The sequence below is a fragment of the Bacillus rossius genome, chromosome 12 (genome assembly GCF_032445375.1).
Source record: "Bacillus rossius redtenbacheri isolate Brsri chromosome 12, Brsri_v3, whole genome shotgun sequence".
NCBI classification, from domain to species: domain Eukaryota; kingdom Metazoa; phylum Arthropoda; class Insecta; order Phasmatodea; family Bacillidae; genus Bacillus; species Bacillus rossius.
In genome coordinates this window covers 45,909,354-45,981,442 of record NC_086339.1, presented here as the reverse complement: position 1 = coordinate 45,981,442, position 72,089 = coordinate 45,909,354, and the positions used below count along the sequence as shown (strand labels likewise).

Below are 72,089 nucleotides of genomic sequence, written 5' to 3'. Positions count from 1 at the left end.
CAAAAATACACTGATCAAGCAAGATTAACATAGTCTTACCCGGGAGTTTGTACCATCGGCTATAATTCCTTTCAAAATACGACGAATAATTACCAATTTTACTTATTTAAATTCCCAGTACATAGTCTCACCTACAATTTCATAGTATTCAGATTGCCAAAGTTCGCGCAGATATTACACAAATTTCGGCATCGCCCAAGAACTATTACCAAATGCCTCACATTTTATAACCTTCTCTGGTTTGAAGTTTTGTTGGCTCACGCAACATCCCTATTAAAGGAAGTAAAACAATGTGTGTACCGGTGACGGACACAAAACCAAAAATAAAAATTTAAATAATATAGTGTCAATATTTGAAACTAAAAATAAATAAAATAACGTAATTAAGTGTGAAGAGTGATTTGTACGTAATTAAATATGAAAAGCAAAAATATGTAAACATAATAAATAATTAAATAGGCGTTAATCTGAATTGTCACAAGATCGACCTATTTTGATCTCGTTTATGCTGATATCGGAGAAGGAATAACTGGTTCAGACAATAATGTATGATGAAGAGTAAAAAGTTCTAATACTAAGTAACTATCAACTGGAATTTATGACAGCTTAATGTTGTTTCTGTATAAAGTGACTCAATTCTTTTATGATTAAATGTTAATATCATATCAATTTGAAAGCAAAGATTTTCATAAATCTCAGTGATACCAAACATTGTAACAAATATATCCGAAATACACATATGCGCCTCCCAAATACATACACCGATGTAACAAATGTAGTTAGCACTTTGCGCAAAATAAACAAACAAATGTCTCAACTTTAATGCCATTATGCCTGTCCTATTATAAATAAGTGTAACAGCTATTTATTTGTTTCGTTTTAGTTAAAATGGTCATATTTCTTAAAATAACGATATTATAATACTTTTCTACATTTTCTGTGTGTTTACCAATGATATCGAATACAATATTTATTGTCCACAAATAATTTAATCTAAATTATTCTTTTTTTGAAAAATACATTTTCTGAACATAGTTGCTCAACTAATTAATTGGGGATATATTCGTTTGAATTTTTGTAACAAAAATATTAGTCTTTCATTTTTTCGTAATCCTAACATAAACAATTCTGCAATTTTTTTGTAAATATTATTTGTTAATTCACAAAACCTATAATATACATCGGACTTTTTAAAATCCCTTTCGCAACTTTTCTTCAAAAATCCAAATTACTTAATGGTATATTATTTATTTTAATATTATTTCTTTGAAAATGGTCAAATATTGTTTTTTTTTGTCTTATTAAAATCAAAATTTAATTTATTTTGCATGTCTAAATCACTTTTTTTTGCTCTTCTAATATAGCATCCTTTTTTCTTGTTTATCCATTAGATTTTTTTTTTTGTAATTGCAGCAGATCCAACTTCTCATTAACCGACAACTGCTATCACTGCAAATAATATTGGCATAAATCCACCTGCCGTCTCTTTAAACATGATATTTCATCATGTTTAATTTTATATCAAAACAATTTTGATTGGAAGATATAGTTGTTTATATAAATAAACACTCTTTTTAAATGTAATTTTTATCGTATCTTTATTGTGTTGAAGTTTAAAAAAAATTAAAATTATTTATTAATAACTTTAGTGTTATTATAATTAAAAGTTTTGTTTTTTTCCCCCTAATTTTTTTTACAATAAGTACTCAAATTCTGGAGTTATACAAAAAAAACCATATACCAGTTTTTTAAAATTATGTTATGGAAACGAGTAGTGGGAAATGAAGTCTGGCTCAGACTTCAGGCTATGGATTGTGAGATGACCTCGAACTTTGACCTTTGACCTTGACCGCCATTTTGGTGTCGAATTTAACTGAAATTCCTGGAAATTTCCGAAACATTCAGAAAAAATCGGAAAAATTACAGATATCAAAAAAAAAAAATCCCTTTTCATGAGAAAATTTTCCCATTTCAATCCCCAAAAATTCTTATGGCTGAAAAATTCCCCAAAATGGCTTAAGTGATCCAACAAAAACCTTTTCAGCAAAAATTAATAAATAATCATGTTAATAAAATACAGTAGTTAAAAAAAATCTAAATAGTCAAATTAATTTTTAATAATATTAATTTGTAAAATTTTTTTTGTAATAAAATTTTTAATCTTTACTTTTTAATTTATAATTTTACAAACTAATTAATGCACATATTTTATGGCACAAAACTCTGACAATCCATTCCAAAGTAGATGTATCTCCACATATGTTTATGTAAGAGTAAATAATGTTGATATATATAATTTCATGTTTCAGGAAAGATGCCACGCATAGCAGCTGTACGTGACTCTGAGCTTCTGCAAGCTCTAGAAGCTCGAAGTAGTTCCATTGTCGTGAATGATGAAGTCTCAGCGCCATCCGCGAGAGTATGGCAGGAAGTTAGTGAGAGTCTTGACCAACGGATGACACCGAAAGCAGTGTACACAGCTGTGCTAGCAAACAGGTGTGGTATATTATCAAAACTGCGAGGAAATGAGAACTACAATTATCACAGCTGTGATGATGTTTGTGATATAGTGCAACCAGAGCCACCAACTACAGATCGAAACGAAAACTGCCAAAAGGAATATTTCATAGTATCTCTTCCAGAGGAGACATGGAATATTTTGAAGCCAAGAAACGTTTTTTACAAGAACAGGAATTCAAGAGGTGTTAAGCAGTACAATGTCCTACCAAAAGGTGTTTGGTCATACGAAATTTCTAAAATAGTTTGGGACAAAACTAGGAAACCTTGCTTGTGGGTGTTCAAGAGGGCGGCTGTTAGCCTTACAAAAGAAGATGTTATAAGCTGTATTGGTTACTGCAAGCAGTGTAATGCTGAGCTGCATGTAAATGCCACTTATCAAGATATTTCGGAAGGGACATGTAAATTACATGTGACAATTTCAGGGTTTGACTCGTCATTTAAACACACTAGAGGAATGAAGAGGAAAGTGTGCGGTAAACTTAGAGAACATGTTGCGGAAGAACTTAAGTACAAATCAGCATTTCTTTACAGAAATGAGAAGGCCGGGGAGTTGATGAAATATGGTGACAAAGAACCGGCTCATTTACCTAAGTTAAATGTTCTCAGGCAGATTAAACACGAGTGCAGTGTCAAGGGACAGATACACAGCAATCCAATAATCTCCCTCAGCAAAGCCAAATATATGCTGCCATATCAAGGCAGTATACACAACATTGGACTAGACCCTTTTTTTGTGTACTATGTCACTCCTCTGCAGTTATGCCTCTATAAACAGTACTGCTCAGCCGAGCATTCTAGTGCTGTTATTGATTCAACTGGAGGGTTATGTAATCCTCCAACATGCACTATGGTAAAGAAAAGTGCGCGCAAAAAGAAACCAGTATTCTTATATCAGATAGTGGCAGGAAGAATTTCCAGCAGTTCTAGTCAGTCAGAGCATGAAAGCCAATCGTTTCCTGTGTGCCAAATGCTTTCGCAGCAGCACACAGGAATGGCAGTGGAAGTTTGGTTGCGAGAGTGGGTACGACTAGGTGCACCTGTTCCTAAAGAAACTGTCACAGATTCGTCACTTGCTCTACTAAATGGAATTTCAAGAGCATGGAATGATTGCGAAAATGTCAAAATTTACTTGTTTAAATGCTACAAGGTTATTGATGGATTCGTAGACTCTCTTCCAAGAGTTTTCCAAAGACTTGATATAGCTCATTTTATGAAAATGATTTCTAAGAAAAAGTTTTGGGGAAAATGTGACAAAAGAGCAAAATGTTTATATATGTGTTGTTTTGGACAGCTGGCAAAATGTGAGAATATCAGTGAAGCGACCAACATTGTTTGTTTAATGGTTACTTTAGCAAGCAGCATGAATGATGGCTGGACAGAAAATGGGGAAATGTGTGCTGCGGAAAAAGCCAGGGAGAAACTTGCCGAGAAAGTCATTCAAAACAGCATGTTTGATGGCCATCAAGAAGTTGATGAACCTGAATCTAGTAACACTGAGAATGACACTTATTTCCAAAACATTCTAAATATGGCATCTGAAGTCTCTTGCAACTGGATCTCTGAAGCTCTAGAAATTTCCCAAAGGGAAAATTGTGTGGAAGGCAATAGACCTAACATATTTTATCTCCCTGATTTAGTGAAGTTTATGGCTGAAATATGTCCTTCTATACCTTTGTGGTCTGGAATAATGCGGTCATATTTTGGGTTCGGAAATCTGACAGCTTCGAGTGCTTGTGTGGAAAGTTATTTCAAGACATTAAAGAGAGGTATTTTGGGAAAGGAAAGTACCCCGATGCGAGTAGATTCGTTTGTTATGAAACATGTAAGCTCACTTGATGGAACCATTAAAATAGCTGCTGGAAATTTCGAAAGTACAAAAAACATGCCTCCAGAGACAGTATCATCAGAAAACAGGCATGAATCTAGCCAAATTTCAGGAGGCCTATGGCAACCATGGAATGAGGATATGCCCCAAAATAACCATCGCAGAAATGAGGAGTTTCCAAAACCATGTAACAAGCAGTGTTCTTTCAATGAAACTATCAGTCATGAAAAGAGAAATGATGGGGAAACCTTAAGTAATGGTACAGAAAACATATCATTTACTGCCAAGTGCCCAGCATGTGAGAATGGAGATAATCCAAGTGGAGCACACAAATGCTCGAAATGCCAAAAAGCTGTTCATGCATTGGTGGAATGTTCCCTGCCAGTTGGAGAAGAGGGTTATGGCCAACGAAGAATCTGTGTTCTATGCTATAGGAAACCCGAAGTAATGACTGTTGAAGCAGATGAGCCAGAAGACTTACAGGTACCTTCTTCTCCAGAGGAAAACTGGAAAGGAAAGAATCCTCAGAAGAAGAAGATCCGGCAATATTCATATTTGTATCCAAGCCCAGATTGGATCAAAGACAGAGCTGCAGTGGGTACAAGTCCAGCCAATGTTTTATTACGAAACGGAAATCTCCTTTCTGCAGTTAGAATTAAAGAGAGAACTTACAGTGTAACAAACACCTGTGCTTTCGACAGTATTGTTCAAGCACTCTATTGTTGTTATTATGCGAGTGATGCAATAAGATGCATAGTAAATAGGAAAAAAATATCCAAAATTTGTGAGTTGCTGAGATCAATTGCAAATAAAGGCGTGACAACAGAGACATATCGACTGAGAACCATAATACTGAAGGATGTGTTTGAACCTTTGGCAGGCAAGCACAATATCAGTATTTTGAAATGTGACACAACATGTAGTCATATTGTGCGAAAGGTTTTCATGCATGATTTTCCAAGCTGCACAGAAGAAAGGGTTTGTTCTTCTGTGTACTGTCCCAATGCACGCAGGATCAAACATTCACCATTCGTACCCATGCAAAACGACATTCTTTTGAGTAAAGGGATATCCTTTTTACAAATTTCAGCAGAAGCTGCTGTAACAACCACACACGGCAAATGCTACTCCATATTACCCAACCACGTTGATGTGCCAGAAACACACAAGCAGTACAACCCCTTAATGTCGAAACATTTCCTTTGTAATGGAGACACAACAATACAGTGCAATGTGAATGACAAGATAATATTTTTGGAATACTACCATGAAAATGACAGATCACCTTCAATGTGCAATCTTCAGGACATTCCTTCAACTTTAAAATTACAAAATAAAACCTTCAAATTGAAAGCAGTTGTGGAATTCATTCCCCCTCCAACAGAACTATTCATAGGCCACTACAGAGTCCATTGCAAAGGGTTAAATGATGTATGGGAATGCTATGACGATTTGAAAAATGCGAAGTTCATGTCAGCCAACAATGTTTTTCCACAAATTTTTGTTTATATTGGATTTTAAGTTAGTTTTTTAGGAATAGAAGCTTTACTAATTATGTATATATATTTTTAAGAATTTTTCTTCATGTCATGAGAATATCAAGCAGGATGAGACATGCCACTTTGGAAACATTCTGTGTACGCCATTTAAATATGTCGAAACATTTCATGAATTGTTATTTCCTACATACTAACCCCTAATTTGTAAATTATAATCAGGTTATATCGAGGTATTTAATCACAGGCATGTTATGTTCCATGTTCATGTACTATGTTTCTGTAATAAAATTAATGTTTTTCTCAGAACAGTAGCCCTAATAAACTTTACTTTATGTCATATTTTGTATTTAAAGTATATACATGTATATATGAATTATTTTGAATTTATAATGGTTATGTTAAATGTATTTGTGTATGTTATTTTTATTTTATATGTCGCATGAATTTTTATCACGAAATGAGTAACTGCTTGTTTCCAATATATGTGACATGTATAACAGCAGGTGATAGAGAAGACGGGAAAAATTATATTTTGTAGAATGAGCTGTGGTGAGACATTGTTGACTTTCCAAATGTGTGCAGTGTTGCAAAGATTTTATTTAAATTTTATTTAAGCAAATAGGAAAAGTATGTCCCGGAGCAACATGAATAGTGAAGATTATTGAAATCAGCTGGTGGTCGTGTTGGAATTGCAAAAATGGCCACTAAATTGCATATATCAGCATCATATATTAACCTAATCGTGGGCAAATATTAATTAATTTCACGCATATATTAATGCTGTATATACATATATAGCGTAAATTTTGCATAATTTCACGAACTATTGTACGATTATCAGATATATTTTAAAAAAACCTAATTGCCCATTTTTAAAGAAAACAAACAAAAAGAAACATCAAATTATCACTTAATCACCCTGAAAAGCCACAAAAGATACAACAAATCCAAAAATAAGCCACAAATTCATTCAAACAATATTAACAGTATGTTTTTGAAACCTCAAAGCCACCTGTCCATCAGTAATTTTGTTATTATTTCACTTTACAGAATTTCTAAACAAATAAAGTTTTTGTAATTAACATCTGCGTATTAAATTTGAAGGGTTTAAGTGTTTTGGTTAATTAATTATACATGTGTATGATTATAGAGAATGTTATGTTAAAATGGTTTATTTATAATGAGTGTATTTTGACTGGGCCTTGCGATTAATTTTAAAGGGAAAAAAATGTTTTGGTTACGAAATTAGGCTAAGGTATGCTTTTAGAGAAACTTGCGTTAAAATGCACGATTATTTAAGTTGCATTTATAATGAACATCTGCATTTGAAATTTGAATAGCGTAAGTCGTTTAGTTACGAAATGAAGCATGTTGTTTTAAAACGGATGATTTGTGCACATATGTATGTTGTTCAGCCAATAAATATGAATTTATAAGGACGTAAGATCTTTGCTTTCGAAATCAGTCATAGGCATGATTATAAAGCGATATAATAACAGAAGGGTAACTGTGTAAGCATACTGGTAACAAATGAAAAAGGGTTTTTTGGCGTCTGAACGCTTTTTTCGGGAAATGTGGCTTCTTTTTGAATTTTTTTTGAGGAAATAATGAGTATCGTGGCTTCTTTTTGACTCTTATTTATAAAAAGGGACAAAAAGGAAAATTTTTACGGAAATTATACAATTGTGTGCCATTTTGCGGTCAAATAACGTTCGCGAAAGATCTGATGTTCATTAAAAATCTCTAGGACCTCAATACTCTTAAAAAACAAAATGTATTTATGTGAAGTTATATTACACAATTGTATTTTAATAAAAACATTTTTAATTATGATATCGAAACTGTGGTGTCCTCTGTGAAGTTGTATAGATATAAACTATAAATATTAAAGTTAATTCTGTGACCTAATGTGGGACAATTTATTTTATTTTAAATAGAATTTATTTTTAATTTCGTTCCCGGAACTATGCTGTTCTATAGTAGCATATAATAGTTCCTAAAGCGCCAGGGCCAGGGTGAGGTGCTGAGGTGCCGACCGCCATCTTGGATTCTGATGTCACGTCGGCCATCATGGATGACCTTAACCTTTGACCTAGACTTTGACCTTTTGACCTTCAAAATTGGCCAAAATCAGCCAAAGATTTTATTTTCAGAAAAAAATCCCGTCAAATAACCCAAAAAATCTGAATAAAAAAATTCACTATTTCGAGGGAAAATTACCAGTTATGTGGGAAAATGTCCCGATTTAGTTCTCAAAAATGCCAGCAACTAAAATAATTCACTTTGAGGCTTACAATCTACACAAGCATCCGATTAGCCACAGACGTCATCGTGGATTATGACATCACTGTTGCAATTTCCGTTACGGCCGCCATCTTAGAAATCCGTTTTTTATATTAGAAAACGGGGAAAAAATTTAAAATTTACATAAAAAAATAAATAATCATATTGAATAAAAATTTTGTTTAAAAACGCACTTACGTCATGGAGCTCGGAGTCCTTGGTTCGAACATGACGAGGTCAAAAAAAGATGGCGAAAGGTCGTTCCTCCACAGAGGCTACTGGCAGACTGACCTCCCTCCACTAATGCCAATACATATATCTAGGGATAGGAAAAATTCGCGGGTTCAATGACCTGCAGGATGAACTCCATAGTTCTACGTACACTCGGTCAAATGCCACACACCCATTGGCTGCCGTCTTGTGAGACGTCCCAACGTAGCAGCCTGTGATTCGATAAAGCTTTGGTCGGGCGTTTCTAATTGGCCCAGAGTCATCCAGGTGAGTTGTGAGCCAGTAGCAGATGCAGCACTGAGGTGTAACTATTTGTATTTTAGCCTGTCGCGAAATGAACCCGCGAATTTTTCCTATCCCTACATATATCGTCATCTAATATGACGTCATGACCGCCATCTATTTTCGTCTGCTGGAGGAAGCCATCTTGTTTCGTCTGTATAAGTGTGCCACCACAATGTAAGTTTATTTATGACTATTAGAGTACAGTAATTATTTATTATTACTGCGATACCCACCATTTTGAAATTTGGGCACCATCTTGTATATCCGTAATTATTTAGCTAAAAATTTTTGGAAAATTCCAAAAATAAAAAAAAAATCTGCAATTAATATACCGATCGATGCTATCGATTCCTGTCCTTGGTTCGAACCCTGGATGATGCAAATGTTTTAGTTTTATGTAAAAAAATTATTAATTACATTTAATCCTGAAATAAACTTAGTTTCCTAGCCTACCAACCACCTATAAGCCATTATGACCGCCATTTTGGAAATTTATATTTATTGCCCTGGAAACTCGGGAAAAATTTTAAAAATCATGGATACATTAACAAATTAATTAACTTATACTAGTGGTAGATTTACATCCTTGGTTCGATACTCGGTCACGGAAAAGAGTTACTAAACATAAAATAAATTTCACATTCAGTTTCGTATTACACATATGTTTCATTTTAATTTTTTTAAGGTTTATTAATTAGCATCTACACGAAAAACGACTCGATACAAAATACTTGCTGATAAAAATTAAAATGTTGTTGAAATAACATCCAGACCAGGTATAAAGTTGGTCGTATATACCAGACATCTCTAAACCACAAAGCTAAACGAGTCCTGATACATCCTTAGAATTACACAATAGGAAGCACAGGCAACACAATTTGGAAGCACAGGCAGCACAATTTGGAAGCACAGGCAGCACAATAAGAAGCACAAGCAGCACAATAGGAAGCATATTAATCGTAAGAACAATCAGCGAAAAGGAAGCACAATATTAAAAACTCAATGGAAAAAAAGGAAGCTTAATAACGAGAACTAAGTATTAGTTTGAAATCAGATTACAAGAAATAAGACCTAAGATTTTTAAATTTAAATTATTTATTTCTCAATTTTATTGACATACAAGTTAAACAAGACGTGATTATTCTATGTAGCCAGTCACCCTCAGTTATTTAAGTATGGAGGCTACTTTGTCATATATGTTATTATTGAGATCACTATTGTCATCATAAACCTAATCTGAATTATTTATTTTATCACGATGTTTCCAGCGTTTCGGAATCACAACTTCACCAAAGCTTTCGAACTTGCTAGCTTTAGGTGCTTTATCACAGTCTTTAATTTGGTCACCAGCCACAGAGTCACTGACGCCATCATAGTAGAAGTCAGCATCTTTACAAAGATTATTGTTAGATTTCGAAATTGTTGACGTCGAAGCTTCTTCGTCGAATTCAAGCTTCCTTTTTAAGTAGTCATCATTGTTCCAAAGTATGGTGGACGTACTTTATATGGGCTTGAATGTATTTTCATTTTTCATATTAACGATTCTTCCATTGTTTTCATACTTCCACAAGTCATCTTCATCCTTCAATTTAAGCTCTTTGCCGAGATCGGAAGAGTCGTGATCATAATCTCGTTCAAGACAAGTAAAAGTGTTGACATAATACAGATTACTCTCCTTTAGATTAGTAGATCCATCGTTGTCCTTTAGCTTGTAAGCAGGCATGACGCTACAAGTTCTTTCATGTCTTGTTAAGCTCTCTCTTCGCGTAAACGACTTGCTACATCAAACACAAATTTTCATATTCCGTAGAGGATTTTTAGCACAGTTATTCTTCTCGTGTTGTCTACCATTCTTTCTCACGATAAATTCATTGCTGCAAAACATACACCTGTATCCTTTCGCTACAAAATCAGACAACGAATCACGATACATGTTAGCTTTCTACGTTTAATGACAGATGCAGATTGAGAGTTTTCAATTGCTACAGTTACTTAAATAGAATATTTTTAATACTTCATCAGCGAGATGTAGGTTCTCTCATGCAAAGGAACTTGTTGTAAGTAGTTCTGATTTATGTCAACGGATGACGTTACGTGTTTTGGTAGGTAAAAAAATTATTTATTTCGTTTATGTGGGATGCGGGATGCGCACTATCGATCGCTTGACACCAAGACGAAGGAAGTTCATCCTTCATGTTAGTACTTTTCAGCAGTCTCAAGGCTCATCATTCGACTGAGTAATAGGTGTTATTTGTTTTAAAATCCACCAGATTAAAAAAAACTCATTTTATCGATAATTTAGTAGCAGAAATTCATTATTTAAAAACAACTCTAAATAAATTGCATGATTCATTAAGTAAAAATTAATTTCCGGGTACAGATTAATTTATTAGATATTCCAGAAGCACTCGGAGAACATCAGCAGAAGTCTCTAAATGAAAAACCAGGATTACCCTACATGGAGAAAACCTTCAAAGTAGAGACAGGAATAACCAGGAGCAACCGGAGAAAACCAACACACTTTTACCAGATATGAATAAATCACATAAAAAAGAATTTAAAAAAAATAACAAAAAATATTGAAAATAAAATAATTTATTCAAAAAATTCAAAACAAATTCTGACTTGTGCAAGAACTCTATTTTTGTTCATGAAAAGAGAATTTACCAATTTCGTAACTGTTTTCTGGGAAATTAATCTGAACTTTACTAAAATGAAACCGTAGTTACAATGCTGTTGTAATTCTGAACAGGTGTATAGGAAAATTATTTCTAAAATTAAAAAAAAATAGCGATCATCACTTAAATTCGTAACTTAGGCATTAGAACAATATTAAATATTTTTTTGTCATTTTGACCCCCTGAACACATGAACTAAATATACTACAGTCTAACGTGGTTGCACTTTAATGGAGAAAACTTTCTCCTAGACTCCGTAAACCGAGGGCAAATAATCTACCAAACAAGTAAAATTCACGGCTGAGAATCAAGGTAAAGTCGAATCTAAATTTCCTAACTTCTGCGACTAATGGTTTGGGATGTATATAATGACTGTATGAGTCCGACAGTCGGTTAAACGTTTGAATTAATACACATAAATTGTTATTTAAAAAAATCCAAGGGAGTTTTGACACAAGGTAAGTACTTATAGCTGGCAACACTGATATATTACCTTTAAATCAATATTCAAAGTTACAACAGTTGCCCCTAATCAATATTTTCTTTCATATACAGTAATTACATTAGATAGTTTTGGGTCGCATTTTTATTACAACAAAATCGGCCATAAAACTTGCAATTTTGGAACACTAACTACCATATTTCGGCAGTAACCAGCACTAACATAGCACTAACAAATGCATTTATTGAAATTATCATATTGAGCTTTTTCCTATGTTTCCGGGCCAGCTTGACGTCAAGCCAACCCGGATCACTAAATCGGCCATAAAAGTTGCAATTTTGGAGCACTAACGACCACATTTTTGCACTAACCAGCACTAACGTAGCACTAACGAATGCATTCATTGAATTTTCCGTATTGTGCTTTTTCCTATGTTTCCGGGCCAGCTTGACGTCAAGCCAGCCCGGATCACTAAATCGGCCATAAAAGTTGCAATTTTGGAGCACTAACAACCAAATTTCGGCACTTACCAGCACTAACGTAGCACTAACGAATGCATTCATTGAATTTTTCATATTGTGCTTTTTCCTATGTTTCCGGGCCAGCTTGACGTCAAGCCAGCCCGGATCACTAAATCGGCCATAAAAGTTGCAATTTTGGAGCACTAACGACCACATTTTGGCACTAACCAGCACTAACGTAGCACTAACGAATGCATTCATTGAATTTTTCATATTGTGCTTTTTCCTATGTTTCCGGGCCAGCTTGACGTCAAGTCAGCCCGGATCACTAAATCGGCCATTAAAGTTGCAATTTTGGAGCACTAACGACCAAATTTCGGCACTAACCAGCACTAACGTAGCACTAACGAATGCATTTATTAAATTTTTCATATTGTGCTTTGTCCTATGTTTCCGGGCCAGCTTGACGTCAAGCCAGCCCGGATCACTAAATCGGCCATAAAAGTTGCAATTTTGGAGCACTAACGACCACATTTTGGCACTAACCAGCACTAACGTAGCACTAACGAATGCATTCATTGAATTTTTCATATTGTGCTTTTTCCTATGTTTCCGGGCCAGCTTGACGTCAAGCCAGCCCGGATCACTAATTCGGCCATAAAAGTTGCAATTTTGGAGCACTAACGACCACATTTTGGCACTAACCAGCACTAACGTAGCACTAACGAATGCATTCATTGAATTTTCCGTATTGTGCTTTTCCTATGTTTCCGGGCCAGCTTGACGTCAAGCCAGCCCGGATCACTAAATCGGCCATAAAAGTTGCAATTTTGGAGCACTAACGACCAAATTTCGGCACTAACCAGCACTAACGTAGCACTAACGAATTTTGAAAAAAAATTATTCCCGACGAAATGTGACCGGGCCCACTTGACGGACATAAAATAGTGTAACTGTAACTGCAAGTGTAACTGCCAATTTCAATTAAACGTCCATTCCGCACACTCCGTGCGCGACGTGTATACGACAGTGCAGACCAGACTTATGTATGTTATTCTGTGAACTTTCCCAATCCAGTTAGAGATCAGCGTGCTATGCTGTGTAGGGCCAGTAGTGTATCAATAACGAGGGATCCCTCACACCACGATCACCGCCGCCGTTCATAGTGGGCCATGCAGGGACATTCGCACCCAACGACCCACCTTGTGGTTAGCCACAGAGCTAGCCTGGCGCCCTCCCGGACACATTTTCAGTAAAAAACCAGCCTTCCCGCTAGTAACTACACCGGATCTCGAACACGAGAACCCGGACGATGGTACACTAAATTATTTTAAAACACATACCATATTAAATGATTTCAGCACTTCATATAGTATTTATATGAGTTTAAAAATACGAGGTTCACAAGAATCAGCCATTTTATACACTGCGATCTGAACAAGCAGTTGCTTGAGACATGTCTCCAGTGGTCTTGGCAAAGACGATCTTATTCGTGTTCTTAAGCAAAGCCTCAGCGACTATGAAATATGCCTATGCGATGGTGTTCTCAAGGAACGACTATGATACATGATAATACCCTCTCAGAAATAAGAAATATGGGACTATCATAAGATGGTCTTCATCAAGACTGTCTTGTTTGCGATCTCTTGAGACAATCTCAATCAACGTCTATGGCACCCAAATATTTAAATAAGAATGTATATAAGAATTTTTTGACGATGGAATTGTTCAAGACATAAATATGAATACCACCCTGATTTTACAATTTCCTTATTCTCTATTGATTGAATATTATACAAAAAAGGATGCATTCTTGCTAGTTGCTGACAGTAAAAAATGAAGTTTGGCTTCATTGCTTAAGTTTTAAATGTGTTTTGAAAATTATTTCGCTTATAAATATTCTAAACCAAAGTACGCTGTTTATATGTGTTTCAAAATATTTTTAATAGTATCATTTTAAAGAGTTAGCAATATCAAATTTCGATTGTTTCTTGTCTTGTTGCATGTATCACGTATGGCTGCTGCTAAAAGCTATGTGAACGGAAGTATTTATGCTGTGTGCGTGAATGTATTTGCATGATAATTTACTAAGTTAGTTTATTTACTTAAGGTAGAAAAAAAATATTATAAATGCCACCGAAAAAGAATAAAGGGACCAAGAAAGGGGAAGACGACTTTGATGAGAAAGCAAAAAATGTCCCGGAAACTAATGAAGGGAAGAAGATAACCTCTAAAACAGCTGGTAAAAAGAAGGTTAAAGGAAATAAGGATTTAAGTGATGAAGATGATCAAAAGTTTGAAGGGAAAGTAAAAGAGCTTATTAGAAATTCTGATGATCAAGACAATGTACCACCTGTGACCAGGAAGAAAGCAAATGTAAAGGAGAAAAAAGAGTTGGTCGGAAGCGATCAACTTGATGGTCAGGAAAATGACGCGAAAACTCAAAACTCGAAGGCAGGGGCAAAGAAAAAGTCTAAAACCAAAAGTAAACAAGATGATTGGAGCGACGAAGATAAATCTGTTAAATTAGAAAACATGACGTCTGTAGAGGATTTTACTGCTAAACCCTTAAAGAAAGGTAAAAAGAAAGCTAAAGGAAGGAAAGATACAAGCAGTGATGATGAAACTACCGTAAATATTTTGGATGGTAATAAGTCAGATGATGACGATGTAGTTGTTAAACCTGTAAAGAAAGTTAAAAAGAAACCTAAAAGTAAGAAAGATGATTGGAGCGATGGAGACAAACCTGGGAAGTCATTGGCCGATGACCAGTCAGATGAGGAGGCAGCTGAGCAGCCAGTTAAACGGGGAAAGAAGAAACCTAAAGGCAAAAAGAAAGCTGTGAGTGATGATGAAGAGGGTTATCAAACTGATAACTCGGATGAGCTGATCATAAAGAGCAAGAATGTTTCGAAGAGAGTTAAAGGGAAAAAATTAAAAAGTGAAGATGAAGATTTATCAGATGATGAATTAATTATGCAAACTAAACCTGTGAAGAAAAATAAAACTAAATATAAACAAGAAAGTGAAGATGAAGATTTGTCAGATGAGGAATTAATTATACCAACTAAACCTGAGAAGAAAAGTAAAACTAAAAACAAACAAGAAAGTAAAGATGAAGATTTGTCAGATGATATAATTGAACCAACTAAACCTATGAAGAAAGATAAAAAGAAAACTAAAAATAAAAAAGAAAGTGAAGATGAAATTGAGTCTTCAGAAACTGATGTTCTCAACAAAACGTTTGTTGTTAAAGATCAACCACCAAATATTGAGAAAAATTTGTCACTTGAAGCTGTAAAACGTCCAGAACCTCAAACGGAAGAAGAATGTATTGTAAACACAAAAGAAGCAAATGGAGACAAACAAGTAGAAGCAATCACAGATTTACTACACAAAGCAGTTTTAGAAAATAGTGTGTCTGTGACAGAGGTAGATGGACTGGCAGAAAAAGTGGAAAACATAAAAGTAAAATCAAAAAGTAAAACGAAGAAACAAACCAGCAGTAAAATTGAAGTTAGTAGTAAATACAAAAAAGATGAGGAGAAAGATGAGGCTGAAAGTGATCCACAAGAAGAGGACTCTAATGAAGTGGAGGTTTCAGGTCAGTATCCTGAGAGTTCCAAATTTTTGAAATAAAAATCTCTGTTAAAACCTGATTTTACAATATTATAAATCTAGCTAACCTAACATGTTTAACAGTATTTTAAATGTTGCTAACGTAACCAATTATTCCAAATGTTTAACTTCTTGAAATATAACAATTCTGGTTAACACAATCATCAATTTTGTTAAGTGGATCAATAAGTGGTAAAAATTTTATATCGTAGTTTCTCTGGGAATAAAATAAATGGACTGTTTTCGTAAATTCCTACTGGTTTCTGAGAAACTTCTATTTATTTTCAGTACAAAACCTGTGCATTGATGCGGATATTGCTATTTTTTGCTTTTTTAATTGTGTTGCTCATCTTATGGTTCTCTGTATATAAGAACAGGCAGAATTGTTTATAAAATATATATAAATTTATTTGTATATAAAATATATATAATATGTATTGACAATTCCTTTTTTTTTAAATCAGGTAACGTGCTATCAAGTCAGTGCTTTATGCCTCCTTATTGCTAAAAAAAAATGTCCCTGTCAAGTGTTCATGCTTGGGTTTTGATGCACAGTAAAGACTTTTTTTTTTTTAAGACTTATTTGCCTCCCATTGCATCACAAAATCCAAACACAAAATAATACCTGTACTGTTATATTGAGAGCCACAGGGTGAAGATGCTACGCTGAAGCACGATGGTGGTGGCTGCACCACTGCACAGGCTACCTTATGTATCCTGTAAATGGAAATTTGCAGAAACCAGTAGGAAACAGTATTAACTCTGTTTCCAAAGTTAATACAGGAACATCTTTACCATGTGTTTTGCAAAAAAAAAAATCCGAAATTTTATTATTTAGGTAGGTACTTTAGGTACGAAAAAGCAGCTACGTAAAAACACGGAGGGTACCTGTGGAGGCTGAGATGTCTGAGGTAGAAAGTGTTAGTCATGGGTGCCGCAGGGCAGTATGGTACTGCTCTCACCTCCGTGGGGAGTGGTAAAGGGGAGGCCATGAAAGGATACACAAGACTCTTTGTGGACGACTGTGGTATGTGGAGATGCAGAGAGTCCGAACGCTACAAACACCTAGGAGTAGTGCTGCAAGGAAACCTGGGGGGGGGGGGGGGGGGGGGGCAGCTGGAGAGGGTAGATAAGAGCAGACAGGCCCTGGGTATGCTGGCTGGGACAGTTGCTTAGAGGTGAAGCAACATTATAAAGGAAACGTCTTATAGCACCATGGTATGCCCCATGCTGAACGCCTGTCACTGCTTGTGCCCAATTACATCAGTCTTCAATTTATTACTAATTATTATTATAACTCAAAAATAGCAATTTCAGAATTTTTTTTTTTATTTTTCCAGAAGAGGCTTTCTCTAGAAAATTACCATAATGAACCTGGACAGATTTCTGAGGCATTCATTTTAAATAATACGCACATTGTAAAGGCGTTAAGAGGATAACACTGTTCTCATCCTTACTGCATGAATTTGTCAGATTGATGTGTTAGTAGCAGTGAACTATTTGATATCACAAATGTTTGTTTCAAACGTGTTTGAAGTAGTGTAGCTTCTAGCATGGTGCTAGTTTTAACACTTGGCATGAACTAAAATTTGTCAAGATACACCTGTGGTCGCAACCACACTAGGATTAACACTGGCAAGCGTTTGTCGCAACATAGAGTAGGGCATTGATTTTGTGCAGTCTGCCTCCGACAAATTCCTCGAAACTTTTGAACTGTGTGCACACAGTACAATGCATGGCACATGACATTTTGTCTGATAGAAGTTTACTTCCATGTATTTATATAAGAGTATTGCACACAAAATCAGACACGTCACAACACACAAAATGATGTGTGTGATCTAATGAGGCTATAACTTCAAAGTACTCCACCTTCATCGTGAGCAGACCACCTGATTGCTGCAGAGTTCTGCGCATGCGCGAGTACAAAAAAAATTTGTTAAAAAAAGGCATGCTGTAGTGTGTTTATAGCTGACTAGCTAATAGACTGTTTTTATATTTGAGTAAATATTCATTAGTAAAGTGTTTATTTTAGTGGTTTATTCCTCGCAATGGAGCTGGAAGCTGATGGATTAGTGTTTTTAGTACTAGAACGGCCACTATTATATAATCCATCTTTGAAGAAGTATCACGACAACCATAAATTGATTTGAAGAATGAGGGTAGAAATAACAAAAACATGTTGTTAAATACGGTGCTGAACGGTGATGAGAAGATGGGGTAGAGCTGCCGCGTCTTGTCTGAGTGTGTGCGCGCCCGGCCATCGAAGCTAAGACAGGTGCCGCATGTCCCTGTGTACTTTGAAATACTCTCACTCGCCTTCGTTCCAAGCCGAGTAGACCCAGATTTTTCATGAGATGAAAATGTGGCGGACGTCACCATGGGCCACCATTTCATTCCATGACTACTCCACCTTGTTTCCACCTGTCTGACCAAAACCAAATCTGTGCCGTGCCTACTCCGGCACACATACAGTGTGCAGAGTTTCAGAAGAAACCACACAATTTGAAAACTGCTATAGATATCCAAAAAGCCGGCAAGAATATGGCAAGGGGAGATGAGTAGTCTTTCTGTATTTCATTTTAAATCGTATTTTTAGAATATTGAAAATGACTAAAACTAGTGTTTATAGATTAATTTTTGGGCATGAAACATCTGATCTTTATTCTTGAAAGCACTACAGGGACTTGTAGTAAGTACAACTTAACCTTAATTTCTGCACCATATAATGTTATGTTCACCACTCTAATGTAATAGTTGTTCTGTGCATGACGAGAAGACTTGTGTTTAGAGGCGATATAGTGCTAGTTGCACCAGCAAACATCACATTTATCATCCTGTCTTACCAAATTAAATATTCCCTTTCTAGGCCCCTTAAATACAATACTTTTATTCGAAAAATGTTGATTTCTCTCTGCGTGTGATATTAATTAGCATTTTTATTTTGAACCTTAACCAATTTCCTTTCAAAAAAATTTATTCATTATTTTAAAGCATCCAGTAGTTAGGAATTAAAACTATAATAAATAAAAATAATTTCTATTTATTTAAAAATATTCCTGTCACAACTAATAATTTCAAAAAATATGCAAAATATGATTTATGTTTCATATCATGAATTACATCATTTTATTGTTATCAACTTGAACAGTTGTTGAAAGAAATAATAAAATGAGCTGAAAATAACAAAGTTTTTTTTATATATAAGTAACTAGCTGAGGATAACCCGTTTTGCTGGTTTCTTTTTAGTACATTTGTGCATTTAATTCCAAATGTACAACAAATAATAATGACGTAATAACATCTAACTAAATTCGAAAGTAATCTACTTTTGACGAATGAAATAAACAAAACAATAACCCAACTAAAGAAAAAAAAATTTAATAACTTAAATCAAAAACTTAAATTTATTTGTATTTCACAAAGAACATTAATAAATAAAAATAAATTGTGTAAGCAAATCAAATTGTAATCAATTTGCAGTGAATAATAATGTATTTGCAGCAGTTTCACATTTTGTAATGACTCCGTAAATGTTACATCACAATAGCTCTAATATTTTATCTCTTGTCGCAAACTTATAAAACATTCACATAAACCTTACATATTTCCATACAACTTTCATCCCCTATTCCCTATTGTTATTTTACACCCTTGCGGGTAAAACATTTACAAACTTTGAATATCATATTTATTTATATCGAATCAACAGCCTAAAAAATAAGTTTCAAGCTTCTAGCTCTAAAAATTACAATACTTCCATCAAACTTTTCATCCCCCCCCCCCCCCCTTTCAACCCCTTACAACCCTTTTTTCGCATTAAAACTTAGCCTATGTCCTTTCTCAGGCTCTAGACTATCTGTGTACCAAATTTCATTTAAATCGGTTCAGTAGTTTTGGTGTGAAAGCGTGACAGACAGAGTTACTTTCGCATTTATAATATTAGTAAGGATTTGTATGTAACTTACTAGTCATATCTTCTGAGCTAATAATATTAATCTTTTACTTGTGTTATTTCCAGACATTCCTCAGAAGAAACTCACTCACAAAGAGAAGAAAAAATTAAAGAAACAGGTAAAATTTATTTTTTCTTTTCAAAATTTAGTGTTATTGTTGCATGAGTCAAGGTGTGCTTAGCAAGTTACAAGTTGATGCAAATTGGTGAAAAAAGTTGGAGCATTCAAGGTGTAGCCATTTTATAACTGGCCTGTTTTAAATTATTTACTCAATAGAAATTTTAACAAGATATTGTTTTTTTAATTAGTGGACTTCTTCCATCTTTATTTGTTTTAATATCCTTAATGGAGAGTATAAATGTTTGTAAATTGCAAGTGTTTTGAAAAAATTTAGCAAAATAGCAAGTTTTTCCCTTTGCAGTAAAATATAATATCATTATTAGGTGTCTCAACTAGAAGAAAAAATTTTTTGTTGTGATTTGTGCATTTTTGACCTCTTAAAATAGACCTATAATCTCTTTTAAGAGTGCATTTAAATTCATTTATATACTTTTTTCTATGAAAGTGGATCTAATAATTAATGTTGACATCAGAAAATAGTTTTTATTGATTAAACTTATTGGGCTTCTGCCCGTTGGCAAGGAGCCCCACCCCCCCCCCCCCCCCCTCCCGGCCATCCCAATTTCTGAAGCCTCTTCCTCAAGTCCTTTCATCTTCTCACATCCAGTATCTTTCCCTCAATCCTGTTCCATTCCCTCCCCGTCCTCACCAGGAATACTTACCTTCCTCTTTCCGTTCTTCTGCACTCTCTCTGAATCTTCCACCCATGATCCCTCCTCCCCCTATACACCCCTTTGTTCAACCTGTCTCCAGCCCCCCTCACCCATAGTCACCCTAAAAAACTTTACCAATCTCTCTACTTTTATACTCCATCATCACAGATGTCCTATACGTCTCACTCTTCACCCCTTCCCCCCTCCACATACCCATCGCCCATCTAGCTGCTTTATGTTTCACTCTTTCCAGTTCCTTAATTTCTATCCCTGAGTATAGGTCCCAAATTGCCACTACATATTCAAGCATTGTCCTCACCAACATTGAATACGCCTTCTCCTTGACTCTTCGTCCTGTCCCCTTCAGTGTCCTAGCAATCAGCCCCAGCCATCTCCTCCCCTTCTTTACCACCCACTGCACCAGCATTTGTATTCCCTACCTCCTGAATCTCTGGCCCCTTCCAACTTTACAACCTTTCTTCTCCTTGTGACTCTAACCACCTTCGTTTTGTTGATATTTATCCCGATTCCATTTGTCCGTGTCCAAACTTCCAGCTTCTTTAAGTCTACCAGCAGGCGTGCCGCTTCCCCCACAGTTTCATAGATCATGCAGTCATCAGTAAACAGTCTCAGTTTGCTATCCAATTCCTCCCAAACATCATTCATCATGATGAGGAACAGCAGAGACCCCATAACTCTCCCCTTCGATTTTATTATTTACAAATTTTTTTTTAAATTGTTGCCTATTTGAGTGGTCATAAAGTCATCTTAGATATCCAAAAAATAATAATTTAAACAACTTAATTTGGGCTTCAGGGAAAATAAGCATGAATGAGACTGGGTGGTTAAGAAATTTTCTCTAATCAAAATATATTTTTTTTATTAAAATGTGCAAGAATAAAAGTAAACATATAATGTATGCACATCAGGTTATAATGATCTTAAGTATAGTTTAAAAGTGTTAGGTGATATTAGTTTGTTTTCAAAGTAATTAGTATAGTGAATGGTTTAATAATGACAAAATTATTTTTCTAAAGACTTCCCAGTGTGTCCACCTTAAGGCCCATGCCAGAGTGTAGTTTAAGGACATGGAATGAGCTGAGAGCACTGTGGCTCGGACGAGGTGTACTCTCGGCTGTGGTGTAATGGGGCGGGGCAGAGCAAGTGGGGCCAGGCTGGGAGCACCTGGAGTGGTAGCTCACGGAAACCTTGCACCGTGGTCGAGTCAAACCCACGTCCACATCGGTCACATGCCCTTAAGGCCCGTCCTCTTGAGGCTTTGCCATTTATTGTTTTCACCAAAATTCAGAATTTTACAAATTAATAAATTGGATTAGCAAAAACTGTGAATTAGTTTTAATATAAGTTTTATAGCCATTATATGTTGATCAATGTTTGAAGCAAATGTTGTAGAAAATCTTGGTTGGCAGTATTGCAGAAAGGTCACAACGTGTCTATAAAACTGGGAAATTTCATGTAATTTGAAGAGCATCTGGGAAATCAGGGATACGTTCTAGGAATTTCATTTTGTGTCGGAAATTTTTGAATATGAGTTTTGCAACTGTTTGTCATGTATGTTTATCAGAGACCCGCATGCAGTAGCGTGGTCAACTTGAAGCTGATATTTTTCTTATAGTGCTGGGTATGCTTATTAATGCACACTGCTCCCTAAAAAAACATTCTAGTTAAAGTTGTCTGGAGTGCTCTAGTGGCATGTTGAAGGGCAAGAAGACACAAATGGGGCAGTGGGGAGGGGTCAACGTGAAGCGGATATGTGTTCTTATAGTGCAACATTAAAAATTGTCTGAGGAAACCTGAAAATATTAGAGAATTTCTAAAAATTTTTAAATAAGTAGTGGCAACCTTGTGCAGGTATTTTATTTTGGCATGTTTTGTGAATAACAGTAACTATACCGATAGTAAAATTGTTAAGTGCTTGTTTTTTAATGGTCATTTGAAATATAATTAATATTCCTTACCATTTTGTTTCCAAAAAAATTATGTTTTGATGTGATGGATGTTTTGCAAGCTTTTTCTTTGAGAATTAAGAATGATTTGCACACTCAGGTAAGAAAATCAAAGCAAAAACATTGCAGGTTAATGAAATGGATTAATGTTTCCCATGTCTCGAAGTCACGACTGTGCAAGCGAACCTTAGACTTAACGAGCAGAGAATGAAAACATTTTAATGGTATCTTTGAATAAGCCTGTCCAAAGAAATTAAACTTATATTTAGTAACACTAATGGCAGGTTTCGTGTATTAAAATTGTTTTATTTTACTATATTGTTACATTTTGACTTATTTATGATGTACTAGAGCATTCTGAAATCACTGAAACTAGCACCATTTGCCTCTGTGCAGAGATATCACATTTCCTCTTCAGTTATTGATTTAAATAATTAATTTTGTTTTTTTATTTCCAAGAAATTTTTTATAAAAATTAAAGTTTTTTAAAGTTAAGAAATATATATGTATTTATTAGTATTTTATTTTAATTTTTGATTACTTAGGCATAAGCCCATCAACACATCTAATTTAAAACTTACATTTATGGAATGATGTAATATTATTTACTCTGTTATTTTATTTCGGAACAATGTAATTACATTTGAGTTGAGATATTGGGAACATGCAAAATCTGCGTAATTATTTGGCAGCATCCACACAGCAGACCCCTGTCATGGGATCACACCCTGAGTAAGTAGAAGCCAGTAACAACATTGTGACCCAGTCATGTCCAACCAGCGCTGAAGGGCCAGTGTGGGAGCAGTCCTGAGTGTGTGTAGGCATGTTGGTGATGGTGCTTGCCTGCTCACAGCTCACGGGGTGTGCGGGTGGTTGCAGCAAGAGTACAAGAAGCAGGTGGAGACGCTGACCAAGAAGGGCGGGCAGGGCCACAGCGAGCGTGTAGGCGTGTTGGCGATGGTGCTTGCCTGCTCGCAGCTCATGGGGTGTGCGGGTGGTTGCAGCAAGAGTACGAGAAGCAGGTGGAGACGCTGACCAAGAAGGGCGGGCAGGGCCACAGCGAGCGTGTAGGCGTGTTGGCGATGGTGCTTGCCTGCTCACAGCTCACGGGGTGTGCGGGTGGTTGCAGCAAGAGTACGAGAAGCAGGTGGAGACGCTGACCAAGAAGGGCGGGCAGGGCCACAGCGAGCGTGTAGGCGTGTTGGCGATGGTGCTTGCCTGCTCGCAGCTCATGGGGTGTGCGGGTGGTTGCAGCAAGAGTACGAGAAGCAGGTGGAGACGCTGACCAAGAAGGGCGGGCAGGGCCACAGCGAGCGTGTAGGCGTGTTGGCGATGGTGCTTGCCTGCTCGCAGCTCATGGGGTGTGCGGGTGGTTGCAGCAAGAGTACGAGAAGCAGGTGGAGACGCTGACCAAGAAGGGCGGGCAGGGCCACAGCGAGCGTGTAGGCGTGTTGGCGATGGTGCTTGCCTGCTCGCAGCTCATGGGGTGTGCGGGTGGTTGCAGTAAGAGTACGAGAAGCAGGTGGAGACGCTGACCAAGAAGGGCGGGCAGGGCCACAGCGAGCGTGTAGGCGTGTTGGCGATGGTGCTTGCCTGCTCGCAGCTCATGGGGTGTGCGGGTGGTTGCAGCAAGAGTACGAGAAGCAGGTGGAGACGCTGACCAAGAAGGGCGGGCAGGGCCACAGCGAGCGTGTAGGCGTGTTGGCGATGGTGCTTGCCTGCTCGCAGCTCATGGGGTGTGCGGGTGGTTGCAGCAAGAGTACGAGAAGCAGGTGGAGACGCTGACCAAGAAGGGCGGGCAGGGCCACAGCGAGCGTGTAGGCGTGTTAGCGATGGTGCTTGCCTGCTCGCAGCTCATGGGGTGTGCGGGTGGTTGCAGCAAGAGTACGAGAAGCAGGTGGAGACGCTGACCAAGAAGGGCGGGCAGGGCCACAGCGAGCGTGTAGGCGTGTTGGCGATGGTGCTTGCCTGCTCGCAGCTCATGGGGTGTGCGGGTGGTTGCAGCAAGAGTACGAGAAGCAGGTGGAGACGCTGACCAAGAAGGGCGGGCAGGGCCACAGCGAGCTGGGAGAGAACTTCACCGTGTCGCAAGTGCAGAAGTCGGCCGGCCAGATGCTGGCGCTGGAGAACGCGGTCGACATCAAGGTGGAGAACTTCAGCATCTCCGCCAAGGGCAACGACTTGTTCGTCAACGCCACCCTGCTCATCGCCAGCGGGCGACGATACGGCCTCGTCGGTCCCAACGGGTATGGCCTTGCTAACGAGTAGGCACAGTATCGTTCCACTCCGTGTGATCATTAATTTTTAAGTGAAACTTAACAACTGGTAGGGTAATGATGTCATCATTACTTATTGAAACGTAGTGTAACGCTCGGAGCATTGAAGAAAGTGTAGCGATGACAAAGAGAGTGGTGATACTGCATTGCTATTGGGTGCCATGTTTGTTCCACTTGCGCTTCTTTGGCAACTCCGAGCGATTGGGTGTGACGTGGCTTTGTGACTGCGGATACATCAATTGCACATTACACTCATTATTTTAAGGCCTCTTGGTACTTAAAAACTGAAATATTTAGGTTTATAAAAAATTTAAAACACGCAAATCCGTATCATTTATAATTGTACTTAGTAGCTTTAACACTAAAGCCTTGTCGTATCAGGAATTAACGTATCATATATAAGATATAAGATGTAAGATTATTTGCTTAAACCACAGATGGCAGTAGCAGCAGCACTGCCTGCAGTGTCATTAGTGAACTCACGTAGAACTATAACTAGTCTGTGAAGTTACGCTTCTAACGTGTGTACTAGCTAAACACTCATAATGCTTTTCCAAATAGTAAAGGAATTCTTGCCATTCCTTTTTTGTTTGATTTATTTTTAAAACTGGAGAACATATTCTTAAAAATATGTTTTTTTTAATGCTGTACTTGTCATATTTATTAATAAACTTCCATTACCTTGGCAGTCATCTAATAGTGTTCATGCACATCCACATCAGCCAGATTAACGCATGTATTTATTTAGTCTTATGTTTGCTTGTGCATTCACCGGCCAACCAGTTGTGCGGTGAGTGCAAGCATCTGAGTGCAGTGCTTGTGCTTGAGGACCTCATGCAGACAGCGTGCAAGCGCGGACAAAGTAATCAAAAGTTATAAAAAATGGATAGCATAAAAACCTTCTCCATGAAAAAACACTTCAAGGTGCCAACTTCATGGTGATCGGTCAAACGGTGTCGGAGTTCATAGACACACGCACACAAACACACACTCACGCACGCACACGCACACAGGAAAACAAATCAAAATATCTGATTAAAATCTTCTTAGGTTCATTCGTGTCCATTTTTTTTCTGGATGAGGTTTACTAGCTGTATCTATATGTATGGAATATTAAAAAAAAAAAAAAAAAAATTGTTTTAATTTGAAATGTCAATTTAAATATCATGTTATTCATTAATATTAAATATTTTTTGAATACTTGCAATGTCCCTGTAACAGTTTTTAGTAACAAAATTTCAGGTAAGTGATGGGCAATACATTAAAACCGAAACTGATACACCCATTTATTGATTCATTTCTTTAACAGATCTGATAACCGATACAACACCGTTTCAATAATTTTTGTTAAAAAAATGTAAATACTAAGTCAGTACCGTAATAAAATTCTTTAATAAAAGGTATTTTGGTAGGTGACAAAAAAAAGTATTTTACTGCATAAAATTTATGCATACCACAATACAAATTATGTTGTTGACTAATTAACAACTAAAACATTCAAGTATAGCCTTATGTTACAGAAAGTTGGGAGTGAAAGATTCCGGTGGAACTATAAACAGGTGGATGAAACTACTTTTTCCATGGGCAAAATTAATTTTAATATTTAGTTTGTTTTCACAGAATTGCATTTGCAGTCTTATCAAATAAAAGCTCTGAAAGATAAATATTTTGCATTCTTGAGTAGAACGTACAGTAATGCTGTTTTTTTTTTTTTTTTGAAGATGTAATTTTGGCTGAACTGTGCATTATTTTTTTTTGTGTTCACACTGCTGGTAGGTGCTAGCGATAAACTGTAGTGTTGTGCAAATTGAATTGCACGCAGTAGAATTCCGATTCTACGTACAGCTTTTTTATGTTTTCTCTTTTTTTTTTTTTTGCATATTTTTATTATAATCTGACGTGACACAGTGCAATAAATTGTTTTCGAGTATCTGAATAGACAATTCCATTGTTAATCCCTGAGTGGGGCGATGTCGGGTGACGGCAGGCACGGCAAGACGACGCTGCTGCGCCACGTGGCGTCCCGGGCCTTCGACATCCCGCCCGGCATCGAGGTCCTGCTGTGCGAGCAGGAGGTGGTGGCGGACGACACTCCGGCGGTGGAGGTGGTGCTGCGCGCCGACGTGAGGCGCACGGCGCTGCTGGGGGAGCTGGCCGCGCTGGAGGCCCGGCAGGAGCGGGGCGACATGTCCGTGCAGGACCCGCTCAAGCAGGTGCTGTGTTCTCCGTTCACTCAAACCCTCTCGTAAACAAACATTCTCATTGGCTGCCGGCCGCCGCGCACATTATTCCTGCGCAAGAAATAGTCCCTTTGGTTACGTACCATTTGTAAGTATTTTTACACATTGTTGTTATATAGCATTATAGCGTTTCACCATTAATATCCAATACAGTTTAATGTGTCAGCAAGTAATTACTTACAATTACAGCGAAACCCCTTATTTACGTTACCGTTATTTACGTTTTCCCGTTATTTGCACTATATTCTTCAGGTCCCGTTTAGTTCCCATTTAGTCCAATACAATACCTTCACGCAAATTACGTCTCAAAATTCGAATCCATCCCGCTATTTACGTCACGTAACAAACATAAACAACTTGGTGCAATCGCCATAGATGATGAAACTGTAAAAGAATTGTCCGAAAATAAACATGTGAAACGCGTCAAAGATTTCGTTCGTATCGAAAACCACAACACACTACAAGATGGCGATGAAGTTGTGCGGGCTCTATTTGCGCTGCGAGCGCTGTCGATTTTCTGGACGATATTTTAATCACATACACAACTGCATGTTTACATTCTGTGAACATTATGGTAAAGGAAAGTCAACATCCGGTAACGGTAAATAGAATGCTAGAATAACGTGGTAGAAAATATTGTGTAAAAAAGTTTCCTTTTATTTTGAATTTTTTTTTATCAGTGAAGTCTGTCTTTTATGGTTAAGTAATGGAGAAAAGGCAGCGTCATACGTTTTCAGTGGCGGAAAAATTAAAAATAATTGAAAAATCAGACGAATTTGTGGGAACACGAGTTGATTTGGCAAAAGAACTTTCAATTCCCATCAGCACACTCAATACGATTTTGAAGAATCGTAATAGCATTGCAGAAAATGCAGCAAAATGCGGGCCAAGTGCAAAAAAAAACGAAAATACTGTAAAGAATCAAAATTTAAAGAAGTTGAAGATATTCTTGTGGAGTGGTTTGTGGGTGCACGTTCTGCGAATCTGCCAATCAGCGGGTCCATTTTGCGAGAAAAAGCTCGTGTGATTGCATCCCGGCTTGGCATTTAAGATTTTACAGCTTCCAATGGATGGCTAGACAGGTTCAAACAACGCCATAATGTTGTTTACAAAGTTGTATGCGGTGAAAGCAAGAGTGTGAATGAAGAGACAGTGGAACACTGGAAGGAAACTCAGCTTAAGGAGAAGATTGCCAGCTATTCTCCGAAAAATATATTTAATGCTGATGAAACTGGATTGTTTTATAGTGTTCTGCCTGACAAAACCTTCACTTTTAAAGGGGAGAAGTGCCATGGAGGAAAGTTAAGTAAGCAACGAATCACTGTACTTCTGTGTACAAATGCTGATGGAAGTGAAAAGTTGCCTCTCTATGTTATTGGCAAGGTTATGAAACCCAGGTGTTTCAAAAACGTACGCACCCTTCCTACCAAGTACACAGCAAACAAAAAGTCATGGATGACGAGTGCACTGTTCCAGAGCCAACTTCATGCACTTGATGCCAAAATGGGTGTTCAAAACAGGAAAATTGTTTTGTTTATTGACTAGTGCCCTGCACACATGGGCAACATACAGCTTCGTAATACAGAAGTTGTTTTTTTCCCTGCGAACTGCACGAGTGAACTACAGCCACTGGACCTAGGTATTATACAGTCATTCAAGTTCCTGTACCGAAAATACCTGGTCACAAGAGCGGTGACCATGCTTGACACCGGTAAGGATCCCTCGACAATGAAGATTGATGTATTGACAGCCTTACACTTCACAGCTAGAGCATGGAAAGAAGTCACAGTTACAACGATTCAAAATTGTTTTGCGAAGGCAGGCTTTTTTTTTCCAGAGGCAGGTTGTAGTGCCAGTGAAGATGATGGTGTCACCATCATAGAGGATGTGCCTGAGTATTGCCAACTGTCTCAAAAGGAGTCTTTTAAGGACTATGTGGCAATTGACCAGCAGGTAGTTACCTCACAAGTCCAGTGTGTGGAGGACATTATTATCAATAGTGGCATCACCAACTCGCAAGAAGATGATGATGAAGAAGAAGAAGAGGGGCAAGAAGAACCAGTTCCTACTACAAGAGACGTGCTCGCAGCTCTTCAAACATTGCGCAGCTATATATCAAGTTCTGAAGGCAGTGCTAGTTCATTTGATAACTTTTATAATTTGGAGAGGCAAATAATCTCCTTGAACAGCCAAAAAAGCAAGCAGAAAAAAATTTCAGATTTTTTTGTTAGGAAGTAATCAGAAAAACTTTTTGGCTTTCATTATTTTTTTATTTTTGTCAAATGTGGTAAAATAAATGATTAAATACTAGAGTAAAATTTGTTGTTAGTGTGTTTGTACCTGCATTATAGTATGTGCTATTAAACAAAAGGAAAAAAATACTGAATAAGGTAAGCTGTACTCCTTTTCATACTTTTCCCTTTATTTACACTTTACCGCTTTTTACACTTTTTTACTTTGTCCCCATGAAAAGTGCAAATAAGGGGTTTTGCTGTATGTTAGCAGACGTGTGTAATGTACAGTTGATGCCCGGCGCAACAGTTGTATTTCGGATTCGCGCGCGCACAGTTTGTTATGGCTGACGCCGGACCGAGTTTTGTAAAGCACAGAACGGGAAAGCCTTTGAAAAGTGCACAGAAAACTATTGTATTGAATGTTTTTAAAACATTTTCAGACAAATATCCGGATTGTCGTGTGAAAGATATCGCGAATTTAACTGCGGAATTTACGGGTGTTTCGAAGAGCGGTGTGCTTCGTGCAACAAGTAAAGAATTACAGGACACTGGGACATTAACAACTCCCGGGAAGAAAAGGAAACGTGAGTATCCTGTTATCAAAACTTGTGATGATTTTGTGAAGACGGCTATTAGGCGTAAAGTGCATAGTTTTTTCTTCGCAAATGAACCATCTACGCTGAACAAAGTGTTACGGTGCTTCCTGTTATATTACTTCATTATTTTATTAGCACCGACTGTACTGAAGTGTGTGTGTTGCAACTAGTGCTTGGCGCGCAAAATGAATTCAGCCTATCACTTGCTAACATGGCGCAGTGATACGATGGTGTTTGTTTATTTCAAAACTCAGCTAAGAGTGAACGGAGAATAGTCGTCTTACTTCTTCAGGCCCGTTACGAAAAAAATATGAGAGTGAATTTTTACTATTTGTGCTTTTAAATCTTATAATTTAGTGATTGATATTGAATACTGGTCAATATCATTGAAAACATTTATTTATTGTTAATATATGGGTGATATAAATTTAGTTTATAAACTTTTTCAAGTGTATTTTCAAGTATTGATGTAACTGGGTTTTTGTTCCCATATGTGTAACGATGTCAGGGTGCTTGTAAGCACCAATTGATTGTAAACTATACTCTATGACATACATTTTTCATGCATTATAACATTACGAGACATTGGTCACATTGAAAGATTTACCATTCCCGCATGATAAACGTATTGCTACGTGAGGTAACAGAAACGTACAAAAAATACCTGGAACCAAAACTGAAGATTTTAAAAGTCTGTTTCAGGTCAGATAGTCGAAAGAAACCTGAACCAAAAAATTGGGAAATTGTGCAAGCCCATTATTTACAATGACAAACAAATCTTCCATGGCCACACACAATAAGAATAACATACACTAATAAACATCTCAATGCTAACTTTCAACTTTTAGTGATCCGTTGATCCGTTGATCCGTCTAAACCTTTTTCGGAAGGTTTGAAATCATGGACAGCGGTATTGCTATGTAATTTGTGAGAAATGCCTTCGCATGAAGCAGGACTGCTGCAGGGATAATGATGGTGCAAGTATACTGGGGTATGAGGATCTACCGTGCGTGGTGGAGGAACTGGGTGACAGGCGACCATGTGGCCAGGTGTACGAGGAGTTGAAGGCGATCGGCGCGGACTCGGCGGAGCCGCGAGCGCGCCGGATCCTGGCCGGGCTGGGCTTCTCGCGGCCCATGCAGGACCGCGCCACCAAGAACTTCTCCGGCGGCTGGAGGATGAGGGTGTCCCTGGCCCGGGCCCTCTTCATCGAGCCCACGCTGCTGCTGCTGGACGAGCCGACCAACCACCTGGACCTCAACGCCGTCATCTGGCTCGACAAGTGAGGCTGAGGGATGTGACACGAGTGTTTAGCAAATACAGTAAAAGTCCGTTATAACGTAAATTTATAAAGGCGCCAAAAGTTTATGTTATAGCAAATTTTCGCTATAGCCAAAATTTAAAAAAAAATCTTATTTTTGTAGCATTTTTTAAATATATTATTTTCTCGCTTGTTTTTACTGTGGAAATTCCCAACAAAATTAAAGGAAATATACATAAAACTTACTAAAATAACATTTTTAAGCTATATCAGCACTTGCCGACTGCGAAATATGAGACCGCGTGGCCGTGATAAGGCCGTCACGCACATCGTGGCTAAGCGCACAGCTGTTTGTTTACATGGCGACGGGCGGGCAGGGTCACGCAAGGTCATGCCGGCCGCTTCCTGTCGCTTTGACCGCAGCTGGTTTGCTGGAGACGTGCGCTAAGCTGATGATATCGGGTGCATATTTGCGGAGTTTTGAATACAAAAAAAAATTTTTAAAAATCTTTAATTACATTGGACAACCATACAAAGTATATAAAATAATTTTTCCGACAATTGTCTAGTAACACAAAAATAATCACTCGTACAGACCCTTGGAAAATAACACAAAATCAAAAATCACTTTTTAAAAAAACGAATCAATTTTCGTTTGCCTTGATTTCACAAGACTTTCGGACAAAATAAACGACTGCACCTCTTGGAAGTTCATCAAATCTTTCGTCGAAGCATTTTTATGCTGATAAAAACGACTGATTGTGTCAAGTGCCTCCATCATTGACGTTTTCGATGGAATAGATACAACGTCACTTGGTTTGTCGTCATTATTGTCATCATCTTCAGACGCCGCTTCGTTTTGATTAGAAGAGACGAGCTCGACAAGTACCGTGTTTGTCAACTCCCCGCACGCTCACGATGCAAGTGTGAGACGAGTTATACTCATTTACGGGCTACAGTCTGCGTGATTGCAAAACCCCTTATTTGCACTTTTCATGGGGACAAAGTAAAAAAGTGTAAAAAGCGGGAAAGTGTAAATAAAGGGAAAAGTAAGAAATACGTTAAAAGTAATTAAAATACAGTCGCATTCTGCAGCATTCATAACAAATACGGGGTACATTACACATACGCATTGCACCACAGTAAAAAAATTTAAAATCAAGGGCCGCAAATTGGAAATTTACCGTCTATAGCGCGCCGTGCGCGGAGAAAGGTCATTATACTCAATCAGCTGTTGCTATGGCGCGGTGTAGCCGCCGGCTGGCTCTCTCTGTTCTCTGAGCTGCGCATGCGCAGTATAACTCACTCAACGCTCCGCCCAGACTCGTGACCTTCCATCAGCAGCCAGCCAATAGATGCGAGCTTAGCGGAAAAAAATATAAGCTCCACCTCCCGTGTACCAGTTTTGTCCAGTTCTAATACCAGTTTATTGGTATACGCACCAGTTTTCTCGCTGCCATGACACGTTCAAGTTTACGTTCATCTTGATGTCTTCATACCAATAATTAATTATTTACGATCCCCAGAAATAAATGGTTGGTTAAAAAAATATGCGTCAACTGTACGATACTTCCGAAATTATAAAATACGTATAAAACAGTTACCAAGACTCCGCTCATTTTATCTTGTGAAGTTTATGTCTCGTACCAGTATTTAGGCTAAGTTGTGACATAAATATAGTATCAGAACGTTTATACATTCGTGAGTTTACGTTTTTTCCTAGTACATTTTAGATTGTCTCCTGCTATAATTACTCGGACTTTTACAGGCCTAGGCTTAAATTATTATATGTTTAGAATAGGGATGGGTCGGTACCGGTTCTCGGTTCTCGGTTCCTACGGTTCTCAGCATTTTAACCGGCACCGAGAACCGCAGCTAAAATGTCGGTGCCGGTACCGGTACCGGCAGTATAGCAAAACCCTTTACGAAAATAGTCCTTCACTATAACTTAACTGCAGCATGAAATGGCTCAACTCACGTCCAATCCACATATGAATTATTTTTTTGGACTTCCGTGGAATAATATTCATCTCTAACTATAAAATAAATAACACGTGAAAATATTTAATGTTCTCGCCACATCTGTAAACAAAGTACGTTTTACAATCAAAAGATAACAGTTGAAGGTGCCATAGATGTAGTTCATAGAGGTGTGCAACTCTATGACGTGCCTCAGCAGAGATGTAAGAACAGAAAGACGCCATGTTTGTTTCAATTTGTTTTTAAAAATAGGCAGTTAATTGAGTCGTTGACACTTAAGTAAGGGTGACTGGTGTATTGCAAATTCCACAGAATATTTGTTTAATAGAATTAATGATAGATTAAATATTTTCCGTAATAATTTTCGGCATTATAAAATTTTATACATTTGTTTGTGCAGTGCTTTGGAATGTATGTCACTGCATCTGCAGCCATCTAGTGTAATGGCTAGTAACTTTCTCTTTTAGACAAACGGGATTTTTGTAGGGGGAAGTTACAAAATGCTTGTTGACATTTGTAAAGTATAATTATTCTGGCCAAATAAAGCAAATTGTGTAAGAAATGGCATCAGAAGTGTGGCAGTAATTTACTGTTGATTGTGCAAACAAACTGAATTCAATGTAGGCAATAAGTTTGATGGACAATTTAATATTTTAATTCTTTGAAAGTTCACCATCACTGTATTTATTTCCATTATTGTAACATTTTCTTTTTATTCCTATGTTTTAAAGGAGGGTTTAATTAATATAGTAAATTTTAGTTTTATTAAAGTTGGTGTGTTTACTGTAGCTTGAAAACTATACTAAACCTTTTAATTTGCTTTGATAGCCTCTTTAAAGACTGAATCATTATGCCAATGCATTTCTTTGTAAGCATACAATAAAAAACATTGAGGACAGAACAATACAAACAAATTATTATTTTCAGTGTTATAAATAAATAGTAAATTGTTGAAGATGTAAGTCTGGACACATGCTTTTTAGTGCTTTTTTGTAGCCAAAACAATAAATAGTTTATTACTTAAAACACCTTATAAATAATGTGTGAATAATATTTATTTTATTTTTTTAAGTCAGAACCGAGGAACTGAGAACCGAGAACCGATTTTTAAGAACCGGTACCGAACCGAGAACCGGGAAAAAACAGGAATTGACCCATCACTAGTTTAGAACTAAAAGCAACTTTTCATGTTATAAAATATGTATGTATATTTTGCGATTTAAAATGTTCACTACCGACTATAAAAGTTACGTTTTTCACAATGTTTTTAGGCCTACTATGGTTGTTACGTGACGTAAATAGCGGGAGGGATTCGATTTTTGAGACGTAATTGGTGTGAAAGTATTGTATTGGATTAAATGGGAACAAACGGGACCTGAAAAATATAGTGCAAATAACGGGAAACCGTAAATAACGGTTACGTAAATAAGGGGTTTCGCGTAAGTAATGCGCCGCGAAGCAAGCTATGCTCACTGTGGGGCCCCACCTAGTGCAGTGTTGCCAAGACGGCCACATCATGATCATGCGCGTTGTTTCATTTGCTAGACGCATGGAATTTTGCGAAGCTGTTTTTCATTTATTAAGGAAATTGTAGATGTTTTCTCATTGTTTTAGAGCAAAATTACAGGTGTGTAATCTATCGCTATAGCGATAATGAGCCCACGCTGCATTCGTTATTTCCGAAATTTTTATCCTACGCAGCATATGCAAAACTGACGGTGCCGATGGCAATTATCGTTATAGCGGACTTTACGTTATAGACCGTATTCGCTACAACGGACTTTTACTGTATGTTTATTTATTTTTTTTTATGTAGGAAACACAAATTTGTTACCTTGCACTCTCTTCCATAAACTCGTAATACTGTAAATAGATCAATATTTTAACTACATCAGTTTAAATGGTAATTTGAGTCTGAAAATTGCAAGAAAACCTCAAACTATCTGCAGTCTTGTTGTTGTTGTTGTTGTTGTTGTTGTTGTTGTTGTTGTTGTTGTTGTTGTTGTTGTTATTTTATTAGGTGTTGATACGGTCAACTTTAGAGGTAAAGTATTTTTATTTCTGCACCTACCTCTCTTTCAAGGTTAGTTCTACCTTTAAGTAAAGGCAGCACATGTTGTTTGGGCACATATCTTAATTGTGTGCTAGTTCCCCGAAATACGATGGATAGATGTTTTACTTGTACACTAAGTATCCAGTTAAAAGATAAATGATTTTATCTGAATAACATTCTAAAAACTTTAAAACTGTTTTTAATATATAGTTGGTTCTCACAGAAATGCATTTGCTGTCTATTATTTAGTAGAACGTACAGTAATGCTATTTTTTTAAATGTCATTTTGCTGAGCTGTGCATTTCTTTGTGTTTACACTGCTAGTACTAGCGATAAACGTAGTGCTGAGTAAATTAAATTGCATACAATAGAACCCCGATTTTACATACAGCTTTTTATGTTTTCCCGTTTTGCACCATTTTAGTTTGGTCCCATTTTAACCTGATTAGACACAATGCAATAAATTATTGTTGACAATAACAATAACATGCCTGATGCCTACAATATTATATCTCAATAAGCATAAAATTTTGTCTTTTTTTGTGAGTAATTAACTAAATTTTTATATGTACATATTTTATCAAGATGGCAGCTTGTAAAAGATGGAAAACATTTTCAACTGATGAAAAACTAAATATTTTAAAGTGCTTGGACGAGCACAAATGTACTCATATTTCACTCGCTAGAGGTTGGCATGCCTGTTTCAACTCTGAATGCAATTGCGAAAAATCGCGAAATCATTGAAGGAAATGCATCCCAGTGTGTTGATAAAGTACTGTATATTTATTATTGTTCTTGACCTTTAAATGTCTAATATTACTATGAATTGCTAATTTAAGAATTAAAGTACATATGTACATATACTATATGTATGTTTACCTATACTCTATTCTATACAGAAAGTAAGTAAAGGACTTAAATGTTAATTATTCTAATTAATATGCTTCAGACACAATTAATAATTATGTGTATATCAAAGTATAGTAGGCTATGTTAAGGTCATATATCACTATTCTCCGAGCAAAAAGAATATTTTTCATACACTTCCTTTGTTTTGCACTTTTCTGCATTTTACCACATTTTCAGACACCCCCTTGAATAGTGTAAAAAAAGAGGTTCTAATGAAATTCTATTGGTATTTTGTAAAGGAAGATGCAAATGTTTGGGCATGTATATAATAATGAGATGCAGCTTTGTTAGAATTTTTGAATGTAACGTAGTTATTTCAGGCAGAACATATTAAAATGCTCCAATAATGAATTATCAGATATGTATACTCTTGTGTTAGAACTTTGAACATACAAAGTACTTCGACACTTTAAAAACTTAACATCTGCAGTTATGACATTAATTTGACAGCTCTGGTGGCAAAACATTATTAAAGGCAATTCTTTCCTCCACACTCTGTGTGTGTTGAAAGAAGTTGGATAACCTAAGCAGGCATGAACTGTATGCTCTCTCACCCCACTCTGAGACAAGTCAAGGTAGTTGAAATTGTTTAGGGGAAGTCGGAATTTACTTTAAAATCTGGGAAAGTCATGAAAACTCCAGTATGCCATCACTAGGGGTAGTCAAATTTCGTTAATGACAAAATCGCAAAATTTTAAAAAAAATCACTTGCACATGATGTGTAATACAAATAACCTTACTTGGTAGTGATAAGACGTTAATATACTGCATTTCGTTTTAACGAAATTTGCTGTGATGCGCGAAATCCGTAGTTTTTCACGAAATATGACGAAATCGCGATATTTGCGTGAAATTAACCTTTTTTATAGCAAAAAATCACATTGAATCATTCTGGAACCTGCACAAAACGTTTATTATTCCAAGAGGTAATATGTGAGACGCCATATTGGCTTTTGTTTTTCTCTAGCAACCATAGACAGGGTGGCCAGCGACCGGAAAAACCGGGAAAAGTCAGGGAATTCCAGGAAACCTGGAAAAGTCATGGAAAAGTCAGGGAATTTTTTTAGCTGTCAGGGAAATTTTTTTGTAGGTGATTCAGTCTGCGTTTATGTACTTTTATAAAAAATGTCATGTGTTAAGCGATTTAAAATCTTTTCTAAACATAAATCTTCATTCCAGATTTGAAAAGCACGTGTGTATTTATTAAATGTATCGTGATGTTCAACTAGTAACACGTCAGACTACGTCTTCGAGAGCAGTCGAATTTTTCGTAATCGATTGTAATGCGTGACTGCGAGATATTGAGATTGGTACCCAATGCAGTCGAAAATATCGTAATCGAATGTAAAATGCGCAACTGCGAGAAACGTGAGCGTCGCTATGCACTTATTCGTTATGTAATACGTTGTTAATGTGATTGATATGCGGAACTGCGAATGACGAAGTGGAAAGTCGCCGCAGTGTTTTTTTATCACATAAGTATTCTCCACATTTTAATGTGTATCTACACAGATTTTGTGGTGAGGCTGTACCCCAAAATGGCGGTTTGCTAGTTTTTGTTTTTGTGTTCAGTATTTTTAAAATCAAACACTAGGCGCTTGGTATTATCATTTCTCTGACACTTCAAAATGCAGAAGTGATATTTAGGTTTTTATCTTAAACTTCATGTAAACTGCTGTCTAACTCAGTAAGGTTTTTCGGTAAATGCTGAAAGTTTGATAGTGAATATGAAAGAAGAATCATTAACCACGTTTCCATGTCGGGTTTAAAACGTTTCGGGTATCCAATTTTGTTTGTGTACGATAACCGTTTCCATGCAATAATTAGATCCAGTTAAAAACGACTTCAATTCGCTCGATATATTTGCTTGTTATAAGGGTGGCGACATTGAAATTTATGTTGGCTCACATGAAATAAATAAAGACGTAAGTAAATAAACACAAACAGGTGATTTGTCATTCTACTACGTCCGAAATACTTTCCGTACGAAAATAGAATGGATAAGCAAAACTAAAACTTCTGTTGTCTACACATTCCTACTAACACTCGTCATTTTTAAACAACACCACACTTTAAAGTATTATAACAACTGCCGTTGGTAACAAATGCTGTGCATATTTACTTTCTATCCGTTTCCAATACGATAACCGTTTCCATGCCATTTTTCCCTCTGCTCAATCCCATTCCATCCTACAATTTTGGTGTATCGACCTTGAAACTCATAACGTTTTGGAACCCGTTTTCATGGACGTTTTCGAATCGGTAAGTGTTCTTAAAACGTTTTGAACCCGACATGGAAACGTAGTAATTGATTGCAAGGAGAGTCGTGTATAATGCTGTCACCAACGTTGGAGGTTTGAAAAAGTTGATCACCAATCCTCTGATTTATTCTGTAAAAAATGCCCATGCTCACTACAAAGAAGCGAATGAAAAGAAACAGGAAGCAGAATATGCGTTATCAAAGGAAATGTTGAAGAAGAGGAAAGCTGCCGCTCTGGTAAAGGAGCTCGAGGCAAAAAAAGCTGCACTTATGTTAAATGCACAGAGGGAAGTTGAACTAATTGAAAAAGAAATTTTGTCTTTGAATTAGTGATATGTTGTTGTTCGCAGCTACAAAAGTAAACAAGTGTGTATACATCTATGTTTCAAGTTTTTTCAGCTAGTAATTTCTTTACAATTTAGGATGGCTGTGTGGGAAACTTATGGCTAACAAACATGAGAAGTGAGATTTTGGATAGTTTTCACGTTTTCAGTAATTATACCTGTGTCTTCAGCATTTTTATTTATTTATTAACAATACCAACTTTATTCAGATTTAGAACATTGTGCAACACACTATTAAAGTGTAATTTATTTTATGTGAACTGCTGTGAAGAGTTTGAAGCCGCCAGGGTGAATAATCATATTTTTGTCAATTTTTCCATTGAATAAATTGATTACATGTTGCTTATTACTCACGTATAATTTAAAATTTTCAGTAATTCTGTGTTAGCATAGTTGCCACATTGTTATTTTTGTATCTTTGCTGAGAAATTAATGCATTTTAAGTAGCTGCATTGATAGGCCTACACTATATCGTGTAAAATTTTTGTATTTTATAGTGGTCAGGGAATTTTCTTTAAGACCTGGAAAAGTCAGGGAATTTTTTTATACTGACTTGCTGGCCACCCTGATAGAGTAGAGAGTGGCAATAAACATCATCACTTTAGCTACTGGTGGACAAATCACAGATGGCGTTGGTAGTTACGAGTGTCGAAATGTTCTACGATTTTTTTTTCACGAGTGTGTGTGTGTCGAGTTTAAGTTCTTTATTTCCGAGTGGATGCAATATGTATCTCTTCCGCATTCTATGATCGTTTTCCGTTAAAGTTTTTGTGGCGTGTTGGTCATATTACCGTGGTCACTATGGATAAACGTATAAAATGCCGAAAGTTGTGTTTACGAAAGAGCTAAAGAATATGATGACGAAGGATTTTACGTGTTCAGTAAAGAAAAAGGCAAGTCGACTGGAAAAGAAAAGACACGTGTGAAAAACACTGTAAATTTCGAGCATCGCGCAAGGTGAACAGAGATAGGTGTCAAGCATCGGGTTCTGGAACTAAGCGGCATGTTACTCTAGAAACATATATTTCACTAATGAAAATTATTACATCCAGACGTACTCCTACTCAGTCTCCGTCGTCGCACACGTTCCTACGGGACGTAAAAGGCCATAAAACGACAAAAATCACATTATTTTGCCAACCACAAATGCATCTGGTGACGCCATCGTCGATAGGCCTTAACTCATTCTTTGTTCCTTTCTCTGAATAGGCCAAAAGCAGTCCAGAAAAATAGTGTCACTTCCATATTAGCTAATCAAATCATAACTTTCAAAATGCTACTTGTTGTATTTGGCCGTCCTAGCCGAGGCGACTGTTTATTTTCGTTGTTGTCACGGCAACGCACGAAATTTAATGCCGGCCAAGAGTGCCAACATATACATGAACAAATACCGCACACGCAGTTGAGGTGATGAAAAACGTAAACAAATAAAAAAAACAATACTCAGTACTGTTAAATAAGTATGTACAGTGTTTTGGTGGGGACTAGTTTGCAGGAAATATATAATAACTAACTGATCAATTTCCGATTTTTTTTTTGTATGTAATCTTGAGAATTTTAATTACAAATATGCAGCATGATAAATTTTAGATGTACATGTTGTACTTTAAAACATTGTTTTTGATACATTTTGACCAAATAAAACAATAATTCCATCAAACATATATATTAAGGATGGGACAATTCCAAAATTTTCGATTCCGATACCCGATTATCGATTCCTTAAAAAATCCTTCGATTCTCGATACTCGATACTCACCTAGTTAACTTAATATTAAATAATTCAAATTCTATTTGCAACATTTTTTTTTTTTTTCAGCTTTCAATACATATATGATGTAGCATACATCATAAATTCATATTTATCAAATTTGAGTACACAACTAAGTTATTAACATTAACTCATATAAATGTTTACATCATTAGAAGTTAATGGCTCATATGTCAAAGGGGTCAAAACTAATATAAAATTTATTTTGTAATACGTAATAAACTATAAAAAAAAATTTTAAGCTTTCCTTGAGCAGTATAAATTATTTTCGTTCATACAACTTGCCTAACTTAGAGAAGGGTACAAAACAAATTAACTAAAAAATTTGTAAAATGAAACAGTAACAAAATTAAGCAACAACTAGAGAACTAGCAAATGAAAGTGTTGTACTTGATTGTGGTATTTCGGCGTTAAGTTACATTTAAGAAACACACATTCATTCTTTATTTCGGCATTGTGGTAACGACCCAACAAAATCTATAAAACACTGACCAACTAATCATCATCGTCACACCATTCGAAAATGAATGTTAGTTTACATTTTTCCGCTTTTTGGCGCGATTTAAAATGCTTGTGCTGCCCCGTACGGCTGGGTGACGAAGTAGAATGGTTCGCCCGATAATCTGCTTGATACTACGACGCTGTTCCAACTATATGCCAGCGCCCCCGGCTGACGTGGTATGGCCACTCACGTAAGGCTGTTCCAAACACCGTTCGCCCAATCATCTGCTTGCTTTTGTATTTAGTATTTGGTGTCGCTGTTCCAAGCTGACGCCAGTGCCCCAAGCGGTGTGGGTGGACTTTAAAACTTCGCCTGTTTGTCTTATATATCCAAACATTATGCCGGAAAGGAAAATAAATGCCATATTTTTGCGTATTTTTACAGTATATTTTTGGGTTTAACATTATAACGTGAGCGTGTGTAAGCTTTTGTTTGCTTTAGTGCATTTATGATTAATGTTCAGTGGCGGCCATGTTGCGGTGTTTGTTTACCAGTGACCAGACAAATCTTTTACCCAGTATTTAAATTTCCCGTAAAAACATTGTGATTTCGCGTTTTAATACTAAATTTCGTGGAAAAACGCTGTGTTGTGGCGATTTCGGGTAAAAACTGTATTTTATGGTGATTTCGCGTTTGTCATTTAATCGCGATCGCGAAAAACACAGGCCCCTTCTAATACGCAGTGATAATTTTTTTATAAATAATTTTTGTACTTTGACTTGTGTATAACATCGACCCAAGTTTTAGATATTGTTTATTTGGGGAAATATGACTGTTATATATGCGTTTAGTCAGTCATAACTCCACTCAAAGAGTCGTTTAATAACTGTATCTGACAGATTTGCAATGTTGTGAAATGATTTTTTTTGCTACATGCGGGAATCGACTTTTATCATCGATTCTCGATTATTTAAGTAGAATCGGTAGGTATCGATGAAATTGGGAATCGGTTTTCCCATCCCTAATATATATGTGTATAAAATTATAATGACGAAATAGTTATTTTTTCTAACTAAACAATTTTTTTTTTTGCCGAAATTTTGCACCGAAATATCGCTTTTTATTCACCGAAACGGGCCTTTTTTATTTACCATTTTTCATTGGCCCTAGCCATCACCCAGACTTTGAACACATTTTGTTTATCCAGATGGTGTTTTTGTGCATAGTCACACACACTGTATAATGGCGTATTCAAGGTTATTTTGAACTAGTACAGCTATAAGGATTGTTTTTATTTCTTTCAGAAAATTGCAAAATAAGTAAATTATTTAAAATATTTGTCAGGTAAGTTTGTAATTTTGGTCACGGAAAGTCATGTAAAGGTGAGGGAAATCTTTCTACAGGTTTGCGGGGACTGCCGGGTGGAGCTCAAGTGGGCACGAGTCAAACGCTCTCTTTAACTGGCTCGTCTAGGTAGCGCATGCGCTGCTCTTGGGCAGCCACAAATGGGTTACCGCTCTTCTCACCTGCCTTGTTTCCTCGCCTTACGCCAGACAGATATGAAGGCGATGGACGTCTGCACGGCTCCAGACACAGCACAGGGTGACAACCCGACCCAATGAATAGCTAGCCAGGCCATAGCCGCAGGAACCCTCAATGTCGTTGCAGTGCGGCTCAGTCACGCTGCAATGTGTAAAGAAGCAATGGCTGAAGTATTTCTAGTATTGTACTGTAATCTTTTAAATTATGGTTTTTTTTTTTTTTTCCAGTTACTTGCAAGGCTGGAAGAAGACTTTGCTGATAGTGTCTCACGACCAGAGTTTCTTGGACAACGTGTGTAATGAGATCATCCACCTCGACCAACAGAAGTTGTATTACTACAAGGGAAACTACAGCATGTTCAAGAAAATGTTTGTGCAGAAGAGGAAGGAGATGATAAAGGATTATGAGAAGCAAGAGAAGAAGATAAAAGAAATGAAGGCTCATGGCCAGTCCAAGAAACAGGCGGTAAAGTAGTGTCTTGTATTCAGTTTTTGTCCGTGGTATAGTTGTACGTGTGTCATTTCCTTTGTCTGGAAACATAAAATTACAAGAATCTACTTAAGTCCTTTCTACGCTCGGATATTTTTAATTTGTGTTAATTTAATTCACTATATAATTGTTCTATGTAATTTGCAAGTACTGTAATAGTTTCCTCTTGGGATCCCGTCCACCTCCAAAAAATACCATTGTCTCGATTTGCCTATGTCAATGAACTCGAATTTCGAGCTGAGTCAAGTTGTAGGTACTACTTCAACTTGGCTCTTTTTTCAAATCTTTGCCTCTATTACATTTAGTGCAGTCCTGCTAATCTGAACTTTTTTATTACTATTAGGCCTGTGCAGATACATCTTAAACAAGTTTTTAATTACTGTATTTTCCTATTTTATCCACCACAATGCCAGACAGCATTTAAAAAAAAATATGTTGTCTGTAAAGTCGGTTTACGGACGATAGTTTAACGTGACAACGTCATAACAAAACATTGATGAAATGATTGATCCAGAAGAAAAGGAAATATCATATTCGGCCTGAGACTGAGCCGTAATAGTTTTTTGCAACCAAACCATTTAGGCATTAAAAATATTATATTCTTTGAGGAAGAATTTTTTTTTTATTTTTCTATCTGTTGTATGATAAAATCTACCTCTGCATACTTTTATGAATAAAATTGAATCATTTTTATTGAATTATCACTATTTTGTATGGATACAAAGGAGTGAAATAAAATTTACAATTTAATTCATAAATTTAGTTTTATTTGCATTCATTATAAAAATATATTTATTACTTTTGAAATGTTACGTGTGCCGTATTTATTTTTACAAGTTCAAAAAACAAAACTTGCACCTGCCGGGATTCGAACCAACAACCTTACGATTATAAACTAGCACCGCTGACCGCTAAGCCACGAGGCCACTTTTGATAATTGATAGTTTCAGATGTTATATATACTTTATAAAAATTTTGTTCACGGTAGGGGAATAATATTATTTCGTTTTAATAGCTCCATTTTATAACAAATACGCATCCCAAATACACCAAACTTATTTATAAGGAATTACAATATTTTTTAAAACATTGTGCAAAAGATCCCGGGTGTAATTTGAATTATTATGTGTAACTGTAAAACACCATTGTTGGTTCAAAACGTATTTGAATATTCAACATTACTTTTAATTAACCGTACCGATTGTGCAGAAAATCGGTGGACGATCATTAAATTACATAATATTAATAATTCAAACGATGAAAATATAATTGAAAAGTCAAATCGATCGTCGTTCCAATCGAGTAGAAGGGAGATGCAGCGCATGCGTACAATGAGCATGAAGAGAGATGCCACGCATGCGTACAATGAGCAAACAGGAACATCCGTAGTGGGACACTTTTTCGTGCGTGCAGCCGGCGTTCATCAATTTATTAGACGTTGTCACGTCAAAAAAAAAGATTGCTGTTGCATGGTGCTTTGTCCCGTGATCTTTGGCAAGGTCTTGTTTACTATACCTACTACTATCTAACAGCGAGACCAAAAATGTCATGCAATTGTTATGGGAGTGCGATAAAACATGTCAATCAGCAGTTAATATTGGCCCATTAAATTTTTTTTATAAGTTTCCAAGTACTGCATACTGATATTTTTCATTTAATAATCAATTAGTTGAAGGTAGGAAGATTTCTGTCTCTGATACAGATGTTGTGTGGATGAATGTACACCTGTGTGCAGGAGAAGAAGCAGAAGGAAGCGCTGACGAGGAAGCAGGAGAAGAACAGGACGAAGGTCCAGAAGGTGGAGGATGACAACGCCCCAGCGGAGTTGCTGCAGAAGCCCAAAGACTACATCGTGAAGTTCTCGTTCCCCGACCCCCCGCCGCTCCAGCCACCCATCCTCGGCTTGCACAGTAAGTGCTTCCTTCCTCCGTGTCGTTGGGCCTGTGGGCCCTATGTATCTGAACTTCAGACACAGCTTTATTACTGCTTCTTCTACTAAAAATGAATGTGACCTGTTTTTGTCTGCTATAAAATTGGAACAGTAGTTTTGTATAGTACTTTGAAAAATAGGTTACGGCTGTGACTTTGTTCAGTTCATTGTTACTCTCAGTTTTTATTTCAGTAGGGTGTTTTAGCTGGTTACTTTTCACATTTCACAGCTAGTAATTATAAAGCAAAAATTACTTATGTGATACCAAGAGTAACTTATGAAGGTCATTTAAAATTAGAGTAGTACAGGTTCCCGAAAATGGGGATAAAATTGGTAAAGAGACCATTCCTGAACTTCAGGAAAATAATTTTTCTCCTCTGGATAATACTTCGGGGGGGGCAACAATTTTTTTAAAACTTTCGGGCAATCTAAATTTTATATTATAAAAACATATGCTTACGTTTTCATTACAAACTACGTCACGTAACAAACCACAACTTTGCACATGTATTGACAGACAAAGCACAAAGATATCATAAAAACACACATACAGTCAAACCTCTATCTATCGAACTCGCATGTATCGATTGTCCGTGTTTATCGTATACTTTCTACGGTCCCGGCAAAATTGCCATACAACTAAGGTTAAAAAAGTCCGCTTGTACCGATGTTCGAATTATCGTTTTGTCCGCATTGATCGTACAAAATATGTGGTCCCGTCACTATAAATTATATAAGATGATCGTTTAACCATAAAGATTTTGCAGAAATAACCATTTCTTAGAAAGAAACCGTCATAAAAACAGTAACGATAGTATACAGTAGTAAAAATCACCTTAAATCTGCAGTCAAGTAATGGAGCACGTAAATATGAAGAAAAGACAAATGAACGACAACTTACGAAGAAATATGGATGACGTACCATAACTACAGTACAAACCCAATTGTTATCCTAAGATAATTACCATAAAAAGAACTAAAGATTCTTTGTCAATACCATAATTACTACAGAAGCACGATAGCTACCACATTTGCACTATAGTTACCGTAACAACCGAGATGTATATTTACCGTGACGGTAATGTATTTATTTATGACATATTAAAATTAAAGAACATTATTGAAAAAAAGGATGTTAAATTTTTATATGTACGTTTGGCAAATGTTGCGAAGAAATAATGCGATCTGAAAGACTGCAGTACTACTACGAAAAGTGAAAAGGGTAATCGTGGATTTTTAGGTTATGGCAGTCTCTCTCGTTTTTCAGTAATATCGGCCTAAAATTAACAAGCGTATCGGAAGTCGGCAGAAATGCTAATTCAACTAAATATTGGCAAAATCGGCTTCTTCAGTACAGCTCTACATTTGATGACATGAGTAAACATATTTCAGACTTCAGGATATTGAAAAAGACTTTAATTTCCATGTAGATTTATTGTGCGTATGTTTTTTTTTTTTTTGCAAGTGTAAATTGAATTAAGTAAAATACTTCCATTTTTATTTATTTTTCAACTGATTAACTTTAATGACAAGTAACTGATATATTTCTGACACTAATTTTGAGGTTGAAATATTTTTTAAAAATTCTTAGAGTGAAGTCCACATCTATTGAATGTCCGCATCTACTGAATTTTTTTTGTTGGTCCCCTGAAAAACGATAGATAGAGGTTTGACTGTATCTGTGAAAGGTAATTCAACCTTGTTCATATATTCTGTATAAAAAAAAAAAAAAAAAACTCCAACTAAATAAAGTACTCAAATGTGATCAAACGTATTTGTAATAATATATTTTTACTTTTGATGAACGTAAACATTTTTTACCATATCATTACATTATGTTTGAAAATTAACTTTACGAGAGGAGCAGTGAACTATGTTGCCAAATTTATCACATTTGAAACAACACAAAACTCCATTTTTAACAAAGAAATTGTCAGATGCCATCTGGGTTTCAAATATTTAAGCCATAAGTTTCTGTGTCTTTCAGAAACATTGGAGCGGTTTTAAGTTTTTTTTTTTTAAGTTTTTGCAGTTGATCAAGTATGATCAAAAGTAAATTGTGGTAAATGAGTTGGAAATAAGATGGTTTTTTTTTTTTTTTTTTTTTTTAACTTGAAATAATTTGGACTACTAATGGTTTATGTTTATGGGATGAATGAGATGTTTTTATGAGACACATAAATGGTAAATATTTTTTTCTGGATACCAAGTTAAGTGACAATTTGAATGCTGTTGTTCCTGATCCCAAAAATCCAATACTATTCTCGGCTGAATCCCTTCCCGAAGCAAAAATGCCATTCCCATCCACCTCTACAAATAACCAAAGATATAATAAACAAGATGAATAACTGGCGTTGTAGGTACAGCACAAAGAGCATGGACAAAGGCCAAAGTATCGTGTTTGAGACATTCATAAATAATATCGATATGCGCTGTGGGAGAAAAACAAATACTATGTTCAAGATGTCCAAATACTCTGCTATTGTTATTTGTTTCCTGTGTTACATTTTATATGACCAACGGCGTGACATTTTCAGAAATGGTGTCGATCTCGTGAAAACCGCTTTATTTTGCGCCAAACTTTGTGTTTCATCAAAACTGTTTAAATTTCACGAAAAACTTTGGAGACTGGCAAATTTTATGTCATTTCACGAATTTCGTGGTTCACAAAATTTTGGGGTCCCTAGGTATTGCATTTAACTACGCATGCTAATGTGTAAATTTTGTAACAGTATGTCAGGAATTTTTTTTTCTGTTAAATGTATAGATATACAACACCCAACAAAAAATTAAGTCTTCAAATTTGTTATGACGAATCTTGCTGCCTCTTTCACACTCAATGAATTTACAGCTGGAATAAATCAAACAATTTACCATTTACATGCACTTAGCGTGGGTTCCTCTTCTATACCAATATTGTGCAACTGCAATTTTATTTTAACAAATCCTTAGTATTATGAACAAAATAGTTTTAGTTCAAGGATTTCCTTTGTTAATATTGCTCTATTTCCCTGAGAAGCAAATACGTACATACAAGTTTCAAGGTAGGTGATGAAATGATGAAGGTAAGCGCGAGACAAAAGCAAAGTTACGGGTTTTCAGAACTCTGTGTAAGTGTAAGAGCTGTAAACAGATTCCCTTGGAATCAAATCCCAGGCATTGTCCGGCATGTCCTGCCTTCTATATTCTTTCATAAACATGGATATTTTCGTAATATTTTAATTAAGTTTTTCATCTACTTGACAATTCAAAACACTATACTGAGAGAAATTAAACTTTATACCGTCAAACCTCTCTGAAACGACCCCTCACGGTTCCCAGGAATAGTGTCGAAATAGAGGGGGGGTTGTAATAGATGTTTTCCGAAATTTTCAGTTCATTTCAACACCCCCCTCCCCTTCTTTAAACCACTACTCGCTAAGAAACCAGCCGTACAATGGCAGGATGCTGTCACTCGCAATGCTAGACGGCTTTGCTTTAAACCCACTTCAACCTTCATGACAAGTCCGTGGCCCTACAGGCCACCTCTAAAGAAAATATGTCAAAAGACAGTTTATTTTTACTGGTTAGTTTACATGTACGTTTTCTGCTTGCCGTAGTTAAATACACTAGAACCCCGATGTCACAAACCCCGGATTTAACGAAGCAGTGATTTTACGAATACATTCTCGGGAACCATATAAATGGGACATTTTGACCAAAATGTGAAAATCAGAAAAAAAAATTTAAAAAAAAACAAAATGAAAGATCATTACAATCTGTTAATTTTAACACACAGCGTATTTTTGTGTCTGCTTTAATACTTCCAATAATGTTCATGTAAGAATAATACAAAAATAATTGGACATTTCCTTTAAAAATATGGCAGCTGTAGGTTCGGCTGGCTGGCAGCAGTGGCTTAATGATGCATAAGCTCACCCCTCCCTCCCCTCGGTAACATTCTTCAAGGCTAGCTCATCCCTCCCAGACACACAAACCATCTAGTGTCCTCCCTTATAACACCCCAACTTCGCTCCCCTTTGAAAAACCTTCAGTGAGAAAATGCTCTTGTCACCATCCCTTCTCCCGTAAAATTGGGCTATTATGAATGGGGCACTAAAGCGGTGAGGGAGGGGTAAGATCGTTGTAAATATTTTCGGACCCCTCCCTTCCCTCCAAACACGCCCAAAAAAAAGTCTGTCAAAATATGTCACTTTTCACACCAAGTTCGAGTTCAGTCATCTCTGGCAAGGAATTTACAAGCTTTCAAACTTAAATATAAATGTATTTTAATAGCAAGGGTCCTATGAAAAGAAATATACCGAATAAAATCAAGCTGCTGTCACCAAACAAAGCATAAAACAGCCCAATGCGTAGTCGCTTCGTTATTGCTCGCGCGAGAGGCGAGATGTGGAATGTTAGAAGAAAGATAAATGGGGGGGAGACAGACGGCAGCCAATGTGTTTCCTGCTTGGGGAATTAGTGGCGTAGCCTTTTTTTTTTTTTTTATGCTGGGTGAAGCGACCTTTTTCTGTCAACCCACGGGAAAAGATAATTGCTTGAGCTGTCAAAATAAACATTGCTGCGGCAGTTAAAACATGTCGAGGCGGGCGTGCATCCAGTCGGTCGCTGTGTATTTCTACTCGAAAAACATAACATCCTAATTCATAACAAGATTCCTTATAACCTACACGTATTGCCAGATGTTTTCAGCCTGATCCATGCAAGTTCTTTAGCCACGTTTTGAATGAAAACAACTGGCGGGCCAGTGTTGTGCCCTGTTTTGCAGACACACAAAGCTTTTATCAATTTGCTGACAGTTTTAATATATTTTTACTCTCGTTAAAATGAAGCAGATAACGTGCATCCGAGATCAGCCGCACACGGTATGGGGAGAGGGTGTGCAAGGGTGAGGGAGCGGCTGACTACCATGTTCACATGCTGTGGCCGGAGGGTTTTTCATGCATTGTATTAATAGTAATTAATATTTAATGGTATTTTATTTATTAAGTCATAATACACAAAATCGTGGGAGGGGGGGGGGGGGGTGAAGAAAAAAAACCTGCATAAGTCATCAACAATAGTTCACAAATTCAAGCCAGAAAATATACCAAATAGGACTTCAAAAACTAAGCAAACATTGTCAACTGATAGTAATCAAAATCAAGAGAAATCCAGCAGGTAGCTTTGCCTTAACTGCATACCACACTAGACACTCGCAAAAAGCTAAACGTAAACACGTTGCCACAAAAACCTTTAGCAAAGGGACGTGGAATGGGGGTTGTCAAGCGCTGACAGCGGTCGACAGGAAGTGGTATCTATTTTTAGATATGCGCTTCATACGGCAGTACAGCACTCGGCAAGAGAAACGCAGTAACACGCTACTCACCACAAGAAACTTATTTTCTGTCCGATTTTCTTCGGATTTTAGGCAATTATTTCACGGTTGAAATTGGGTTGTAATAGAGAGGTAGTCGCAATAAATGGGTTCGCAACAAAAAGGTTTTACTGTAATTAGCAAATGCATAAGTACAGCACATTTACGCTTGAAAACAGATGTTTTTGTTTGTCTGCCCATGCACAAAGTAAGCGTAGTTTTAGAAAAATATCTGAACCAAACACTTGGTGATGTCGCCAACACAGTGTACATGCCGAACACAGCTTGTTGTGGCCAGTAACACCTGAGATGCAGCATAGTTTACTTGCGTAGCAAACATCGTAAACATAGCAAGCATAGAGCTCTGTGTGGCCATAGCTTAAGTCACACAAGAATTTTATTACAAGCATAATTAGCAATTTATCATTTGGTAATATGATTGTAGCAAATTTTATTTTATAAACCATATTTTGAGTTAAATTGGTTTAGGCTAGTGTATGAATCACAATTCATTGCTATACACTTATAGAACTTTTGCAAAAAAAAATATCTGCATCCTTGATGCACTAAACTTTTACCACATTGCTTAATACAAATTCAAATTTTTACCTTGAAAGTTTCTACAAATATTTTGGCACATTACTCAAAAATGTTATGTTAATTATATACATAATTACAAATATTTGTTCATATGTATGGAAATATCCCAAATCTTTTTTGTTGGACAATGTATGGTTATGTTGTGGTAAGGTGAAAATATCTTTTGAAGCAAGCACCGCACTTTCATCCACGTATGATCATGCATGCGATTAAACTGCACCATTTATAGCACTTAAAACTCAAAACAAATAACGATGGCATGAAAATATTCATAAGCATGATCAACAATAATTTAAATTCCTTTTTAAACATACAATTAATGAAAGTTATTTCACTACTATCTCAAGAAAAAGGTAGCTGAAAAAATTGTGTTGACTATTATTAAAACGGATCATTTTTGACTTTTGAAATGGAAAACAAGCAATTATTTAGGTATTGTGTTGATTTAATGTAAAGAGTTTGACTTGTTTTTTGTAATTTGTTTATGACTATGGACTTCTACAGTTTTTTTTAAAATACTTTTACACTATGGTTATAAGTGGTAGTTCTTCATCCAATAAATTGTTTCTCATTTTAAATCTATGTGGGATGAACTTCTAGTTATTGGGAAAGTAAAACATGTTGTCATTGCACTTTTTTGTTTTGCAGATGTGACATTTGCCTACCCTGGGCAGAAGCCGTTGTTCGTAAACTGTGATTTTGGCATTGACCTGAGCTCTCGGGTGGCCATCGTTGGTCCCAATGGTGTCGGGAAAACCACATTCCTCAAGTTACTGACGGCAGATCTGCAGCCACAGCAGGGTGATGTCAGGAAAAATTATCGTTTGGTAAGTAATAAATTTTCAGCTTTTTAGAAGCCACTAATTTGTCTGATTATGAGGGTTATCTCAAGTGCTCATGTAGGAAAAAATTATTATAGTATGTACCCGTACACATGGGTTACACATTTTGTGCCGATTTTTAGTTTAAAAAGTTTAGTGCGGTGGCTATTTGAATTTTATGCTTTCAGTTTAAATATTAGCAACAATAATAATGCACGTGTAGTTGAATATGTGCATAAATAACTGACCTATGTTGGTTTTAAATATATATAACCCCACCAGTAAGTATAATTTATATATTCTAAATATCTTGGCAGTCCTGTGAAGCTAATTGAACAAGTGACGTGTCTGCTGCACTGCTGTTCGGGGAGAGGAGGGGATAATCTACAAAAAACCAGCCAGAGATAGAGAGCAAGTGTGTGCGAGGCCATGTGGCCGTGTTGACGGTTCTCCCTCCCTCTCATCGTTGTAAATGTCCCGTGAACTGACACCCTACCATGGTTGCTACAGGACTAGAAAACCGGGAAAACCGGGAATGTCAGGGAAATTAAAATGGTCAGGGAATTCCGGGAAATGTCAGGGAAAATTCTACGAATTCTGGAAATTTTAAAGTTTTGTATAATTCAAACAAAGCTTTGTTTTGATGCGCTCGTACCACTACCGAACGACTTCGCTAAAAGGCTACTCCTTACGGCACACGGCAACTGCAACTTTTTTTTTTACTTGGTCTACGATTGTCCGTTGCAATAGGCTGTTACAACCACCCATCATAACTTCTGGCCAATCCAGGCACTCGTTAGTTCACTAGCGAACCCAGGCCTTCATTTGTTCGTGTTTTGCTCCGTCTCTGTATTTAATTTGCCCTTGAGACTTTGTATTATGTTCCGTTCCATGCAGTGAATTACAGAACGGGCATGGCTTCGTTTATCTTTTGAAGACTATTTTCACATGGAATAAGATGAGTACAAAGCTTATTACGTGAATTTAAAGGCTTTGTTTCAGGTCAAGTTAGTTTTTGATGCGAACATAAGAAAATAAAGTGCATTTTGATAAAGAGGCAATACCAATTCTCATTTTGAAAACTACCAAGCTGATACGAAAACATGTGGCTTTTGTGTGCGGTTATGTTTTTGTATTTTTTTTACCAATTTGTTTGATTACTTTTTTTTCAACCGTTATAATCCGTGAGTTCTTTTGCGTGACACTTACATTGTGTATAAAAAAATATGCATAACTGAACATGTTTTTCCCCAGAATCGTTAGTTAAAATTGTAAGAGTATTGCATGTTGTAATGCTGCTATTGTAATTCTCTAAGTAGGCCCGTTATATTGCTAGGTGTGAATTTGTAATAGTTTTTGTATTTGTGTAGTTATATTTTTAAAAATTCATAAACAATGTTTTAACCTAACCTGAAAATATTAATAGGCTATGTACTTTTTTTTTAGCTTAGAGATGTCGAAGAAAACTACTTTTAAGGAAAATTGGCTCAAGGAGCCACAGTTTCAGCATATAAAACCCTCTGCTAAAAACATAAATTCTGCGTACTGCACTTTGTGCTACAAAAGTATTCAACTAAGCAATATGGGTCGAAGAGCTCTCACCAGCCATGTCGAAATAAAAAAACACATTCGCAATTCTGCCGTCAAAATAACACAAAAAAAACCTTATTTTACCTCATGTTGAAATTTGTATATTACATTTAATCATATGAATGTTAATATTTATGGTATGTACTTCAAAAGAAAGACAGGGAATTTTTCTCTTAAATTTCTGGAAAACAGGGAAAAGTCAGGGAATTCTAAGATTCTATTTCTGTAGCAACCATGCCTACACAATGTGTCTATCGACCGGTTTTTATGATGGAACTGTGCCCAGTCGTTATTGTTTTTGCATGAGATTTCCCGTTCTTTTAACGGAACATTCTTTGACAAAACTGCAGCCATCGTTGGGTGTTTATAAGTGTAACTTTTATACATATTCCTCCAGCACTCTCGGTAACGTAAGTGCAATTTTTTATAGAACGAACTGACAAAGAGTAGTTTGCAGCCTCTTCTCTCTCCGCGGCAAAGAGATGTGTAAGAAAATAAAATAAAACATATGGAAAGGAAAGAATGTTATATAAAATAGACTGTGTTTTCCTTTATTTTTGTTAGGTAGTGCAGGGAACAGCGGAAACGCAGGTACGAGCTCTCACAGCTCGATCACAAAATTGCAATTTAAAACAAACAGCCAATCATGGCGCATGGCAACAGTGGCCTGACGAACACTAGTGTCTCTTCCCACTGTCTCTGGGCCGCCTGCTACACTATTGCATCAGCTTTCAAACAAAGGATCATGATGTAAACCAAATTTCAAAAGAAAGAAATACGTTGGTATTCTCATTTGAGTACACAAAAACACAAAAAATACAATCAGCAAGTCGTTAAAATAAATTGAAAAGCATGAAATAATGTAAATTCTGATTATAACACAACTAGTGAACACACAAATACTGCTTGGAAAAAATAACAACTGTCACTTACATTATACCATAGAAAACTAACCTTAGCATCTATTACAAGATAACATAAAAAACTGTTAATTAAACGGTTTAACACGTGGGAAGGGCAGTAACCTGGGTTGCTACATTACTAGGGCCACGATTATATGGTAAATCGCGAAATTTTCCGCGAATTTATATGGAAAATGCGAAAAAAGCTATTTTTAAGAAAAACTGCTAAATAACACCGAAATTACACAATACAAGTCTCTTATATTTTAATGTGAAAAGTCATGAAGCGAAAACTACATACACTAGAACCCCGATTTTACGTATGCTCACGGTTCCACGGATTGCATTCGTAAAATCGGGGGTTGCCCATTTTGACCCCCCACCAACCAGAAGAAAAAGATTGGTTTATGTTTGTATTAAATTTTTCTAGTATTATTCGTGTGTATTTGGTCATAAAAATAATATACTTTTAAATATTATTCCTTTTAACGCAACAAAAAGAAAACCCCCGATGGAAGCGTGTGAATATGGAATGTGTGCTGACCCGCCGTGCCAGCCGGCCGCCGGCGCCACGCAGACGGGCGACCGCTCACTCACTCGCCTGCCCGCCGCCTGCCTTCCCTTCCCAACCCAGCGCTGGGCTTCCGTCTGTCGCGTAGCAAACATTAAATAATCTTTAATCTTAAAGATTATTTAATGTTTGCTACGCGACAGGATACCACGTTATTTAAACCTGCCCGCCTTATACAAAATGTTATTTCTACGATTGCGTGAATAGTCACATCTTCCAGTTGTGAACAGTGTGGAATATTAATGCTAATAGCAACAGAAGCTTGATAGTCAAGACTTGCCCGAGTCCTGGTTGATAAGCTGGAAGAATTTCCTGCCTTGCATTTCTACGTGCTTCCACTAATCAGCTTTAGGGCGCCGTCTGGTCAGCGTGTGAGTGAAGCGGGATGATAAGAGCGACGCTCAATGGTAGTTCTAGCGCGGTAAAACCTCTAAGTGCAAGGCTCTAAACTAGCGCGCAGTCATCTCGTTCCCGTCAGATAACTGTGAAATTTGAGCGGTGACTGTAACATTATATGGCGGAAAAATAAAGATAAATGTGTAATGCATTTCCCTCTGATGCTTTAAAGAAATTTGTAACGGTTTTTTTTACACATAAAACTTCGAAAACATGCCTTTTAGCCATTTTATCTCCTCTAAATGTCTTGATCCGATTATCAAAAGAACCGGTTGGGCATTAACAAATTCCTAAATGCTTTTCGTAAACAGACTCCAGTCGGATATCTAGTGTAGTTTGGAAATCGCGTAGGTTTTTCGTGGCTGTGTGCGGCACACGACTGTAGTTGCCATGCGTCACGCGCCGAGAATGTTGTCCGGCAGGAAGGGCGAGTATAGTTCATTTGCGGTAAAAATGAATTCTTTTACGGCCCTGCTAAATTTTTCCATTAAAGAAATTTTGAAGTTTCAGTGATTTTCCAGCAGAAATAATGTTGTGTAACTAACAAACAAATTGCATCAAAACAATTAACGGTAAATGGCTGTCGCGGGGGCACTTAAAAACTTTTCATTTTACCAGAAATGGACTATACAAACCTGGCTTTCGTCGCACGCAGTTTGGAGAAGGGGAGGAAGGATGTTGACAGTTTCACATGCCAAAGGACGTTTAAGCCGTATGACGTCATGCTGCCGCCGGCCTGTCTAGACAAAATGGACAAGCTACTGCTGCTGTATTTTTAAGCAGAATGTCCCATTTTCTTTCTCTTCTTATACAAACATTAGTACGATTATTATAAACCCACACAAAATATATGCTGTGTGTTAAATAATGTCTTTTTATAAGCTTTTTTTGTGAGTTTTACCATTTTTTCACAAATTATTTTTGTTCTGGTGCCAATATATCAGATTTTTTTGACGGTTCCTGAGAATGGTAGCATTTTCGTAATTTTTGTGTAAAAATGTACATAGTAAAACTTTCTGCGGTTTCTTATTTTAATGTGTCATTAAAAAAATTGGAACTGTGATGACTTGATGAGCGATGGTACTTTTTAAGAGAAAATGTTTAACCAGAACATTAAAATGTTGATAACATGTGATTCTAAACAACATAATAGGGCCCAGCTAATATTTTTTATGTCACAATAGTGAAATATATTGTGTAAGTACCATGAATAGCTTAAAAAACCCATATTTTTTTTAAAGACGAAATAACGACTAAATGTGTGGTTTTAAATGACGAAATCAGGTTCAAAATAAAACCATATAATCTTGGCTCTATACATTACCCTCCAACTTTTCAATTAAATTATTAAAGGTGCTAACCATAAGCAGGGGCAGCATTTGTGCGGGTAAATACGTTATTCGTAGAACATAGTGTTACCAGTGTCTATGTTTGATAAAGATTCTGCATTAAGAATCCAAGTTGTGCAGATTGTTAATATCAGCTTACATGTAGCTTCTAAATAACAACTTGTAAATTTTCATCAATGAGTGAAATATTTTTAGTATATACTTTTGTGGAAAAATAAATAATGCATTTAGACTAGGTAGAACAGATAAATATTATAAAAATATTTTTGCTTGTATTTTGTTAAGGCTTCTTATTTTAGTGAGTAATTAAGAAATAATGGAGCATGTTTGGAGGAAAATAATTTGGTTTTAACCTCAGTACAGTGTGATAGTGCGACATCATGACTTTTGCGCCAAAACGTGTTTGGTGATTTAGTTGTACCATTGTGGTGTATTATTTAGACGTAACAAATGATCGAACTTCTGAAAAATGTAAACTTTACTTTTTACATAATATTTTTTGTATTTATGATTTTTGTGTATTTATTATAACAAATTTAAATGGTGAATTGCCATAAAACCTAATTATTATGAATCAGCACAATATGTAACACCGAAAAGAAAGTTAATGCAGAGCTTATCACTGATATGCAATTCAAACAAAACTTTACTCATCATTGAAATTTCATTCATCATTCAAAATCCAATTCATTATATTGTGTAAATTATTTCGATTTTATTATTTATATTATATGTCTTTATAATTTACTGACACCGATATAAACTTTAAAAAAAAAACTTATTTTAATTAGCTTCATATATTTTAATTACAGGGGGTTTAGTTGAATTAATGGTATGTATAGTATAAGTGATTATTAAAATTACTATTTTTGGAGAAATATTATAGAATGATAATATTATATAGGTATATATAAATAGTATTTTTTGAACTAACAATATTTAAGTATTTTATTTTTAAATTGTAATTTAGCTAAACTAAAATCTTAGTCTTTTCTCTGTGTTTGAAACACATACCTTGTTTGAGTAGTAAAAAAATGTTAAGGCAGATTTTGTGATTTTGATTGTTAGCAATGAAATAAAAGGCAGTTTCCTGCTTTGATGCTCTTTTGGCATGGATATTACTGCTTTTATAAATAGGTATATGAATACATTTAAGTTAGAGGAGTCTGATTTGCTGTTAAGTGAAACTGGACTTGTTATCAACAAGAAAATTAGACGACTTGGTCCTAAAATAATTGGGAGGTAATTTTTCATCAGTAAAATTCTCATTTTTTTGGGGCACTTATAACTTTTTATGTTTTTATCAATAATAATATTTTTTTAGTGTTATTTTAATTTTTTCATCATATTCATTTAAATTATCTGTACGTTATTCTACTTCATTATTGACTTAAGTGTTTTATTGAAAAAATTTTCAGGGACATACAAAATCATTTACCGTATTAAAATTTTTACTAGAAATATTAAGTAATTAAAGTGTTAATGGTAATGAGTAGAAAGCAGTATACAGCTTTGAAATAATTTTATTGGCCCAACTCTTTAACATAAGTATATATAATATTATTAATAATACAGAAAAACTGTTAATTGTTTCTGGAGGGACTTAAAAAATGTTTCAACTTTTTAATTAGGAATTCTCAAAAAAATTAAAATAGATTGTGTTTATAAGTTAATATCAAACTTCTCAAGTTGGGACTTCTTTAAACACTTGTACTAGTGATACAGACAAACTGTTATTAAGCCTTGGGCAAAATATTTTTTTCTGTGCATTTAGAGAAAAACACTTCTGATAAATAAACACAAAATTTGGGATATCATAACTGCAATATTTGGCCCCTATGTAACATTTCGTGAATATAGTTATCTTTTACGTGAAGCATTTGGGACAGCTTTAGAGATCCAGTTGATGTAAAGAATAAGTGTGTTTGTGAGTTCATAGCATTTTCAAAACTACACGTGGCCATGTAATTGTCTTGCAGAGGATCGGGCGGTTCGACCAACATTCAGGCGAGCACCTGACGGCAGAAGAGACGCCGTCGGAGTACCTGATGAGGTTGTTTGACCTGCCGTACGAGAAAGCCCGCAAGCAGCTGGGGACATTCGGACTGTCGAGCCACGCCCACACCATCAAGATGAAAGACCTCTCAGGGGGGCAGAAGGCACGCGTGGCCTTGGCGGAGCTCTGCCTCAATGCTCCCGACGTCGTGATTCTGGTAGGTTAACACAAACGTGTTTATACCATACAAACTATTGCAAATTCGGGTTAATCACAAAACTTATAATAATTCTATAAATATGTATAGCAGATAAAAAAATTTTAAATTTTCTCAGTTACTGCATGTATAACACTCCTTATATGGTAAAATGTGCTTTAAAAATACTTGTATACACCAATGCCTCACTTAGCACGCCTAATGCGTTCCTAAAAATGTACGTATTTTTTTTAAATTGCGTATTCTGAAGCATTAGTCTCCATATACAGCAAGGCTAAATTACTTAATGTGTTCCAAAATGTGTAGGGAAATAGTCTTTAGGTAATATAAATGTGTAGAATAACATTTAATGATAAATATGTCACATCATGTATCTCCATAAGCCTACCATTGAATACTTTGTATTGCAATATGACACCGTGTTATGGATGGTTATTTACTATCGTCAGTCGGCTGGTTGGCTTGCGTGCTCAGGAGTGACCTCCGTACATTTACACAAAATTTTTAAACCATCCTTTACTAGCAGCGAAACCAATATTTCTGTCTGGATATTTACATTTTCATTTTTCAAAATTAAAGTTCTTGTTTGTGTATCACCACTTGGTTCACACCAATCCTGTCAGCCCCGTGATTTTTTTTTTCATTGCACCATTCATTTAACATCTTTTTACAACTGAATCATCTGTTCATTTCTGTTCTGGTATCTAATGTCAAATATATTCTCGCCAGTACAACCAATAGCAACATTTGCTAGAGTCCTTATTTCGTACGATTGTGCGCTCAGTGGACTTGCTTAAATCTAAAATGCGACCAACTTAAATGTAGCCTTCCTGTCATTCTGCTTGCCATAATACTTCCAGTTTTGTATCAAAACTTGAACACAATTCAATACGCTCTCACTTGGAAGTAATGATTCCAATATGATTCCAACTGCAGGGCAATGGGCAGACGTATGTGCGAGTTCCCTGCCACAGGCTAGAGTGAAGTTCATCATGGTCCAGTCTGTGGCCGGGCAACAACGGTACGGCACGGCGACATACGCGCAGATGTGTAAACATTTGGTCCTTTACACTCCATAGCTGATGTTTGTAAAACAGACATAGCGTAGTCAGACCTGCGCGCGCATCTCTTCCCACCCTTGTATAGCTAACTACAGTATATGCCACGGCACAACTGTTGTTTTCCGAGTTGAAGCTGACTTTGTGCCAGGTTTTTATGATGTAACTGTCCCCAGTCATTATTGTGTTTGAATTTTTGTATTTGTTACATTTATACATTGGTACTTGAATTTCTTAAATCATAATTATTGTTTGTATGATGTTTTGGAAAATAGTTTTGAATTAAATATTCAACTATCCTTGAAATGCTGCTTCCCCACTGGCCAGAAGGAAAGAAAGAGACTGGTTGGTCAACTTGGCTGGGACCGCAAGCTTCGGCGGGGCGTCTCTTGTCCCTTGGCACTGCTTCTTTACTCCACCCAGCTTTAGTACAGGGTTTTAAATACTGAATATTTAAAATGAGATCTTTAACTAAAATTTTATGATGAATTCACAAATATCTTAAAGACATTTGTAATAAGTAAAATAAATGAACTGGACCTATTACAGTGTCTTTAGCTGATGCTGAAATATAATTTTTGATTACTTCAAATGTGGTTTGAAAAAAAAATGTGTTCTTTCGAGCTCTTCGCAAGCTTTAACAATAACAGATTGCAACAAGTTCCGGAAATTACTTAGAAGTGCACTTGCCTTCATTAAACTGTTTTTCCCTGGCATACATTAAACCAAGGAAATTGCATTTGTATTATTTTCATTTAAACTTTACATTGTTTCTAGTTTCTTTTCATTCTGTAATGTTTATTTTAACCAAAGATGGGCTGATACGGGCAAATTCGAGCCAAGTCAAGCGAGTAGGTTAAGATGACTCAGCTCAGTAAAGTTCACTGCACTCAACCAGATAAAACTCAAGTGTTTTTCTTAAAATTAAACTTTAAATAAAGTACCACTTTATTGCAAACACTTTATAGTTAAAACATTGCATTTATATTCTTACTATTTATGTTTTCCTGCAATTTTCAAAGTTTTTTAAAGTATGATGTATTTTACATTATTTATGTTATTTTTCCCCTTATTTTCCAAAAGCCACGCTTCTGCAGTAGATAGATTCCTAAATAAGGCAAACCACATACATATTAGTACTAAACATAAAATGCTGATAAATTTTTTTTCGTTTGTACTTTCAAAATGTATCAAAATATTGTCTGTACTAGTACCTAATTTTCTGCATCCATTATTTATTTTGAAAATGATTACTGTAGCATAATCCATTCTAATACACTTTAACTATAAAAAAAAATCTAGTACTTGAGCTTAACTTTTTTAAGGTCTCCAATCTCCACTGACTTGATTAAGTCTCGACTTGTCTTGAAGGTTTAGGTACTGAACTCAACTGGACTCAAATTTGCAGACTTGTCCATTTCTAGTATTACTAATTTTTTAATTAATGTAATATATTTCCATGTGGAAAATAAAACTTTATATTCATATTAACCGTGTTTGTAATTAAAAACACTGCTTAGCCTTGTATAACTTCTATTTTGTTGATGGGGACTGTGAAAACACGTATTAATGAGTTTTGTATTAACAGGGGTTTTATTAAAAATGTTTAGCTGTAAATGTATTTATTGGACTACATATTTATATGAGTAAGGCCAACCTTGATTGCAAGCTGACCCTGAACATTTTGATGTCTCTTCATTAAAATCAGAAATTTATTTATTTATTTCCTTCTACATCAGCATCACTTTCACCCCCAATGAAGCTCGTTTTCATACATCTTTCATCCGCTGCACATTCTTCTCTCAGAGCTTATATTTGCATGCTGCAGCAGGTGTGTGTGTGTTCAGCACAGGCTACAACTTTGAGGTTGTAGTGATATCACAAGGGTTTCTTTATTGTAGAACCTGTGAGGCTGGTGTGATATGTAAGTTTGCAATCCCAGGTCGGCCTATGTTTTTGTGAGTGGTTTTTAAGATTTAGAACATCCACCTCTCTTCTGGTTAATAACTGGTCAATACACAGGCACATGCATCACACAGGATTCAAATAAGGACTATACATATCTAAAAAGTTGGCTGGTGTTAGTTTTGTTGGATGCAGTTTTGCTATGATGCTATGAGAAACCTGCTGCCATTTCTGAACTTTTAATGCTTGAAAAAATTATAACATGATGTCCACACAAATCCTCAATTTTTCCTGAACAAAAATTTCAAATTTCTTACAGAATTAGAATTGGTTTTTAAATAATTTATGTTGTGATTATCTGATAAATATAAAGAAAATTCGGCTTTCATCGTCCAAGTAACTGGCTAAGTTCTCTCGCCACTTTCTGTATTGAAAACAGTGCCTTGCATACACCATTTATAGTGTGCTTGACTGTGCACTAAAACATATCTGGAAAAAAAAATGCTTTCACAGTCTGAGATTGCAGAATAGAGCAAGACATTTTCCTAAACTTCCCATAAAATATGTATCCCACTGTTTACTTTTCCAGAATTTCGAGTGAAATCCCTGCCTTTACTTATCAATTCCAACTTCCCTGATTTTCTAGAATGTGGACTCACTGTATTAATACTTGTCAATTAGAACTTTGAAAATCAATCACCATGAAGTTCCATTTACCTTTATCAAGCATAAAAGGTCAGATTTTCACATTTTTGGTTGACTTCTTTTCAGTACGGCATATTTTTCTCTTTATCTTGAACTGCCCAACATCAAACTCACAACTATAAAAGTTAATTTGGGGTGTACATTTCTCAGATCATTAATTAAAGTTGCTAGAGCACTAAAAGGTATTTGAAATTGAAGTTGTCTTAGAAATAAAAATCAAAACCATTTATTAGTAACCTCAAAAACCACATGTCTCAGATCTGCCACTTCTTTGTTTGCCCAATTTGTAGGAGAAGATGTGGGTTCAATTCCTCTTGAAGGAATACAATTTTCAAAGCTAATTTTGGCCTGATTAAGATAAATTTTATGAGAAAGGTTTCTTCACAAATCTCCAACATAACATTTGTTATGAAGTGTTTATTTAATTTGAATGAATTTCAAAAATCGTGTATTAAACTAAAGTTACAATCACTTTCTAAAAGTTTGAGTTACTCAGGAAATAAATTAAGTTTGAGAAAGAAAAATCAAGGAATGTTATTTTTAGCCACCATAGAACTGGACACCCAGACATGCACTTTAGACGTTCTCTCGCATCCTCTCATTTTATCACTCTTTCTTCTTTATCGTTTCATCCTTGACTGTTTTTTTTTTTAGTGATACATGTTGCTGAAATAACCAGTAATTACTGGAATATCTGAGCATTTGCTCTTATATATTTGTAAAAAAAATTGAGAGCTCCCGTTATTTTTATAGTATATTCTGCCATTTCACAAAAATAAGCATTTTTCAGTTGTGCTAAAATGTGCACTGCAATGGATTTTCTTTTAATTGCTGTATAAATTCATGGTTTTATTTAATTTATTTTATATAAAAAAAAATTAATTGTTAACAACTAAATAACTAACATTTTTTAAAACAATATGGTTGCAATTTTTTACCAATTTCTCATTTCAAAGTCAAATATAGAAAAACTAAAAAAATATTGGGATCATTTTAATTGATTTTGCTTACTTGAATGAAATTATAGTGTTTACAGAAAAGTTAATGAGTAATTTTTTTTATGTGCTTCTTGACTGTGATAACGTTGTGCTTCCATTCAACAAATTTTCTGTTTCCATTCCAGGATGAACCTACCAATAATTTGGATATTGAATCTATTGATGCCCTAGCAGATGCCATCAATGGCTACAAAGGAGGTGAGTTTGGCATATATTTATTTTTAGCTAATTGCTGACGGAGTGATGACATAATGAAACCAGTTCTGCCTTTTCCCCAAATCTTCCTGTTTTTTTCCCCCTCATTATTTCTCACCTTCTTTTTTCACTTTCTTTCACATTTGTATGTTTACAGATATACGTACATAGAAAAGTTGTATATATGCACTTTTTCTTGCAGTTTATACAAAGTATGCTTTATTTTACATTCAAATCAATGTTTTTCATTCCTTGGGAAACATTTTTTCCCACTATTTACGTTTAAAAATGACACCACCTTGTAATGAAATGCCAAAGATACGTCATAGATTTGTAACACAGCAAACAATATTTTGATGCACATCTCTAATGAACTTTTTTTTCTGCTACACCAGTATTTAGTATCAGTGATCCGCACAAACATGATTTACTGGTTTTTGCTATATGCATGGTAATGAAATAATACATTTTGTTTGTTTTTTTCACTTATTCTTTATAATCTAGTTACAAATGTGATATGGCCTTCATTTTTGTTTATGGAAGATGCTATGTATTATGCATTTTGCATTTAGTTTGTGCAGTTTGTTTTTAAAAAAAAATTGACAAAAGATGTTTAAAAATATTTAGTATTGACATTTTTGAAGTGAGAATATTGTTACTAGCAACTAGCCAGTAAGTTACTGAAGTAAAGGGGAAAAAATTCCCATGTTAACATTTCTCCCAGTTTACTATTTGTGTTTCAGTTATTTTAGTTTGTACACAGTTTTTCAACATGTCCATTGAAATGGATTCAGTAAATTCTCTACTAGGTTATTTAAACAGTACAGATGTTAAATAAAATATCTAAATGTTTGTGTGTATTATAATATCACACATAGTTTCCGCAACCTCCATTAAAATTCGCTACCGGAGCAGCTACATCAATGATGGAATCAAGTCCATTGTTCACTATTAGAGCTCGGTTCGACAATTGCTCTCTACTATTTCTCTCTCACCATGCACCTCTGTCCCAATACACTACCAGCTCATCCACCATGCCTTGACTGTAATCTTCGCCACGAAGCCCATTGCTATCACTTGCCACGGGGTTACTCACCCTCTTCATTTTACTGCTCGCTCGCAGGTTGGCCTGCCCTTTTATATGCATCTCAAATCCCACCCTTCGAAGTGTGGCATCATCAAAGACGACTAAAACTGGAAGTTGCGAGCACAGTGGGGTTCTAGTTGGGCCACTTCACAAGACTGTGCTCTCTGGATCGCAGGATGAGTAAGGTGCGTCAGATTCTGCGGACAGGGATGTGATTGTCAGAAAGCACCTAATAATGGAGGTGCTTGTAAGAAAAGAGGTAAGGAGGACGGGTCTCACCTGTGTCGGGGGGGTGGAGCTTCCCTGGACCGCCGGACCATACCAGCAGCCTCGCAACACTAGCATGTTCCCGACGTGGGTGTTCCGTGTTTCAGGCGTGATCATAGTTTCCCATGACGAGAGGCTGATCCGGGAGACGGAGTGTACGCTGTGGGTGATAGAAGACCAGACCATCAACGAAGTGGACGGTGACTTCGACGACTACAGGAAAGAGTTGTTGGATAGTTTAGGGGAAGTGATCAACAGCCCCAGCATCATAGCGAATGCAGCTGTGAGTCAGTAGCAACGGTGTCTTCCTATGGAAGGATATTGTAAAAGTGAACTGTAAAAATAACTGTTTTGAAGTTGTGTTTTCATCTGATTTAATTTTAGCTAACATGTATTTGTAAGTAAAAAGTTGAGTTGTGAATAAAAGTGGAAATTTTTTTAACTGTATCATGTAATTTTTGTAATCTGTACAGTAATTAAAATGCATTTTATAAATAGCATTTTTTCAATAATATACAGTTTTAAAAAATCAATAAAGTGTTTAGAGATTGATGATATTTTACTTTTGTCTATTTATTTTGTGTATATGGATGAAAAATGAATACCGTATATACTCGTGTATAGCGCGCCCTTTTTTCCCCTCAAGTAAAGGAAAAAAAATAAGGATTTAAACAAATTCTTGTACAGACTTTCGTAAATGGCAATAGGTATTTCACATAATGGTTGAATATATTACAATGCAATTTAAAAATGGGTTTTATTTCTCATTTTTAGGGATTTATTTGCAATGATTGAAAACTGCTTATTGTTAGCTTGTTTTTAACTGAAAAAAAAATTTCCAAATTGCTGTCATCCTGTTGACTGAACTTTTTCGTCTTTCTGTGTTTCACTGTGCATATATGTAAATAAGTTATGGCAATTTACAAACAGGCCCAGTAATGTATTCAAATGCGTGTGAACACTTTTTTTCATGTACAATAATATTCTTAACCTCAATGTTATTACGTAGTTACAAGACGTGCAATGTAACAGTTCCAGTGTACTTGCCATCACACATGGTTTCACGGCTGAAACCCAGGGTGAGCCTAGTGAGATTTCTGGTGCTGGGTTGTTGATTCTATTGTGGAGGGCGCCAAGCTAGCTTGGAACTAATGGTCAGCCCCAGCATGGTCTACTAGAAGGCCCTTTTGCTTGAATGCTGCTGAGTGAAAGTGGCTAGTTATGAAACAAGGTGCACAGCATAGGTTGCTGATTTCTGACTGTGTTAGATTGCAAACTAATAAATAAAAGTAAACATCTTGTAAAGATGTGGTTTAATCACACATTGTGTTCGTTATAGTTATGTGACTTACTCTGGCAAATTTCAATCACAATTAAACACTTGGTGCATTATGCTAGTTACTGTATTATGTAAGGTAATTGAACCTAGAGGCAGTCTTGCTGAAAGGCAGTTTTTGCTGTTGGAGTTGGTCAATCCTGTAAGTTTGCATGTTAACTGTGACTCGAAACATAGCTACGCGAGCATCAACGAACTGTTAGTTCCGCATCACGGGTCATAAACGTAACATGCAGGCTTACAAGAGCACAGAGCTGTGCTCCAGCACCAAAAGGCAAATGGGCTGAATGCTGCGATCGCACCATGTTTGAGTGACTTTTATGTAATAAATCCACACTGTTCTACATTCTATCCTGTTGAACCCTCCTTGAGATCTCACTAAGCACTGAATTCACTTTTCTTTATCACGAGACAGCCCAAACAAAGTCAAATGGGGCCCAACAAGTATGGCTAACAAACCTGCAAACTACAAACTTTAAAAAATTTAGTGGCATAAAACTAAAAATATCCTTAAATTTTCTAAGTCTCGAAAACCGCGCATACTCAGGTGCAGTGAGAAGGCGGAAATCGATGTGCCAGGATAGCGTATGATTACCTTGCCACGCCAGATAAGAGTGTGTCTAGGTATGAGGAGTCGCACATGGATTAGCTTTCATTTTCACGCCACGGGAACAGTGTCCCCCCATCTTCACCATGAGTGCAGCCGAGCTCGAATGAAGACATCTTCGGCCAAGCCAAACTCACCCGAATGACTTCACTCCACGATACCGCGCGTCTGCGAGCAAGAGGCGAGCAGGCACGGGGTTCGTCATCCTGCCTGTCTGCATCTTGCCATCGACATCCCGACCCGCTGCTCAGGCTGGATAGCCCCCAGGGAAGGAAATGTTGTACGCCATGCAGATAACCATTAAAATGAAGAACAGTTGTGCGAAGTGCTTATTGCTATGCGGGCAGAGTGGGTCGTTTGAGGAAGATGCAGCAATATGCTGAGCGGCATGCTGATGTAAAACGCCTGTTCTGAGAGTGCCATACATTAGCTCGGCTGAACCCCGAGGATCCCATAGAGTATTCCAGTGCGAAGTTCGAACCTGCTGAATGCAGATATCACATAAATGAACAAGAGTTTTTGACAATAGTGTGGGCGGTATGGAAGTACCAGCATCACCTTGAAGGCTGCAAAATGACAGTCAGAGCATTGAGTGGCTAAGACTCCATGCAAGGGTGCAAGTCCAAATTTACAAGGCAGAGCCTCACATTACAAAACTTCGATTTTCATGTAGAACATGTTCCTGGGTGAGAAAATCAATTGGTAGATGATTTATCACATCACCTGGACCCCGAGGCTATCTTCCAGTACAATGGTAGTTGGGAGGACCTGCTTCCACCATCGGGAGGCTCAAGCCCTGCAGGAAGGACACCATGGCCACACTGCATGCTACTGCCCAATCCACTATAATACCAGGCCCAGATCCCCTCGACACTGGCCAGCCTCCTCAAGGTCATTCCAGCAAGCACAACAGACATGCCACTGCGCGAGCACGAGTGGCTGCCTGCAGAAACAGCAACATGCCCATCAGAGGTGCCTGGAGGGGTAATTACAGACAAGGCCCCAGGGGATATGGAGGCCTGGCCCTCGTGGGCACCTCAGCATGGAGCAGACACAGATGGAGCTTTGCTGGATGTTCCACTCGCGTGTTGTGGCCCATGACATGAGGAATTATATAAGGGACTGCCAATAGTGCCAACAGCGCAAAGCGCGTCGATCGGACGGTGTGGAGCAGCAACAACCCTCCCGATCAGGCGAGCCCTTTCACATAGTAGTGGTGGACATAATAGGACCTTATCCACGCAAGACCCAGAGCAAATGCTTCCTTGTGATCACAGACATCTTCACTTAATGGGTTGAGGTGTTCCCCATTTCCAGTATCTGGACCAGGGCAATTGGGGCCTTAACTAGAGGGCCGAAATCTTTCCCTGTTACCTATGGGTTTCCCTGGGTTTTACTTACGGACAATGGGTGTCAGTTCTGGGGGAGGAGCTGGTACGCCGACTCCCGTCGATGGGGTTTCACCCAACATACCATGCCCACTTACCACCTCTTACAGCACTGCTCATAAATCAAACCAAAGCAGGAAGAAAGTTAATCACGCTAAATGCTACCATTTTTGTTACTTTGTGGCAGTGTCGGTAAAAAAGAATAAATACATAAATATTTTCATTGACAGTACACATTGCTGTAACAGTGGATCTTTTAGTTTCAAAAGGACATGAGGAATGAACAGAAACAAGGTGTGATTCCTTCTGAATATAATTACTCCGTATTTATTTAAATGTTGAAACTTATAACAGTAGAATGAGAGTCAAAGGTATAAGAGGTATAAAATGCATTAAAGTATAATTCCAATTACATAATTAAAAGAGCTCTCGCATATGTTAAAAATACGGGCCGACCCTAAATTAATTATTAAAGGTTTCACTTAATATTGCCGTCACCCGACCTCATTAAGGCCCGGGAGGTACCTGATGGGCGCTACGGGCGTCGTGGTGCTGCTGATGTCCGGGGGGGCGCCAGGCTATTGCGATACTAGGCCGTTGATGGTGGGTCGTGGGTACTCTACCCCCACATGCCCCACCAGGTACGCGGCTTGAAATCTATCCTGAGTTGCGGCGCTTGGCTTTGTGGAGGACGGAAGGGTGCAGAATGATGGTAGACGACACAATTTATATTAAACGATGTTTAATTCACGTACTATCTGGTGGTACGCGTGGGTACTTTGTACGCCCTACACATACACTACGCGGTACAAAGTCGCTACACAAACCGCGCTAATGTGCTGTGCGGCATCTACGCCGTATTACATTTACACTTTAAAACAAAACACAACACTACAACAACCTTTGGATTTTACCGCGGCAGTCTCGCGGGAACGTGATTCATGTTTGTTGGAAACGGCCAGCGCCGAGAGTTAACGAGTCTGGGAGGGTTCGACGAGCGTGACCCTAAATTAACTGTAACATTTACGTGGCGTTGGAGCTGGCAGGTGTATGCGCTGCGAATTAACTAAAAAACACTGTGGCTGGAGTCGGCCAGTACCGTAAGTGGCGTGATCCGCGACGTGGTGCTGAAACTAAAAATACGGTCGGGATAGGCCCGGTTCCGCGGAATACATGCCGAGTCGACGTGAGCAGCAGCGAATTAGAAGGTTACATGATTACATTACTTACAGAAGGAGCGAACAGTGATCACAAAGGTGAAGGCTGCTCACGGACGAACACGTCTTGACCCAGCGCGTAGTGGTTCGAGACTGCCGAACATGGATGCTTCGCAAGTTGCGTTTGGGTGGGGGGGGGGGGGGGAACTTTCATTTCCCTTGTGAGACGGCGCCAAAAACTTATATTATATTAATTGGTTGAATTATAACAAAAAACACATTCCAGGAGCTTAAATAAAATCTAGCACCTGGTAATTGGGTGCTTAAGGCTTAACACCTGTTTTTTATTATTTAATGATTTGAAATGTCGCACCAACTTGGCGACTGTCAATATAGTGACAAATTGTCTCCGTGTAAATTGTTTAGGTTGGATTTCTCCTAACCTGACTTGAAAAGGTTCACGGGCAATGTAATTAAGGCCAGTGGCCGCGGTGACTGGTAATGAGGTTCGTTGCCCACTCCGTGCGTGCGGTGCTCGCACAGATTACCTAGGACGCACTTGCTTTATGCTTATGAATAATTACTATGGTTCTATTGTCTCATTCATTAATTGTTTTATGAAATCGAGTCCCTGGGGTCTCGTGTCCTGAAGTTTATTCGAGTTAATTGAGGTCATGCCCGGGGCGCTCGATTGACTCATTCAGGCTGGGCTAGGGATGCGCTCCGAAAACGGGATCCGGTACTGGCGGTGCGGTGCACGGGCTTAGAGGCCATGGTCGGTACGACGCCAATATAAACAAACTCAATTAAATTTGAAAAAAAATACAAAGTAGCATAAACAATCCCAATTCAGATGGTGAAAGTCCATAACGAAAGTTTATATAGTTCTTATTTCTTCGAACGTAATAATTTAAATGTTGTTCCAAAAGGTTTATTAATACTCTAGGACCGGAGGTCTGATGTTCGCTGGCCGGAGTCCAGCAGTCAACATGGTGTCAGGGTGCCTGTTTATTGGAGAGGCAGTGTGCGAAAATGTGGCTAGTTCCGCATCCGGCTCTTGGACCCTGTGAACAGTCCGAATCAAACATGATCAGAACTGGTACACAGACAGTTAGCAAACTGGGCAGAAAATTCCCGCAAAAAGATAAGGGGAGGTCGGGGAATAAAGCTGATAGTAACTCACCAGACAGGGAAGGTAGCTTCTAGGGTCTGAAGCGTAGCACGTCCGGATCTGAAGATCGCGGATATGCGGGAGTCGCGGTGTGTCCATAATAAATTTCAAAAAAAAAAAATTTAAAAAAATTACTACTATGCTGTGTACTGTACAGACGGACTAAACTACTTAGGGCCGATATTATGACCTCCGGCTAAATCCTCAGGTTAGCTAGCCTCCAGGTAAGGCTAGCCTCCGGTTAACGAACGAGGGGTGTATTATGACCCATACTTAGCCTGCGGTTGGCTAACCAGAACCTGACGAAGCGTGTGGTGTAATAATGGTTGTGTTGGTAATGAAATAAAACAGAATTTGGTAACTTTTGTTGCAAGACAGTTATTTTTTCTGGTAGAATGTTAGTCAGCTGTTTGTTTGTATTGTGATTCGGAATGTTTACAGCTGCAGTAAAGAAGTATGCCGCGAACTTTATCTTGCAACAGATATAATTAAATTAACCAAAAATTACTTTGACGTCAAACCTGCTTTGTATTAAACCATAAAATTACAATTTACGATTCAAAACCGTGTGTTTTCAACTTTACTCTTGTATTGAAACACATGATTTTGTTAGGTTATATATTAAGCCAAAACTAACGAAGTAATTCTATACCAACAAATAAATATGGATGACATTTTTGCTAGAGAACACTTATTTCTTTCATAAATTTATTTCATAATCAAATAATATAGACCCCGTTTCGGGAAAATACTTGTCGATTTTCATTTCACTGGTGTAGGTTTCATTTTTGTACTAATAGTTTCGTATCACATATCCAAATTAATCCGAACCTGATGGAATTAGTTTGTGGTATAGGATGCTTGCTGTTTTAATTTAGTAGGTCAAGAGATCCTAGATATATTCACTGGGGAAATAATTATGATTGTAAAATGTATACGAATGAAATATATTTTTACAAGACCTGACATAATTTGTTTGCATCGTGATATGTTAGGTATTTTGTGTTATGTACAGGATTTTTCAACATTCTAAATTAAAACAGCAAGTATAATGTAAAACAAGACCAACATATAAAGGGTCATGCAGATAGGATCAAGGGATAAACTTGGATACGGTAAACAGAATAATTCCAGTGCTGTTTTCGTTTTGCACTTGCGTGGCAGGTAGATAATAAGTACCTAATGGTTTGTAAGATAGGGAAGGGATAATTGGGTAACATTTATTTTCACATTCAATTGTATTCATTGAATTAGAACCACGTCTGAAGTCGTATGAAGTGCATTTCATTCCCGGCATATGTCCACTGTATTACGAATAAAAATTCACAGATACAACTTCCACGAAAACACGCATTTTATAGATAATAATAACCCTCGTTTTGCAATTATAAAATTCACTTATTTACACATATTCTTAAGCAGGAACATTTAAGTTTATATACATAGCATACGTTTATGTACTTCGTGATCAATTAAAGTCAAATAATAATACGCGACTCGACGAAAATAGAAAAGCGTGACTATACTTTCATGCCATGTAATTTTTAATAAA

General features: G+C 36.8%; 1 protein-coding gene across 1 annotated transcript; it reads left to right on the top strand.

Moving 5' to 3' along the window:
- Positions 1-14,199: 14,199 nt before the first annotated feature.
- Positions 14,200-65,325, top strand: LOC134537913 (ATP-binding cassette sub-family F member 1). The gene is made up of 11 exons (XM_063378867.1): positions 14,200-15,828; positions 19,864-19,916; positions 24,543-24,784; positions 26,802-27,027; positions 30,934-31,166; positions 42,674-42,911; positions 44,671-44,845; positions 51,470-51,648; positions 58,430-58,663; positions 63,455-63,527; positions 64,986-65,325. Exons 1-11 carry the CDS (start codon positions 14,355-14,357, stop codon positions 65,171-65,173), a joined length of 3,315 nt encoding a protein of 1,104 aa, XP_063234937.1. The 5' UTR covers positions 14,200-14,354; the 3' UTR covers positions 65,174-65,325.
- The last annotated feature ends 6,764 nt before the right edge of the window (positions 65,326-72,089 follow it).

Excerpts from the sequence above, each read along its gene's own strand:
- LOC134537913 (XM_063378867.1), top strand. The coding sequence starts at position 14,355 with ATGCCACCGAAAAAGAATAAAGGGACCAAGAAAGGGGAAGACGACTTT. Across the intron at positions 15,829-19,863 it reads TAATGAAGTGGAGGTTTCAG|ACATTCCTCAGAAGAAACTC; the intron begins GTCAGTATCCTG and ends TGTTATTTCCAG. Across the intron at positions 58,664-63,454 it reads CTCCCGACGTCGTGATTCTG|GATGAACCTACCAATAATTT; the intron begins GTAGGTTAACAC and ends TTTCCATTCCAG.